This window comes from Schistocerca serialis, chromosome 4 (genome assembly GCF_023864345.2).
Source record: "Schistocerca serialis cubense isolate TAMUIC-IGC-003099 chromosome 4, iqSchSeri2.2, whole genome shotgun sequence".
Taxonomy (NCBI): domain Eukaryota; kingdom Metazoa; phylum Arthropoda; class Insecta; order Orthoptera; family Acrididae; genus Schistocerca; species Schistocerca serialis.
Window position 1 is genome coordinate 605,553,562 of NC_064641.1, and position 72,089 is coordinate 605,625,650.

The following is a 72,089-nucleotide window of genomic DNA, read 5'->3' on the forward strand; positions in this document are numbered from 1 at the left end:
CATGAATGTGTGTGTTGTCCTTATCGTAAGTTAGTTTAAGTTAGCTTAAGTACTGTGTAAGCATAGGGACCGATGACCTCAGCAGCTTGTTCTCAGAAGACCTTACCACCAATTTCCAAAAAGAGACGGCCATTTATGTCACGTATACTGATACTCGCAAACTCACTCATCAAAGCCTACCCTTACCTCCCGTTGGTCTAGAATCACGAAATTCGGCAAGAGGTAAGGTTGCACACCACAACCAAAGGAAAAAATCCGAAAATTATGAATTTTTAATTATATCAAACGAAAAATTTTTTGCCATTTGTTCTGTGACTGTCTACCTGCCCGTCCGTCTGTTAAGGTCTCTTGGGAATTTGAAATTTATGTCGCATACTAAGGTTTGCCTTTAGTGGTGTACAAATGTTACGTTTCTAACTCAGTGCAATCAAAAGACGCGGCTATCTATGCACCATATTTTGATACTCTCACACTCACTTACTAAAACGTATAGGGTATTCCCCCTTGATGTAGAGTCATGAAATTTGGCAAAAAGAAAGGTTACACAGTACAAGTGTTGGAAAAAAATCAGAACATCGTTAATCTGTAATTACACCACATGAAAAACTTTTTCTTTTGTTATTTGTAATCCTACTTCCAACTTCAAATTAAAGCATTCCCGAAAGCCTTGGAATTGCTGGGGCCCCTGTCTTGCCAATATCAGTGCCAATAAAAGGCAAAAATCGTCGAAATCCTCGAGTCCCGGAACGGGTGAATTGTCTATAAACATTATTAAGTTTGTACAGAACCCTCAGTGCGCGAGTCCTGTTCGCACTTGGGCAGTTTTTTAACTTTTTTTGTTTATTAGATAGTAAGCACAGTAACATAAGCGATAGTGTTAACGAAATTGTTGTCGGGTGTGTTGCAGGTTGTTGCCAGAGTGGTACAAATGTCCCCCCAGCCGTTGCTCATTGTCCTCGCGCTGGTTCTCCTGGCACACCAGCCTTGCGATGGCGGCATTATCCTAGACAAGATCAGCAGCTTCGTCAACAAGTTCGTGCCGCTCCAGCGAACAACGACCACGGCGCTACCTCCGACTGCCTCCACGTCATCAGAGGGAGCAGCCGCAGCAGCCAGCCACAGCGCCGGCGACAATGCGACTACAGCAGCGCCACTCTCTGGCACACAGCTCGCAGTGGACAACTCGACGCTGTCAGTGACGTCACTGCCAGATGATGTAACCACGGCCAGCTCGAACAGTTCACAGTCCAAAGGTTTCATCATCGCCCCTAACCTAGTCAAATGCGGCTCCGGTTTTAGAACGGGACATAATGGCCGGTGCCACAGGATTGTGTGAATGAATGATCTGCATCCGTTTCAGGATGTGAAACATCTTGTACATATTTATCATTCATTTGTTCGTCACCATTTCATAAAATAAAATACTGAAAATACTATGTTTCTGGTAATATTTTTTACTTTTTTGTGTTTTTTTGTTGACATTGGTTTACTGAAAAGTACTGCCAACAGCGTGGTACTAATTTAAAAACATCTATTCAGAGAAACGAGAAGAGTATGAAAAATGGTTTCGGAATAATTTGCAGTATCGCCACAGACTTAATACATGTTGCTTGAGAAATAGGTGGTCTGATAAGCTAAGGAATCAAGACGACGTCCGCAGAATCTGCAAGGAAAGAAATACATGGAAAACACTGACAAGAAGAGGAGACAGGATGATATAACATCCGTCAAGACATCACCGAGTAACTTCCATGGTTGTAGAAGGTAAAAACTGTAGAGGAAAACAGAGACTGGAATACATCCAGCAAATAACTGAAGGCGTAGGTCGTAAGTGCTACTCTGAGACGAGGTGGGAACAGGAAATGAATTCGTGGCGATTCTCATGAAATGTTTATGTAGGCAATAATAACAAATTAAATTTCATAATAAAACGGTACTATCTCTCTAACATCAAGAAAGGTTTTCACGTTTTCGAACTTTCATTTTGCAGTAAAGCCAGAGCAACTGTGACACTCTCCTAAGATTTTCGAGTAAGCTATTTCTCTGTGCTTCGGAAAACTGCAGTGAAACAGTAAGTGGATTACATCTCCTTCCATCTTCTGAAAGTCGCAAGAACGGTTGTACTTGATGGCTAGGTTATGTATTTGTGAAGAACTTGAACTGTGATTAGTACAGATTAGTAGCAGGTTAGCTTCATTTCCCTAGTCGCCTGAAATTTTCGAGACCAGGAGAAGCTGCTAATTATCGGTTGGATCACAGCGTTTCTGGTGGGGCTAAAGTCTCATAAATTATACTGCTTTCATCATTTTTCTGATTTTACTGAAATATAATTTGTATTGTCTCAACGTAATGCTAATAACCTGAAGCTGTCTAACATATATGACGAAAGATTCGACAATACACTACTGGCCATTAAAATTGCCACACCACGAAGATGATGTGCTACAGACGCGAAATATAACCGACAGGAAGAAGATGCTGTGATATGCAAATGATTAGCTTTCAGAGCATTCACACAAGGTTGGCGCCGGTGGCGACACCTACAACGTGCTGACGTGAGGGAAGTTTCCAACCGATTTCTCATACACAAACAGCAGTTGACCGGCGTTGCCTGGTGAATCTTTGTTGTGATGCCTCGTGTAAGGAGGAGAAATGCGTACCATCACGTTTCCGACTTTGATAAAGGTCGGATTGTAGCCTATCGCGATTGCCGTTTACCGTATCGCGACATTGCTGCTTGCGTTGCTCGAGATCCACTGACTGTTAGCAGAAAATGGAATCGGTGGGTTCAGGAGGGTAATACAGAACGCATTGCTGGATCCCAATGGCATCGTATCACTTTCAGTCGAGATGACAGGCATCTTATCCGCATGGCTGTAAGGGATCGTGCAGCCACGCCTCGATCCCTGAGTCAACAGATGGGGACGTTTGCAAGACAACAACCATTTGAACGAACAGTTCGGCGACGTTTGCAGCAGCTTGGACTATCAGCTCGGACACCATGGCTGCCCTTGCCCTTGACGCTGCATCACAGACAGGAGAACCTGCGATGGTGTACCCAACGACGAACCTGGGTGCACGAATGGCAAAGCGTCATTTTTTCGGATGAATTCAGGTTCTGTTTACAGCATCATGATGGTCGCATCCGTGTTTGGCGACATAGCGGTAAACGCACATTGGAAGCGTGTATTCGTCATCGCCATACTGGCGTATCACCCGGCGTGATGGTATGGGGTGGCATTGGTTACACATCTCGTTCACCTATTGTTCGCATTGACGGCACTTTGAACAGTGGACGTTACATGTCAGATGTGTTACGACCCGCGATTCTGCCCTTCATTCGATCCCTGCGAAACCCTACATGTCAGCAGGATAACGCACGACCGCATGTTACAGGTCCTGTACGGGTCTTTCTGGATACAGAAAATGTTCGACTGCTGCCCTGCCAGCACATTCTCCAGGTCTCTCACCAATTGAAAACGTCTGGTCAATGGTGGCCGAGCAACTGGCTCGTCACAATACGCCAGTCACTACTCTTGATGAACTGTGGTATCGTGTTGAAGCTGCATGGGTAGCTTTGCTTGTACACTCCATCCAAGCTCTGTTTGACTCAATGCCCAGGCGTATCAAGGCCGTTATTACGGCCAGAGGTGGTTGTTCTGGGTACTGGGTACCGGGTACTGATTTATCAGGATCTATGCACCCACATTGCGTGAAAATGTAATAACATGCCAGTTCTAGTATAATATATTTGTCCAATGAATACCCGTTTATCATCTGCATTCCTTCTTGGTGTAGCAATTTTAATGGCCAGTAGAGTACATTTTCTACAATTTAAGAAACAAAATACAGTAGATGGAGAGGTGCAAAATAGTGCATTTTATAAACAAATATTTTATACACTGTGGTGACACAAGTCATGGGATAGCAATATGCACACATACAGACGGCTGTAGTATCGCGTACACGAGGTATAAGTGGTCTGTGCATTGGCGGAGCTGTCATACGTACTCAGGTGATTTACATGAAAAGGTTTGCGACGTGATTTTGGCCGCACAACAGGAATTAACAGACTCTGAACGCGCAATGATAGTTGCGGCGAGACGCATGGGGCATTCCATTCCGGAAATCGTTAGGGAATTCAGGATTCCGAGATCCACAGTTTCAAGAGTGATCCGAGAGTACCAAATTTCAGCATTACTCCTCACCACGTACAACGCAGTGGCTGACGGCCTTCACCTAACGACCGTGAGTAGCGGCTTTTACGTGGAGTTGTAAGCGCTAACAGGCAAGGAACATTGCTTGAAATAATCGCGGAAATCAATGTGGAACGTACGACGAACGTATCCATTAGGACAGTGCTGCGAAATTTGGCGTTAATGGGTTGTGGCAGCAACTGACCGACGTGAGTGCCTTTACTAACGGCACGACATCGCCTGCAGCGCCTTTCCTGGGATCATGACCATATCGGTTGGACCCTGGTGGCCTGGTCAGATGAATCCAGATGTCAGTTGGTAAGAGATGATGCCATAGAGCCAAGTGTTAACAAGGCACTGTGCAAGCAGATCGTGGCTCCGTAATACTGTGGGCTGTGGAATGGACTGGGTCAAAAGGCTCTAAGCGCTAGAATAATGGTTCCGTAGACAACCGCAAAATTTTGGTTCAAATGGCTCTGAGCACTATGGTACTTAACTGCTGAGGTCATCAGTCCCTAGAACTTAGAACTACTTAAACCTAACTAACCTAAGGGCATCACACAAATCCATGCCAGAGGCAAGATTTGAACCTGCGACCGTAGCGGTCGCTCGGTTCCAGACTATAGCGCCTAGAACCGCTCGGCCACTCCGGCCGCGGACTGGGTCCTTAGGTCCAGCTGAAGCGTCCATTGACTGGAGGTGGTTATATTCGGCCACTTGGAGGCCATTTGCAGACTTCATGTACCCAAACAACGATGGAATTTTTATGAAAGACAATGCGCCATGTCACCAGGCCGCAATTGTTCATGACTAGTTTGAACAACTTTATGGACAATTCTAGCGAATGTTTTGGCCACTCAGGTCGCCCGACGTAAATCACATAAAAAATTTATGGGACATAATCGAGAAGTCAGTTCGTGCACAAAATCCTGCAGCGGTAATTCTTTAACAATTATGGACGGCTGTAGTCCGCAGCTCGTGGTCGTGCGGTAGCGTTCTCGCTTCCCGTGGCCGGGTTCCCTGGTTCGATTCCCGGCGGGGTCAGGGATTTTCTCTGCCTCGTGATGACTGGGTGTTGTGTGATGTTCCTAGGTTAGTTAGGTTTAAGTAGTTCTAAGTTCTAGGGGACTGATGACCATAGATGTTAAGTACCACAGTGCTCAGAGCCACTTTTTTTTGGACGGCTGTAGAGGCAGCATGGCTCAATATTTCTGCAGGGGACTTCTAACGACTTGTTGAGTCTGTGCTACCCCGGTCAAAAGTGGACCCGCGACGATATTAGGAAGTCCCATGACTTTTGTCGCTCCAGTTTTCTACTGTATGAAGAAACACAGAAATCTGGTGGGCATAGCAAATATTTATTAATTTTTAAGACATTGTCAAACAGGTTTTGACTTTTAATACTTGTTCACCGTCTAAAATGTTAGGCTAATTTTGAAATACAAGTTCGTTTTGTGAGAGCTGTAGAATGCAGAACTGTTTCATTTCCATTAGTTTGACTTGACTTTACTGGGAGTACTGTAATTGTCTGTTCACTCATTCTTTCCTCGTTTCTAGCCTATGATTATGGTTTGGATTTACTCGCTACGAAGTCTGAATTCGAAAAAAGGGAGGACCCAATGGCCAGATCCCAGTTTTGGAGAAGTCACTGATAGCATTTCGTACGGTCACAATTCTGCCATATGTATCTCTCAAAAGTTGAGCGAACCTTGTCAGACTGACACTGCTGTTACAGTTTGTGGGAAGCAATTGGTCTGCTGTTTGGTTGTAATAAGCTGCAAGTTGCTTAAAATTACAACGACTTCTGACTGTAGCCTATGAGTGGTGTGTGGAGGCAGGCAAAGCACGATTACACCAAAAAGCTGAAGATTTAGCTATGGCAGGCAGGACGTGTACAACTGTTAGATCAATTATATAATGACATCAATTGTTAAAACATCTATAGGGATCATTATTTTAAAATATATCGGTACTATACGTAGAAAATGTGATTATGCAATTTATAAGACAACGTGATACTTTGTTAGCTGTTACTGCACATAGCCTTGGGAGACTGTAAGTGTTTCTTCGCTGTGTCATCGCTTGATAGGTACAGTTATATGCCATATAAATTATAAATAGACTTTACGTAAGAGTACAGAGGATTAGCTACATAAAGACTTATTTTCTTCCTTAGAGAACAAAATAAACCTGAACCACTCGACGCCATAATTATCAATGGTCTGTCTAACTGGTCACGTGCAACGGCTAGATACAACCTAATACATATTCTGTCCAATATGCGGCATCACCACGGAGATAGTTTACTAGTTATGTTTTTATGGTAGAGTTTAATAGGCAGTACACAGTTTGTAAGACTTTATCCTACTCACTACGTATGATTCTCCACGTCCGTGTTTGATTGAGCATCTTTTCTGCTTTCGATTCCGCAGTTTTTCTCTTTGGGCCGCTTGAAGCGGAATCCTCTTAACACACTAACAACAAGTGCAGGTCTGACTATCGACGTATGAAGCTAATTTTTACAATAGAGAAGTCGGCGTGTTGACTAAAGGTCGTTCTGTACTTATTGACAAATGATGCCCAAAGCAGAGGCTGAAGCAGCGGCTGATAGCAGGCTGTGTTCTGTTCTAGCGGCAAAAATGATATGTACTGTGTCCTTATATCATAACACGATTGACACTGATGAACGTAAAGATTCTGACAATGGAGTGTCTGTATAACAGATGGTAAGAGATCGAGGTCTATAACTGGATGAATAACGTCTTTTTTCTGGTGTAGCATGTTATTAATTTAAACAGTATCTAACATACTGGATGGATCATGTATCGAGCAAATCGACAATATTACACAGACGCTTCAAGTTTTATTAAGGCCTAAAATATTGTTCTTTTAATTATAAATGGTTCAAATGGCTCTGAGCACTAAGGGACTTAACATCTGAGGTCATCAGTCCCCCAAAACTTAGAACTACTTAAACCTAACTAACCTAAGGACATCATACACATCCATACCCGAGGCAGGATTCGAACCTACGACCGTAGCGGTCGCGCGGTTCCAGACTTAAGCGCCTAGATCCGCTCGGCCACACCGGCCGGCTTTCAATTATAACTTCGAACGTTATTAGTTTAATTAACTTACATTGATAGACATTTTTGGGATATGAAAGTCACGAATATAATTTCTTTTAACACATCATTGGAAATCTCTTGAGGAAACTAGTGATATAACACTTATTAAAGTTTAAAGTAGTAGGTGGAACCAAAATATACAAAACGTGGAGGGCAAGACTGTTAAAAGAAATGCTCCACAGCAGTACAAATTGTTTACGTGCAAAGCAGGCGAAACTGTACTGTGCCGAAAGTCTTAGCCACGACATTTATCTGACAAGTATTTCGCTGATATTTTATTTTAAAGGTTTTTCTTTAACAGGAGGTCTATCGTTATATTCGTTCCGAGTATGAAAAATGCATGATTCGTTTTTTTTTTTGGAACGTAACACTTTGGGTTGACTACCGACACTTTCTGGTATATCCGCAATCAGCATCCAACAGCACGAAAAATGGTTATATTAAGTAGAGTAAGACTGTAAAGATTTTAGGCATTACCGGACTCCTCACTTTCATATTTTCATTGAATTGTCCGATTACACAACGACACCGTGATTGTTTTCAATACTGTCTCCATGTTTACATATATCACTGCTATCATAACTCCAGCATCTCTGTATATTTACGGCCTCGATAGTTTATCTGTTTTGTTGTATCCGCTTTCAGTGTACTTTGTAATACTGTTGAGGTCAACCTCATTCAATTGACAGATACGTTGACTTCTCATATTCTACTGTATAAAGAAAAACTCTCGAAGTGGGTATTAGTTAATAGAAAACGACAACTAATAGATGATCATATACTGTAAACAGTGCAGCTCACAAAACAATGTGCAGGACATAAAAGGTTTTCACGGAACGGAAACATACTGAACACAAAAATATATATTATATCTGTAGCTCTGTACTAGCGTACGAAGTTGACTTTTAGCCCAAGAAAAGAGATATTTACAGTCACTAATTGCAAGATACCGTGCTTATCACCGCTATAGCTGATCTCAATTAAATTGCGAGCAGTTATTATCTTACAGGTAGTGTAACAAAGTTTTCGAAACATGGTATTAATTGGAAGATACTCGTCTTTTAATTACTTTTCGCCTTAATTACTTAGCCTTTTGGAAACTTATAAATCAACTATTTGTTTCAGGGTCGTTTAAGCATTTAATTTGTCAACAGTAGACTATCACTGCTTCTGGAACCAGATCGTCCTGAATAAAAGTTCTGTGGAGGCAGTTCTTCCTCTTCATGTTCGTATTAAATAGCTCGGAGCGGTTTTTTTACCGTCACATAGAAGTGGGCGCTGAAAAGGTGCCCTCAGAGCACATATTTGATGCGTATGGATCCTTTTCTACTCTGAATAAGTCTTCTAAAACAATTTGTAAAAAAATCAAGTGTGCTGTTCGAGACATAATTGAATATGCAGTTTAAATCTATTTGCACTCAACATTCTGGGGCTTTAATTTTTGATGCAGGTTCTATGTGTGCCAGCCCTATGATTCTAGTAAGGAAGTAGACTGGAAATCGTTTCTTTGTTTGGGTGCAGGTGAAACATCGCATGTAGCAAGATTGGGAGGCACAGAGTCATTTTGATCACACGGTGTATGCACCTAAACAATTTAAACATCGATCTACTGAGCTGTAATATTGTATGTGGAAAGTTTCGTTGGAGAATCGCCAAGAAACGTGGTTCTCTAAGATAAGAAGCTATTTTTGTAGGGTCGTACTGCCTGTTACGTAGCGGTATTATTATTTTACTGAAAGAATGCGGCATTTTTTCCCACCTAGGCTGTTATTTATTTAAACTTTTCATTCGCTTCAAACCGCGTTTGCACACATAAGGCTGACCAAAGTAGCTGGGTACTCCTCGGTTTACGTGATCAAGTGCCGACGTACCGTTAACATTGTATTTCTTTTATTTATATTTCTAGTTAGTTAGCCGTATATAAGTACTGGTAAATCACTCTTTGTTTTTCAGGTTCTTGACAGGAAAATATGTTATTAGCATCCAGAAAGTTTTGCAATTTGGACAGCGACGGAAGATAACAGCCTCAGATTGTTGTTTATTTTTCTTTTCTGTAGCCGTGCATCATAGATATTTTTTATGCCTTACCGTTTGGTGCTAGAGCGTCAACTAGTGATGAACGTCTGCTCGAGGCTTGGGGTATTATTCAATGTTCAGCCATTAGATGGACAATCTGGCTACAACAGCTGTACGGCATTTCTGCCAATATATTTTTGTTGATATATATTTGTTAAATTAGTTTTTAATGAACAAAGGTGCATCATGTGCTAAGTAATTTTGACAACAGCGCAATTCACTCGTTCAAATGGCTCTGAGCACTATGAGAGTTAACATAGGAAGGTCATCAGTCCCCTAGACTTAGAACTACTTAACAGTAACTAGCCTAAGGACATCACACACATCCATGTCTGAAACAGGATTCGAACCTCCGACCGTAGCGGTCGCGCGATTCCAGACTAAAGCGCCTAGAACTGCTGGCCACAACGGCCGGCAGTTCACTCGTACTTTACCTACTATTATACAGGGTGTTTACGTAAGAGTGTACAAAAATTTCACGGGACACAGAAGATGCTCCACTGCACATTTTGAGGTAGGGAAGTTGGGGTCGGAGAAGCCAGCTTAAGGAGATAATAGGAACAAAAAGCACATTACTGTGTACTTTTTTATTTACATTAGTTACTGTAAACGGGAAATACCCTCAATGACACAGTGAACGTACCGTTTGTAATGTATCTTCCAAAATATACTGAAACTGACGGCTATAATCGTCAGTGGAAGGATGAGAACGGCGAACAAGATTCCGACGCACCCTGACAAATATCCTTTGTGTGTTTCGAATCACATCACAGGCAGCTACAATTCTGGCAACTAATTCCATCACCGTATCATACACAAGTCTCATACACAAGTGACTTTAGATATCCCCATAGGAAATAATGAGGCCGCCCCCGGTAGCTGACTGGTCAGCGCGACAGAATGTCAATCCTAGGACCCGGGTTCGATTCCCAGCTGGGTCGGAGATTTTCTCCGCTCAGGGAGTGGGTGTTGTGTTGTCCTAACCATCATCATTTCATCCCCATCGACGTGCAAGTCACCGAAGTGGCGTCAAATCGAAAAACTTGCACCCAGCGAACGGTCTACCCGACAGGAGGCCCTAGTCACACGAAATTTACATTTGGGAAATAATCAAGGGGATTCTGCTTAGGTGACCTCGCAGCCCATGGAACAGGATAGTCTCTTCCAGTCCAGCGATCAGGAAATGAAGCACTGAGATGGTTGCGGAGATCCACAGTGAAGTGAGGCGGCGCGCCTCATGTTGTATCCACATCCTCTCACGAAATGGGGATGACCCCGCAACACAAGGCAAATGAAGGGACGGGAAAAGTTAGTGTGTTTCAATTAGCGAGCAGTTATGGCTCACTGTGGAGGTGTTCTTCATTACATGGTACGTAGACAACGATTGGATGACTTCACACAGGAAAGAATCATCAGGCAACTGGAAGCAGGACGAAGCGACAAGTGTGGCCGAGGAGTTTGGTATTGCTCACGGCATTGTTTCACGTGCGTGGGACGCGTTCCGAACCACAGCACTTCTGCCCGTAGGGGAGGGGGTAGTCGACCATGAATAATAACAGTACCAGATTATCATTACATTGTCAGTAACTCGAGCATTATTAACTTTGGACCCCATATTATATTAGTAAAAATATTTGTTTTGAGACGATTATCGGTGTGTAGCACTGAAAATACGTTTTTCTGTCACCAGTTTTGACCTCTTTTCTTCAGAAACTTCGGTGTGTCTACCAAAAATTCGAAAAGGCGTCTCTTTCTTTTAAATATAGAACGGCCTAGCAAAACTTGGTCAAAAGCGATGATTCACATGTCAGATCCTCCCCTTATTAGTTGTATCTTCGGTGACACCTTTGTAGGGATCGTGATTACCGCTGAAACAACCGGTTTTCAGGTACAGCGTTTTTCTTTTCACGCCAGGTTAACCTGATTCTTAAAACCGCTCGAAATAATCTGTTTCTGAAATAACCGATTTTCGGTTTTTTTGTTCGTGTTATTTCCTGTGAAAACGCGGAAATCGGATAAAGACTGAAAGATTTTGACTCTGTCAGATTCAAGATACACGGAATCCAAATATCAAATTAAATAGGCAAATAAAAGAAAAACTTCGTCCGTCAACCATTCAGTGCTATTCTCGAAAAGTTTTAGGTGGTTGAATACTGCAAAAAATCACCAGTATTCTCATGCTGACTCAAATATTTTGAAACTATGCTCAAAACTCGTGTTGTAATTAGGAATCAGTTGTTATTTATCATTTGGATTGGCAGCTCTTTGTGTTTACCGTGTTTGCAGATAAAACCGTTGGAAGTAAGGTCCGCCAGTTATGCAAAACACCGTTTTGCCCATGTTTCCAACCATGTTTCAGCACCTCTATGCCATCATCAGTGAGTTTCTGTTTTATTTAATCTGTAATGTGAAGATTTTACTAAATGATTACAAAATTATGTGGATATTTATTCAAAAAACAATTCGTTTCTTTTTGTTAGCACCATCACACTCGGTTTGCATGGTTTTTCAGGACCACTTGTGTGTTATTTATTACGGGTAGCTTGTCATCTGCAACCAAACGATATTTACGAGAAATTTTGTTGGGAGCTATCTTTTTATGCTCTAAACGTGATTTAGTTAGTCGCGATGTTTCGCGCATCTATTCGTTTTTACTTACGTTTTTTTGGGAAGGCCTTTTTTTCTCAGCATCATGACCTGTTTTCCTTCTGCTATTGGCTTCTGTATGTGGAAGGTTTCCTCAACAGCCAGTTTGCTGATAGGCTGTGGCTGGGTTTTAGTATCCTTAAGTCTCTTTCTACTTTAGTTGGGTGATCACCACCCAGTACGCAATGCAACAGGGACATTATTGTCTCAGCAACCCTCTGTAAGTTCGTATGCCATGTGTTTGTTGCTCGTTTGTGTCGGCATTGTCATTAAAAATGTCGCTGATAACTTTTCTCATTTTCTGTAACAACACAATATTTTAAAATAACGTTAGTTTTACGTATCAAAATTCTTTTTAAGTAAGGTTTATTTAAAAGCGAAAAATACTAGTACTGTTGCTTTGGCTACTTAATATTTCGGTTTTTCTGCTCGGTTATTAACAAAAATGAAAAAAAATTATTATAACCGAGACCAAACAAATACTGAAAATACCGGTTATTCGGAACTAAAATATCGGTATCGATTTTAACCGATCGGTTTTCACATCCCTACCCCACTGATCGCTTGGGCAGCTGGATCTCTAAGTACCATATGACCTCTAACGAAGACAAGTGCCATATGAATATCAACAGCTAGCGGAGTCATGCTTATGGTACTCCCTTCTCGCTCCTGGTATTATCATTGTGGCTTATGGAAGTAGAACTGCTGACTTTTTATCTCTTGTCAATATTCATTTACATATCTTGTGTCGAAATTCCCATGATGAATGAGAGGCTTGATGAATGCGGAATGAATGTAATTACACATAACAGGCTGAAGCTATCTTTGTAGTCAGTTTCTGTAAAGTATCGTAACAGCAAACCATGACTAACGATAATATACTCGCAGATCATGTGTGTAAATTACGTACCTTACGCACAGTAGAAGAAAAACAGCTAACTACTTGGTAACAAGCAACTGTTCTTCCCTTTCATACTAAGTATCTTTGTAACTTAACTGATTTCAGATAGCAATACAGCTATTCACATGCTGCAGAATTTGACAAACTGTATATTACGAACATTAATATTCACTATAATTATAATTTACGTCCCCATGTCGCAATATTCTTATTAATAACACGATTGTCTAATAAGGTACCCTTTTATTACTTCAGTCACCGATATCTTCCGATTTCCAGTCTGTTGACAAATCGTTACTGACTTTTGCACTAGAATATAAAACTCCGTTGAGAATGGAGCAAGTAGTATTTGTGAAAATTAGTTTGTTTTACTTTTAACATAAAAATTTGAATTCCAGAGTTCATACTAAATTCACTCTTATTATTAACTAGAAATATGAATAGCTGGTATACGTGATGGCACGTAAGCGTAATAATTCCAGATTCCATGAAAACGTTTCCACTTGATGTTTGGTTATCAACTTTAAGTAATATACTTTTTGCCTGCATCTGTAGCAAAAATATTATTTTGACCAAAGTTGCAAGGGAAGGGGAAAGATGAGTCCCCTGTTAGTGGTCGCTTGGTTATCTACACTTTCATAAATTGGTATCGCTAGTATTTACTTTAGTTTTTCAGAAAATTCTTCACTCATCTGCTGGTTGCAAAGGAACCTCAAAGAGGCACTATCAAGTCAGCACCTTGTTTTAGTTCTTTGGTTGAAATACTATTAAAACGAAAAGTGTTATGGTTTTCGGTGATCTAATTTTGCAGCACTGCTCGTGGTGCACTTTTAAGTCTTGATTAGATTTTGTCCTACGTATTAATAAATCTCTCTTCCTAATACAGCAGATTTTGATCTCAACCGTTTTAATGAAAAACAGGATTCATAGTTTTTTAAGAATATTTTTAGAAAATAATTAAATTTTCTCACCTACTGGATGTCGTAGGCAAATTTCTTTCCATAGTTGTCTCCGAGTAGTGTGACTGTGTCAGCATTTTCGTGATTCTGTGAAACTGTAACTTTTCTGTACTTAGCTAAACCTGATCGATGAGATTACATCATTGTTGGCATTTGACCATGACCAGGTAAACCATTTCTTGTGTGGCTGACATATGATTAATAAAAACGATATGGTTCAAAAATAAATTTTCAACTGTTATTTCGCTTTATTCTTCTGTTATTATTCTTAATGTTACTGTGTGAAGAAAACTAAATTTGAAAAGCAGTTACTTTAAATGCCCTCGTCCCGTATTATCCAAGATGAAATCAGTATTGAACTCACCATATGCAACGATTTTTTTATGACTGTCTGTAACTGCTTCATGTAACGTAAAACATTTGCTGTTGGCGCTGCTCCACACAGTCAGAACCACTCTCTAGTATGTTTCCAAATCGATTATTGAAGTACAGTACTAAGAGGGCAGTTCAGTGCAATACCCGTCTAGATCTGTGGCCTGGAACTTCTTTCCACTGTTTGTGTATGTAGCCAACCCCATTTTCCTTATATTATAAATATATTAATAGAATACTATCCGTTTTCATGCATCTCTTCAATTTCTGTGACTTACGAACCATGCTCTGTAATGCTTAATACATTTCTACCGTCCTACAGTTCGGAGTAGTTCCTATCAAAACTGAGATTCAGTTATGTTCAGTGTGTGGGCTTCATGCCTTGAGATCCGCAGATAGTACGCTTATGGTCAGGTAATTTTCCACGCGCAATACACGAAGATGCCCATGTTGAAAAATGTAGTCGGAAACTATGTCTCATTAATGACGAGGTTGTGGAGCAGGTGCATAAGGGCGGCATGGAGAACCGTTGCTTTAGGGATTACGGATGCATAAATTATTACGTAGATAAACAAGAAGATGGATTTACTTCTCGCTCGAAAGGTCCATAGCGACAATACCTCGTAGGATGTACAACGTATCATAACAAACGAAAATACATTGTAAGTAGGCTGTTTAGGTTCTTTTATTGGTAACGCCACCTCTGTATAAAAATCACTGGCTGTGCTGTGTGCAGTCTGTGTCTAGTTGGCATTGTTGTCTGCCATTGTAGTGTTGGGCAGCGGCAGCTGGATGTGAACAGCGCGTAGCGTTGCGCAGTTGGAGGTGAGCTGCCAGCAGTGGTGGATGTGGGGAGAGAGATGGCGGAGTTTTGAAATTTGTCATGAACTGCTATATTTATATATGATGATGTCAAGGTAAATACATTGTTTGTTCTCTATTAATATCTTTCATTTGCTAACTATCCCTATCAGTAGTTAGTGCCTTCAGTAGTTTGAATCTTTTATTTAGCTGGCAGTAGTGGCGCTCGCTGTATTGCAGTCGCTTGAGCAGCGAAGATTTTTGTGAGGTAAGTGATTTGTGAAAGGTATAGTTTAATGTTAGTCAGGGCCATTCTTTTGTAGGGAGTATTGAAAGTCAGATTGCGTTGCGCTAACAAAACATTGTGTGTCAGTTTAAGCACAGTCATGTAGAATAGTTCAAAGGGGATGTTTCATATGTCGACCCTTAGCCGAGAATACCTCACTGGAATTGGAATCTTCTGATTTTTTCTTGTAGTTTGTGTAATTAGTGTAGCTTTTGTTTATTGCTTGCGCGTAATTATAGAGAGAATTTCCTTTGTAGTTGTAGTTTTTCATTATTGTACAGTACAACAGTTGTGGCATGCATGTAGATTTGCAGCAAGTATTTCGCAGCTGCGCTTGCAATTAACTAGATATTATTTTCAGTGCTATGTTAATGTGTTCTCCTATTTTTGCTCTTCAAATTGTGCTTTTATGTGTTATTGTGTGAAATATTGTGACAATTATGGCGTGTGAAAAACGTAATACTAGGCTCCAAAGTAAACTGAGAAATGACAGTGAAGACAAAAGCAGTGTGTTAGCACCACCGAGCAATGAATTAACTGATGTTCAAAGTAGTAATTTGGTAACTGTGCATAGGGAAATGGAGCGGGCTGCAAACAATGGTGTAGACAGTGAAACAATTACTGAACAGGGAAGCATTATCGATCGATCGGTCGGCAACAGCTCGCCTCAGGAATCCGAAATGACAGGACACAATTTCGCAAATACTGTAGATTCAGGTTTTGGGTCATCACCGTTTTCTCAAATAAGTCAAGACACATTTTCTGCTTGTCAAAATGTGAATGTTGCCGGTGCAAATGCACTGCCGAAAAGCGTAGAGAAACAGATTCCAGACACTAATACATTATTATTGCAATTAATGCAACAAATGGAACAAAATCAGAGACAAATGGGACAAAATCTTAAAAAGTTAGACACAGTGGAACAAAATCTTAAAAAGTTAGACACAATGGAACAACATCAGAGACAAACACAGCAACAGTTAGACACAATGGAACAAAATCAGAGACAAACACAGCAAAAGCTTCAAAAGTTAGACACAATGGAACAAAATCAGAGACAAACACAGCAAAAGCTTCAAAAGTTAGACACAGTGGAACAAAATCTTAAAAAGTTAGACTCATTGGAACAAACACTTGAACAAACACGTGAAGATTTAACTACTGAGTTACATAACATTGAATCGAAATGTCAAAAAGTCTGTAATGACGTAAAAACACAAATTTGTGAGCATTTTCAACCTATTTTTTCGCGGCATGAAAATGCATTACAGAATCACGAAGCAGCCATAAAAGAACTGCAAACCATTGTTCATGAAAATCATGAGACCTTGTGGGCTAAAATTGACTCAGTTGCATCTACCGATTCGGTTACGCAACTTGCAAAAACTCAGGAAAACTTAAAGGACACAGTAGATTCGATTTCAACACAAATGGACACTCTGAAACTTGGTTCAGAAAAACACACTGAGGAAATGTGTTCACTATCGGAGAAAGTAGCCGAACTTTCGGATCAGGTCACTAACTTATCTACAAAGGTAGATGATGATCTCAATGACACAAGACCTGTAGCCTTCACTGACACAGAAGAGTATGAACAAATTAGAAAATTCAAACAGAATCAAAATCAAATCAATACACAGTACAAAAGAGAAATCCGGGAAGTACAAGATCAGCTGACACAGGTAATACAAGAATTACGTATTTCAGAGGATACTCGCGCCCCAATACGGGAAGAGGGACACAGAAATACGGAACAGCCACAAAATAATGACACAGGGCATTTCGGAAGTTATGAAAGAAATTGGCAATGTGCACCGAATTTTGAGATGGAATGCCGACACGACCTAACAATGACCGATATGCGACTCGGCGACATGATGATTTTGACTATAAGCTGTTCATTACTACACGTAAATTCAAAACATTTAAGAATTCTGGCAACGACATTCATCCACAAGCATGGCTCCATCAATTCTCGCATTGTTTTCCTCCCAACTGGTCGTTAGAACACAGATTAGAATTTATGTGTGGCTACTTGGAGAATGAACCAGCTGTAAGAATGCGATCGGTAATTCACGATTGCCACAGTGAAGGAGAGTTTTACCATGCCTTTCTCTCAGCATATTGGTCTCAAGCCACACAAGACCGAGTAAAACATAGCATCATAATGATGAAACATTTCGAACAATCTGAATTCTCCAGTTTTGTGAAATATTTCGAAGACATGTTGCACAAGAATCAGTACCTGTCAAACCCATACAGCCCCTCAGAACTCATCCGCATTTGCTTAATCAAATTACCTGAACATTTACGACATATTATTTTAGCAGGACGTTGTAAAGAAGACATTGAAGCTTTTCAGGGACTGTTAAAAGAACTGGAAATTGACACAGACCGTCGCGGGATGCGAAAACAGGAAAACAATCACTACAGGTCACATCCGTCACAATTCCGTGACGACAGAAGTAATAACTGGACATGACAAGCCTATTCTTACAACGTAAATCGTGACCAAAACAGACACCACCCATATGACAACCACTGGCAGAGTAATAATAGTTACAGAGAAAGATCGCATTTCCGTAGTAATGACTATCACAGAGACAATCAGAGAAACAGACAATATGGGAACCAAAACAATTATTATCAAGGGAGGCAGAATAACTTCAGACGCAACAGTTCGGCACAGAGTTACGATTCACGGAGAAATTCTCCACCATATGACCGACAAACAAGAAGCTATGTAAACTACCGACAAAACGACAGACGTGAATTTCATCAGAACTGGCGGGATTCTAACCGAGCTGGGCCCTCTCGGCAAGGCGAATTTGTAGAAGTTAGGTCTCCTAATCGCAATAACAACGCGCGCCAACAAAGAGACAGACAATGACTCGCGCCGCAGGTACCCACATGCGCCGGCTGGCTCAGAGAAAAATAACATAGAAGCTAACCTTGAGAAAATTCCAGTATTCTTTACCGACGTATACTGCATGATAATTGCGTTCAAGCTGAAATTCTGAGTACTATGAAGAGTAAAGGATTGCACCACATTTCACATGTAAAACCGTTTATTGAAAGATAATCTGCTTTTTAACTTTGTCATTGCCATAAAACTTTTCACTTTACATTACTAGTATGCTTGTCAGACTTAGAATCTGTTAACATGCAACAATGTTTGAAGTTAAATATCCAGTCAAGAACCAAGAGAACTTATTGAAACAGAAATGATGAATGCATTGTTATAGTGAACAGACGACACAGTGTTGTATTTGTATATTCTTGCTTGTTAGTTGCACGATTACGTAATGACTATCAGGCTTACATACTTAGAACATTTACCAGTACTGCTAATGAGATTTTAATGCAACATTTTGGTTTACTTGAAAACACATTCTGGGTTTAATGTACTTTCTGTTAACATGCAACAATGTTTGAAGTTAAATATCCAGTTAAATATCCAGTCAAGAAACAAGAGAACTTATTGAAACAGAAATGATGAATGCATTGTTATAGTGAACAGACGACACAGTGTTGTATTTGTATATTCTTGCTTGTTAGTTGCACGATTACGTAATGACTATCAGGCTTACATACTTAGAACATTTACCAGTACTGCTAATGAGATTTTAATGCAACATTTTGGTTTACTTGAAAACACATTCTGGGTTTAATGTACTTTCTGTGAGATACCAGACGACACAGTGGTTAGTTTAAGTGACAACTACACGGTTTTATCACGACGCTACTAATGAGTGACAATTTACAGTGTTGCTTTTGCAGTGTATCTGTTTTATATCTGCACAGTTTTTCTGAATTCTTCTGGAAATCAAAACATGTTTTATTAGTAACTTTTGTGGTATAGCTACAAGGAGACAGCCTTTTCCATAGCACAACAATACATTACAGCACAGTACTTTCATCATCACAACAATAAGCGTAATAACTAAGATATCTCTATGCAAAGCATTTCACTTTTGTGTATTATGAGGTAAGTACATTGACTTCTGCAGAACTTAGCTTTCAGAGGACAATAACTACGACACTTCCACACAGATTATGTTGCAACAAGACGCACATTTAGCGCTACAGTACACGTATTTGAGTGATTAATTTTGTACTTAAAACATTTATTTTTAAAGATTTTTGAATTACAAAGAAAGTTTTCCGTGATACATTTCATTCCATTGTTGTAATCTGTAACACCTGAGGGTATAATTACATTAATCCTCAGGGGGGTACACGCTTACTTTGTGTACCATGTGTGTGGCAACCACAAGGAACCCTAGCTAATATGGTATTTGCTTATACAACTTTACACATCGGTACCATATTTCTCTAACACACAAATTACACAGCTATCTGATCATTTAACTGAGAGATAAACATTTTTTTACTACATCAGTGACACATGTTTATGCAATACACAGTTGGGTAACTTCACACTTATGAAACTGTATTTTGTCTGTACTGTGTGAACTCTTCATATTTTTTCGGAACCATTGTGATACTATGAGAGCTTTGAATGATGTATTTGGTATGAAATCATGATTTTTAAAGTACGTTTGAGGCAGATGACACTATTGAAATGAGCAGAGAATATTTTTTATGGTTTGAAATTATTGCAGAAAGCTACGACCTTTTTGAGATTTGACTGAGGTGTTATGATGTTACTTTTATGACGACGATGTGTATTATGCTGTTGAGGTATGTTTATATCAATAAGATTATGCTACCATATATGAGGAATGTGATTACGTGTTTATATGTATATGAGTAATGAATAGAAGTTAGGGACTCTTGACTTGTGAAACAGGATGTTGGAAACCAAGAATCGTACTTTAAGAGTTATGAAATGTGTGTAAATGCGTGAATGTATCACAATGCCGGCGAAAATTTTTTTGGACACTGTTATATTCATAGGATTTTGTTTCTACACATTTGCAACGTAAATTCTCGACCTGTGAAATTTTTATATGAGACTGTCACTGTAGCGGAAACTGCTGTAGTAAATATTTCCGTAAGAAAGTTAAGTGACCACCTGCACGTGCGTCGTCGGCACACCGCTGTGTCAGACACCTGGAGAACAAGCCATTAGGGTGTGCCTTTCCGGAAGCACAGGTAGAAAAAAAAAAAGGGGAGGCCATTATCCTCGCTATTGACATTTTCTTGTTGAAAGCATATTGTGGAGCTCGTAATTTATGATATTTACTGAAATGCCTAATGAAATGACGAGAAATATTTTTACATCTGCACACCTGATTACGACAAGCGTCTTTCTACGAGAGTTGAGAGAATTTCTACTAACTTATAAAATGTCACATGACTATTGAATGATATTTTTATGCTTTGGTTTGCGTAATTGCTTATTTCATTTGATACCTGTTTTCCAGCTGTGTTACAGCATTAGTTTTATAAAATAAACTTAAATGCATCTGCTAATGTGAACACTTTCTGTCAACAGATCTATTAAATGATAATTTTGTAATCCACATTCTTTAAAAAAAGGAGCACTTGGAAAGGAAAGAACAATAAGAAGGGACTAGTAACAGTAACTGGACACATAATTTTCTTTTCAAGTACTTGGTAATATTTTTTTTACAATAAGTTGTTGTGGTGCACCACTTTAATTACATAGACATTAAGATGTGAATATACATTTCCCTTATCTGCATTGTTGTTTTTGCTGTAATATTTTTTCTGCTTGAGCTATGTCATGTTTAGATATAAGCTGCTGTTTGCCAGGCATAGTGCTACTGAACTTTAATTTGTGTTACTCTGCTAAGCCAGATTTCTTTTTTTGTTTGCTGCGCATTGCCTCATATTAGTTGTAATGTTGAATTGCTTGGTAATTTAGATTTACTGTAGCTTGCTTTGCGATTTTCCATTTTTTTATTGCTGTTTATATTAATTGTTTTATGTGCTGCTGCATTGCCTCGTCCCTTAGTTTAGCATCTGAGCTCAGTAGATTTAAGTTAGCTTAAGAGGGGGTAGCCTCTAAGAGAATGAGTTGCGATGAATTGGAAGAAATGCATTGAGAAGTTATACGAAAAAAAGTACAGAAAACAGGTTTAGGTAGGATTTTCTTGGAAATAAATGTTGAGGTAAGAAATGTGTGAACATATAAATACAGAAAGCATGCTTAGATAGAATTTTTTTGGTGGAAACAAAGGATGAAATAAGAGGAAGGATATATGAAGTTTTGGGTTGGACTGCAGTACCACATGTTACACTGAAAACGAACCCTGTCCTTTCCTATTGGTGTTATCCCACTATATGTTTGTGTACCCTTGTGTATTTGTTTTCTTCCTGTCTCTGTGTACTGTTTCATGGAACTTTTTTCTCTTCTAATACTAAGTTACATTCACTATGATGAGGAATACTGTTATCCTCAAATACAATTGGCATTAATAATGTGTTATTTACTTTGTAAAGATGTTTAGACATTATTTACTCTGTTTTGTGTTAAAGCTCATGTGTGAAGTTGATGTTTCGAAAGTTATTCTGATCTTTTATCTATGTACTCATGTCATAATTCCACTGATGTATATGTTAGTTCGATTCTTTTATAAAGCCTGTACTACAAATGTTATCTGTATTGTTATGTTTTTAATGATGTATTTTGTACCTTTGTTATTGTATTCTTATGTTTTAAAATTGTAATTGACACCAGTTCATCTTATTATTAACTTGTAAGTTACATTTCACTGCACACGTTTCTGTTGGTCATAGTATATGGACAATATGTGAGAAGTAGGGACTGTTAGTGTTTGCACGTGTGTTGATAATTCAGCAAGGGACTGGATAACAGCATTGATCGTTCTAACGACAACTCCAAAAAACTTTGTGAGTGCACAAGTGGTGGTTTATGGACTTGCTATATTCTCCGCAAGACTCTTCGATGGTGAATGTGCACCTGCACAATCACAACAGATGGCTGCTGGCCATCTCTACAAGGACTACAGTGGGTCTGCACCTCTGGTGGCCCACCAATATCATTATCTCTACAAGGACTACAGTGGGTCTGCATCTATGATGACCCACCAACGCCATTATTTCTACAAGGACTACAGTGGGTCTGCATCTTTGATGACCCACCAATACCATTATTTCTACAAGGACTGCAGTGGGTCTGCACCTCTGGTGGCCCACCAATACCACAATCTCTACCAAGACTCCAGTGGGTCTGCTCTGTGATGACCTACCTACCAATATTCTTCCAAACTACAACTGACTCTGCTATGGGTTTGCTCTGTTGTGGCCCATTATCTGTCAGCATGTCAAGAGTCAGCACTGTCTTTCCGTTGGAAGGGCAACGCTACTTCTTCAAGACTGCATGGAAATCCACTACTTCCATGTGCATTTTCTTTTACTGCTCAGACTTTGAGAAAAACTCTGCATTTTTACTGTGATGAACAATCTGGACTGTCTTTATGGACCGTGAGAAAATTTTAGCTTTTGACCAACATTTTATCAATAAGTGTGTGCATTTGATTTCTTTGTTATTGTAATTATGAAAAATTTTTTTCAAATCTGTATTGGCCACTGCCCAATCCAATTTGTAAAATTTTTTGTGGGGAGCATGGGGGCTATGTAAGTAGGCTGTTTAGGTTCTTTTATTGGTAACGCCACCTCTGTATAAAAATCACTGGCTGTGCTGTGTGCAGTCTGTGTCTAGTTGGCATTGTTGTCTGCCATTGTAGTGTTGGGCAGCGGCAGCTGGATGTGAACAGCGCGTAGCGTTGGGCAGTTGGAGGTGAGCCGCCAGCAGTGGTGGATGTGGGGAGAGAGATGGCGGAGTTTTGAAATTTGTCATGAACTGCTATATTTATATATGATGATGTCAAGGTAAATACATTGTTTGTTCTCTATTAATATCTTTCATTTGCTAACTATCCCTATCAGTAGTTAGTGCCTTCAGTAGTTTGAATCTTTTATTTAGCTGGCAGTAGTGGCGCTCGCTGTATTGCAGTCGCTTGAGCAGCGAAGATTTTTGTGAGGTAAGTGATTTGTGAAAGGTATAGTTTAATGTTAGTCAGGGCCATTCTTTTGTAGGGAGTATTGAAAGTCAGATTGCGTTGCGCTAACAAAACATTGTGTGTCAGTTTAAGCACAGTCATGTAGAATAGTTTAAAGGGGACGTTTCAACATACACCAGTTCCCAATGGAACTGATATGCTAATGTTCCTTATGTAAGTGGAACAGTCCTCAAGAACTGGAATAACCAAAAATCTGAAACTTGTTTTTCTTTAAAAGCTAATACAAAAATAACCACAAAAATATAAATGAATGTACACTAAAAGCAATGTTACAAAACTTACTTATAAATGCCTGTCAAACATGTGTCACTGCAGTTCAACTGTAATCTCACCGAATGTCAAATGTCACCATACCAGTGCAGAATGTGTTGCGATGTAGCTAAGAGATTGCCTTTCTTGGTTATTATTCTTCTGACTTAATTACTGGAGCTTGTCACAATTTTCTTTTGTGTGCTTATCTCTCCTACTTGGTATAGTATCATGGCAGTCATTCAGTGACGTCATGACAAATTTCCCGTCATGAAAATTTCCAATAACTAATTCTGAGGAACTCAACTATGTTTCCTGTCTGTTAACGATTACAGCAAATATTTTTTTTTCGTAACCCATATATTTTCCTTGTAAACCTACGATGAAACTATATATGTATATATTTTTTGCGAAAAAATGAGGGAAACCATGACATATGCTGATTCTTCTCATGTTGCAACCTGTTGCTCAACGTTTATGGGTAAAACTAAATTATGCTGGATATATTGGCTACAGTGCTGTATAAATATCTGGTGTGCTTTTGTGGCGTTTCATTGCAAACACTAACTTTCCAGGATTCTGTAATGCAGGTAATAATGTGCATATCATCGTTTTTTTTAAAACATGGGCTTTAGTTTAATGGTAAATAAAAAAAGGGAACGAACTTAACCAAATGTCGAAAGACCTACAGATTTTATTCTCTGCGGCTTCTAAGGGTTCAGATTCAGCATGTTTTAAAGACCTCACGAAGAAAGCGTCTCTTTCGCGTCATCTACAGAAGGTTTGTGATTAAGAAATTCAGAACTGGTGTAACAAGTTGTACGGAAACTGACACAATTTTGTTAGCAAAGTAGGGTAGAACTTTGACGAAACTGTAAATTAAAATGGCGTAGTTGAAGTTAATATTTTATTTTTAACCGATTTCTGGAACTTTATAACTTTATCTCATTCGTGAAATATTTCAGAGGATTCAGAAACAGAATTAATCAGAAGGGCCCTGCACTGGGAAGATGCCACAGTCTTTTTTAATGAGTGTAAGTAAATATTTCTCCATGCCGATCTTCAGTACATGTGTCGAATCAGTGCCGAATGGATCTATCCCTTCGCTGAATCTGTAAGAGATTGTATCAAACAGCTCAAAGTCGATGCACTGCTGTTGTCACTGTACCTAACAATAACTTAGGATGGTTTTAGACCTTATCAACTACATAAAAGATACAAAAACACAAGTCTTAATCTTCATGGTATTAGAGAAGTATAGGACAGCAGTATTGTGGCGTTTGTTCAAATAAGAGAGACAACTGAGATTGACGTCGCCTGCAGCATGCATTTGGAGATTTTTAAATGTTTTGTTACCTGTTTTAATTAAAAATACTTACAAAATAGGTAACAGATTACTAGAAGGCAGTTTATTTATACAAGAGGATAACAGTTAAACTATAAAGGACAAAATTAGAATGCAAGTTACAGCTCTGAGACTGTGAATGTTTGTACTACGGAGCTAACGCCTGAAGTCGTTGGAGATCTCGTTGCAACCACCGTTTCTCTCATTGCAGGTCACGTCGTACGTAACGCTGGAAAGGAAATGTCAGGAATTAATGACATTATAATAATTTACAGAAAGGGAATGAAATATAACGCTAAGTACACCTGCCGAGTCAGTACGGCGTGAGTTTATTCCTTTCTGTCACCCTGGCACACCAGCATACACTACTCTTATCATTGTATCAAAAAACGACGTGACGCAGTTTTTGCCTTTGGATTATCAATGGAAGACATAAAAAGGAAATAGTTTGTTATTATGGGATTAGAGGAGATCTGGGTGGGCGGTATAGGGAGGCTGGTTCAAACAGGATAAATGTGCGAGACATCAGATTTCCATGTTAAGATTTTTAAATATTTTTTATTACAAGCACTTACAACATAGATAACTGTATACTAGGTGACAGTCCATCCCTACATGAGTATCATAATTAAAAAAAAAAGAAAGACAAAATCATAAACCAAGTTCCATCTCTGAGAATGTGACTGTACGGCGGAGTTAGTGTACGATGGTCTGCGAGATCCCGTTGCAAGCACCTTTTCGGTCATCGCAGTCCAGAACGCTGGAAAAGAAACGTTAATAAAAATTTATGGGAAGGGAACACACTGCAATACAAAAGTCTTCTTCTAATACGTAGTACTTCCTTTTTTATAAGAAATTACTAAAAGCAATTAGTCAATAGTTATACGATGGTCAGTATGTGTCCCTTGATCGGTCCATGTAAATATCAATTTCAACTCGTCATTTATAAGACGCACTGATCCCAGTACCGTAAACGGTTCATAGTTGTCATTCTCCTGATAAGCAACAGTTTGCTTTGTTGTCGTTTACATGTTAGTTTCTGTATCTAATTATTAGAGCTCGTTGGCATGGTTACGTGTTACACGGTGGCGAGGAGTAATGGAAGAGACGCCCATTGTATCAATTACCGTGTTTCCTATCTGGAGACACCAGTGTTATATTACCTTGACGCAGAACTCCCGTCTCTGAGCACAGAAAATCGGTGTGAATGCGTAATACTATAGACTGCATCGTCCGCACAGTTCTCCAGAAGTTGTCCACAGTTCTCTATGTCGTAAGGGATTATTTACTTATTTCTGGCTATGAAGCTTATGTCATTTACTGTAAAGTTATTTGAAGCACAGAACTATCAGTCCAGCACAATATTACAATATTTCATTGCAGGACGACTATATAGTCACAATAATTCGTTCCTTTACATAATTTACGAATGTCACAATCTGTATAGTGTTTTTACTACTGTAACTTAAAATAGAAAATCTAGTGCTTCAGATAACTGCCTTGTATTTTTACTGTGTATATGCTGTAGGAAATTGAAAGGCATATGCGACGTTGTCAACACTTATGTGTGTGTCTCTGTAGCCAAAATCGACCAAATGTGGTGCGACGTCGAGTGGTGACGTAACTACTCGTAGGCAATACTTCACTTCAGATACCAAGTAACTGATGTAAAAATGCATTTCGCTGTAGACGTAGCAGTACGTGCCCTTGTACATTTTATAGGAAGAAATCAGTTGCAGACATTCACACTACATTATTTGATGTTGCACTTTAGGAACAGGTGGTCAGCTTTCTGAATGTGTTGGAGATTGATGGATCGCGATTCTGAGGCTGCCTTACAAGAGACGTTCATAATCCACCTTCTGCCAGTACGTGCACCGTGGCGAGTACGTGCGGTGTGGCGCGAGCTATGGACGCAAGGTACTTAACTGCTTACACTCTATAGAGTACTGCAGGGTTACGCCTTACAAGCGTGTACGATCATATGATGATTCATTTGCTACAGTCACCAACTTTCTTATATCCTATAGAAATTTGCGAGTGATTTCTTCATCAAAATGTGCATAATTTTGCAACGCAAACAAACTTGAGTTATATTTTATTTGTGCTGGTTTTAACAGTGGAAATAGTCGCACCTGGGACTATAGTAATCAATGTGCGATTACTGTTACGTCCCGCCGACGAAGATTTCAAGGAAATTATGGAGTGGTATCGTCTCGCTATCGTCTGCTACCAACAAGCGTGAATCGTGTAGCTTACCGTTTGTTTGTGCATATCACACTTGCAAAACTACTAGGTGCAGAATCGCTTGCTGTGCGCAGCTCTTTCCGATTCCAACATGATGGAATTCGTGCATATTTCCATTGTAGATGTGGAACACAGCCAACTATCGACTTTGAGGATAATTGGGTACGCCGAGCAGAGCTTGTTGGATTGCCACCGCGTTGACCTGATTTAACGCCTTTAATTCCGCGTCATTGGGGTTAGGATAACAATGGTGTGTCCATCGTTCGATGTCAGACCAAAACATAGATGCTAATTGCGCGAATCAATTTCATAGCATGGGATAGAATCACAACATGTCCGGATCAGAGCAGACGGTATGAACATTTACACTTGTTATCTGCAAGCTGCAATTGCTCTGTGATATTTACAAGTGCGAAATGTACGACTGCTTATATTCTTGCAAATGTCTGAACACAATTAACCGTTGCCTCTACTTGCCGACGACTTTACTATACTGTTTTGGCTAAATCTGTCTTCAAAAGCACAAGAAGGTCAGAACTAATAAAAAAAGTAAAAAATAAAGAGGAAGAAAACTGTTGCTACATACAATGCCAGTAACATAGAAGAAGATGTATAGTGAAATTAAGATAAGTGTTCTAAAATTAGGAAGCAGTACAATAATGATGAAGGTATTCGCAGCACCTTAGATAGGTTTCAGCATTACAGTGATTAGAAAAATGAGAAGGAATGTGTAATGTAAATAAAAATGTAACACGTAACCATGCCAAAGAGCTCTAATAAGTAGATTCAGAAACCAACATGTAAACGGCAACATAGCAAACTGTTGGATTATCAGAAGAATAACAACTATGAACTGCTTTTGGTACTATGGCGGCATGTCTGTTGCTGCTCCGACAAAGGATGTAACAAAATGAAACGCCTAAAACAGTTGTGGGTTTGATGATATTTATGTTAACATAATTAAAAGTTATTATTATTGATTTTCATTAATTAGTATGAACGAGGAAACAGAAGAATATCGTTTTGAATAAGGCACAGAATGAGTTAAGGAAGATTGAAGCTACCAACAGAGCAGTATTGAACTGAACCAGTAAATTAAGAAGGAAAAGTTAATGGTTTACGTCTTACTAATCAACTGTATGAGCTACAATAATGAAATACAAAATTTGTATAGTCTGATGTGTTCGGCAAAGAAGGCAAGTAATAAAATCGTTTGCGGAAGTCCTAGACCCTTGTGTGGAAGCAAAACATTTATGTAGGTAATACAAGTCTTGCTCTTCATTTAGTAGAATGCGTCATTCGTTAGTTTTGGTGTTGTGATAGCTTCATCTGATCACATACGCGAAGGGAATGTTCATAGCAGTGGTTGCCAGCGTTAAAGTAAATATATACACACTACTCACTAAATACATAAACTGAAATCAAAGGTATATCTAGTTACCTAATAAATATTTAATCCAGAATATTGAGTTCGTAAATGCAAATACGGCAGCACGGTGGAAAATCAATAGAAGAATATAACTTCCTTAATTCTGGAGACTCAATGCTAACAGAGATCGAAAATTACGAATTCTGATATGTTATGTTTGACAGACATGTTATGGAGGTGTGTCTAATTAAGGTTGGAAATAAGAACATAATGAGGAAAACGCCAAGGCTACTAAATAAGTTCTAATGAACATATGACTATAAATATGTTGTTTTTAGTTTTCTTGTGAAGAATATGCTCTCATTTCCTGGCAAAGTGTGGTACTATTCTCCATGATATGATGAAAAACATGGACTATCATACCCTTCATTAGCACGAGGGGAATGGTTTACCACGCGACTTACTTCTACATCTAGAACCACACTGAAGCGCGTGGCAGAGGGTCCGTACAACTGTACAATATGTTAGAGTCTCTTTCCGTTACCTTCTCCTATGGACCGCGGAAAGAATAAATGCTTAAATACGACTTTGAGAGTTAGTCTAATTAGTCTAATATAGTCTTCAAGATCCCTATGGTTGCGATGCGTAGGGGCTATAGTATACTTCTAAATTCTTCACACCGGTTCTGTAAACTCTATAGGGGGCTTTCGCAGGGTAATGGGCGGCTATCTTCAAACGTCTGACAGTTCAGATTTTTCAGAATATCGGTGACGCTTCCCAGATGGGAAACACAGGCGTTTTGTAAGAGGTCTCTTTTGTAGAAAGATTGTATTTACCCATAATCCAAGCAACGAATCAAAGTCTGCCACCTGATCTACCTACAACTAAGCCTACGTGATCATTCTATTTCCTCTACCCACACACACTGTTACCCCAGGGGATCTGAATGAGTTAATTGACTCCAATTTTGACTCATTAATATTTTAGTTGTAGGATACTACTCTTCGTAACTGAAGTCTCACTTTCACATTTATGTTGCCTGTATTCGCATCACTTTTAAATCTTACCTCGATCTATCTCGATATTTGTGCAGATTTTTTCAGATATTACTTCGTTATGAACAGGTGTCTGGGTTTACTATCAATGACGGCTGCCGCGTCGTTAATATTCGACATGAAAAGCAACAGTCTCAGTACCCTGCCCTGGATCACGTCTGACGTTGTACTCCTACATGTCCCGATGACTCTCCATTCAAGATAATGCGCCGTGTCCTCACTAGCAAGACATTATTATTATTTGCCTTATCAGTCTTCTGACTGGTTTCATGCAGTCTGCTACGAATTCTTCTCCTGTGCCAACGTTTTCACCTCAGAGTGGCAATTGCAACCTACGTCCTCAATTATTTGCTACATGTATTCCAATCTTTGTCTTCCTCTGCAGTTTTTACCCTCCATACCTCCCTCTAGTACAATGGAAGTTACGATGTGATGTCTCAGCAGATGTCCTACCATCCTGTCCCTTCTTCGAGTCAGTGTTTTCCGGAAATTCCTTCCCTTGTCGACTCTGTGGAGAACCTCCTCATTCCTTACCTTATCAGTGCACCTAATTTTCAACAATCGTTTGTAGCACTACATTTCAAATGCTTCGATTCTCTTCTGTCACGGTTTTCCTATAGTCCTTGTTTCAGTACTATACAATGCTGTGCTCAAAACGTATGTTCTCACAAATTTCTTCCTGAAATTAAGGGCTATCTTTGATGCTAGTAGACTTTCTTGCCTAGGAATGCCCTTTTTTGCCAGTGCTGGTCTGCTTTTTCGTCCTCCTTGCTCCCTCCATTATGGTTTAATTTGCTATGTAACAGAATTGCTTAACTTCGTCTGCTTCGTGTTCACCGATTCTGATGTAAGTTTCTCTCTTTTCTCATTTCTGCTTTCATTACTTTCTTCTTTCATCGATTTACTCTCAGTCCATATTCTGCACTCTTTGGGTTGTTCATTTCATTCAACAGATTCTGTAATTCTTCTTCGTTTTCACTGAGGATAGCAATGTTATCATAGAAAATCTTATCGCTGATATCCTTTCACCCTTAATTTTAATCCCACTCTTGAACCTTTCTTCTATTTCTGTCACTGCTTCTTCGATGTATAGACCAACAATAGCGTCGAAAGCCTACCTTCCAGTCTTACACCATTTTTAATCTGAGCACTTCGTCTGTGGTCTACCAGTTTTGTTATGCCGTCTTGATTCTTGCACACTTTGTATATTTCCCTGTAGCTTACCACTATTTTACATTGTTGAACGCTTTTTTCAGAAATTTCTACCACGTAAATTAGCACCCATAAAAACTCGACAGCCCACAGCAAAGTTTCACTGCTGACGGACTTTCTTCTTATTTTCTGATGGGTGTATTCAACAGACAACCACCATATTGGGATTCCTACCAGGTATTATCTTCACCTAACTCACTCATGTGCTAATTTTTGGAAGGGGCCTTATAGATTCCATGGGACTGGGGATTACTGGCGGTATGTTCTATGGGCCCCATGGTTCTTTCATGCAGCATCACAAATAAGGTGTATGCTCACTCGCTACAGGACACAATTTCTTACCTGACGAAAAAAATATCTTTGGCCACACGGTCATATGGCTCCTACACAGTCGTTACTAAGCTGAATTCGGCATTTCGGGGCAGATGCTTCTCGAGGCCCTTTTACGTGGTCGATGGATAGAATGAGGCTGTCCAATTGGCTGGTCCATTCTATCGTCCACCCGATCACGGGCCCACACGCGTTAGGTTTGAGTCTATAGAGTCGTTCTGAGGCATGTAGATTGTGAAAAAATCATTCAAGCTGTTTCCATTAGAATGTAGGCTGGTGCGTCTGCACGATTTCGTGTACGTAGATAGCTCGAAATCACTGAGTTTGTTATTTCCTTTCTGGGGGGGGGGGGGGGGGCACAGTCATATGGAACTTTTTGAGAGAAATTTCCGCCATTTGATTGTTAATTCGCTGACATTGTGCACAATACAGTATGGCATATTTAATGGCTAATATATTACTGTGACCTGCATTCACAACTTCTTTTCATTAACTGACACTGACGAATGTCAATGTCAGTGTAAGTGTCAGTGCTAGTTGATGAACAGAAGTGATGAATGTATTGTGGGTCGCGGAAATGGTTTTTCACTTGCACGGTGTGTCTTTCATATGTACTTGTATCTGTAATACAACTGGTCCATAAGACAGAAATATATATTTTTTTTATGATCTCACAGACAGGTCAGAAATTTTTAACATTTGAACATCCACTTGAGAACGGCTACAAATCCGAAATCATGATTGTGTAAGATAAATGAACAACTAACAGTCGAATGGCGAAGTTTCTTAAAAAATGACAGCATATGACGTACGTTAATTTACAACAGGGAGCTTCATACTGTGCATACAGTTGCTTTAATTGGGGACGCCTGCTTTCCTTGGCATCATTTGATCTATTTGTTCTCTATGTTAGAGACAATCAATCTAAGTTTCTCCATAGACTATTATTCACCAGTTACTGTGCATGTCTGAAGTTAATAAAAGGAGACAAAGCTAAAATTTTAATATATGAGACCATAATTTTGTGAATACGAAGATGGGATCAATAGGTTTTAAGTAAATTTTTCTAAATCGATTAGAAGATGCACGAACAATCGTTTACACAGGGTAAGGAAGCAATAATTTCAAAGAAGTCGGACTACGGTAAATTTTGTTTCTAAATAATGAAGCTTTGACTATGTGCTGGTACGAGGCACTAAAATGGTGAGCGGTACATGTTAAATCACTGCTCTGACAAAAAAGAAATCATTCGAAGAGCCATATGTTTAGAATGGAACGAAATATAGGATTTACAGCACAATCTTGAATATAGTAGTGCTACAGTGATGTTGCAAACCCATGAGATATGATGGTGAAGACGACAGCTGTGGAAAAGATGTAGGCAGCTGTAACAAGTTGGATCATGTGTTTAAATGATGATGAGGCTGTTTGCCAAACGATAATAAATAATGTTACACCTTAACCAAAATACCACCAACGAATGTTTGGGCCAAGCGTTCCGACTGTTCTTCCTATGAGAATGTAATCCAGTACAACAAAACTCTACTAGTATCTCCCACTCATAGCATGGTGTGGGAGATGTTTTAGAGCAGGGAATGTGTACATCAGATGAAATTTGGCCCATGGTACACACGCCATCATCTCTCGCTGCGGAACACAAAAGGAACTTGATGTCTGACCATGTGCATCGCTTTGTTCGATTACGGCAATTTGTAGACGACCTGTGACTGCAACATGACAATGCACCATCCTGTCGCTCTCGAATGCTTTGAGAAAGCACATGATGGGCGCGAGAATGCTACTACGAGCTTCTAGTTTACATGATCGTGATCCTATTGGGTACATATTAGACCCTATGAAGCAAGGTGTATACACCTTGGACCCAACTCCGACCAATTCTCGCGGTTGAGGGGTCATAGATACACCGCACAAAGAATTAGTCAACCACGGGAGATATCACGCTAGTATCGTAGTACACCACTTCTAGTGTTGATAGTGGCCTCGTTTAGTTGAGGATGGGAACGCACAAATGTCTTCAGGTGTGTCATATCCAGCTAAAGCCACTCATTGCTGGAATATTAACTGACATGTGTCACCCGCTGTTCGAAACAGTACTAGGTGTTTTCCATGGGATTCAAGTCGGGTGACGTAGTTGGGCAGCTGAAGTGCTATAGGACGCGTAATAGTTCGTCAGACACGAACGTTGTGTGCAACCCTGTTCACACGGCTGTTGTCATTTTTGAAGACGGGAATGTTCACACCATACTCGTCATTCAGATGCAGAAGACGTAAACTAGGGGCTCGCAGTAGCAGGAGCAGAAGACGTAAACTAGGGGCTCGTAGTATTCGGTAACGACAGGATGATGTCTTGTCATTCTGCAGTCACTGGTCGTCTAAACACTGCCGTAATCGAACAAAGCGGTGCACATGTTCAGACATCAGGTTCCAATTTCATCGCCGAGAATGCGACATAAACATCCCGGTTTATGTGAGCTTTACCCATAATGGATGAATTGAATTCCTGGACTGTTTCTTTATAGCGTGTAGAATGAGACCCGCTTTACCGCTCACAACTGAAGGTGGTTTGTTTACGACACGATCAGTTTCGCGCTTACGTCCAACGTCAGGTAATTACTCATTCATTTTCATGTTTCTACATTCAGTGTTGGCGTTCACTGTTTAAATAAAAGCCGCGCGGCGTAGCCGTGCGGTCTGATGCCTCTTGCCGGCCGCTGTTCTAGGCACCTCAGTCCGGAACCGCGCTGCTGCTACGGTCGCAGGTTCGAATCCTGCCGCGGGCATGTATGGGTGTGATGTCCTTAGGTTAGTTAGGTTTAAGTAGTACTAAGTCTAGGGGACTGATGACCTCAGATGTTAAGTCCCATAGTGCTTAGAGCCATAGATTTTAAGTTCAAAAATGGTTCAAATGGTTCTGAGCACTATGGGACTTAACATCAAACGTCATCAGTCCCCTAGAACTTAGAACTACTTGAACCTAACTAACCTAAGGACATCACACACATCCATGCCCGAGGCAGGATTCGAACCTGCGACCGTAGCGGTCGCACGGTTCAAGACTGAAGATGTTAAGTCCCATAGCGCTTAGACTCATTTGAACCATTTGTGGCGTCTTGCCACAAATTTCCAATTTTTAAATAAAAGGGAAATTATGTGACATTTGCTTACTAGATCCAACTGAAATAATTGGAAGTGGCGAAGTGACATGTGCTGAAATATTTGTATACTTATATAGCTAGTGTGTCCAAATCTTAATTGCACATTGGTCACGTTTTTTACATTGTATGAGAATCTAAATGTGTTTGTAAAAGAAAAGAAAAGACCTCCGACCGAACAGGCTATGAAGGCCGAACGATACCAACCGGCCGCCGTGTCATCTTCAGCCCACAGGCGTCACTGGATGCGGTAATGGAGGGGCATGTGGTCAGCACACCGCTCTCCCGGCCTTTTTGTCAGTTTACGAGATCGGAGCAACTACTTCTCACTCTAGTAGTTCCTCAGTTTGCCTCACAAGGGCTGAGCGACACACTTGCCAACAACACTCGGCAGACCGGATGGTCACCCACCCAAGTGCTAGCCCAGCCCGACAGCGCTTAACTTCGGTGATCTGACGGGATCCGATGTTACCACTGCGGCAAGGCCGTCCGTTGTGTTTGTAAAAAAGATGACAAATGTGCAATTACGAACTGGATGCTCTAGCTAAATACAAGTATACTAATATTATCAACACATGTCACTTCGCCACTTCCAATTTTTTCACTTGTGTCTATTTAGTCAATATCATGTAATTTGTTTTTTTTGTTTAATCAGTGAACTTCAACAATGAAGGTAGAAACGTGAAGGTGAGGGTATAATGACCTGAAGGTGGGCACAAGCTCGAAAACGGTAAATAAATAAATCACCTTCAATTGAGGCTGGTCCCAATTCATGGTACTGAAAGCACTCCCAAAATGTTATAGAGTTACTAAAATAGTCTCAATATATAGTGAGCTTTAGGGCTCATTGAGATGCTGGTGGACTTTGGACCTCGCACTATTTGAAAAGATGCAAGTTTACGACTTGTCGCACCATTCTAAACGAGCCCAGTCCATTACTTTCCACAGTAATCGTAGGTGCTTTGCGGCCTACCTAAGATGTGAATTTTATTTGCCACTGTGGACAATGGCCTTTTGCGACGTACTCGACATCAAATGTCCACTGCTTGCAGTTACCTTCGCAATGTTCACTCGGAATCTGTTTTGAGATGAACCTGACAGTAGCAATTCCGATCAATGTTCAGTTAACAGTAAACACCTCAAGATCCTGAAGAAGATCTCAGCAGAAGAGTCGCAACGTCGATCTTGTAGAAGAAATACGTCGCGGCTTAACTGTCTACAGGATTCAACTTCTTCCTGGTTTGAGACCGAACGTCATTGGCAAGGCGTGACACTTGTCACGGGTGCCTGTACACTAGGATTTTTCTACGATGATTTTACATGGCTGTGAGTTGTACATTATTCTTTGTACACACGTCAGACAGCCCTAATTGGTATACCAAACTCTCCAACAAATGGGGAACATCTCGGGATGATCACGGGAACTTCCAAACAGGGTAGCTCCTTCCTGCCATTCTGTTACATCTTGATTGTGACTTATGTTCCTATACTGACTCTATACAACTAATTTTCACATACACAACATCTCACTGCCATGTTAGGTCCAATGACCACATGGTACAAGTTTTACATCATGTAATGTGTGTCTGCTCTTTGAATGGATAGATGGGTGGATAGGGTGGTTTTGGCGAACGACATCAAGGTCTTTGGCTGCCAGACGAAAACAGTAATATTTTATACGGTGACGTGATATCACGATGGCATTACAACGCTTTCGATGTCTCGTTGAGTCTATGTCACGATACGACTGCGTCAAGTTTCACTGACTCATTTGTTCCTGAATGTGTAATATGTTACATGAACAGTAGATCTATAACATGAGTACCGAATATTGTAATTTACTTGTATGATTGATACAGCAGTTGCGTACACAGTATTTGTCATTATCAAAAAAGTATCTGTAACGGTAAGCTCCGTAAGCAAAAATCCCATTGGCCTTGGTACTCACCTACCGCTAACACGTAGGCGAAAGCCACTTCACTACTTCCAGCCCTCGTTGTAAGACGCCAAAAAACTGACGAGGGAGGAAAGCGCCCAACTGTGCTGCTGGGGCGTAACTGAGAACTCTTCTAGCCAACTTGAAACTATTCCCACCATTCAGCACACAGATCAAGGCATGTCACGAAAAAGAAAAAAAAAGGTGAAGAATTCAAGAGGGCTGTTATCAGACGACAAGAAAAACATGAAGAAAGAATGATAGGGAAGCAATTGACAGAAGAACAACAATAACCACAAAAAAGGATAGGAAAGAAGTGGGAAGCAAACGAACAACAGAGAAGACCACTTCTGTGGAAGCAGATCTTCATTCAGATTTCATTCCACTTACTATTTGAATGGTAAGAAAGACTAAAAGTAACTCACTAAAGCAAAACACAGCACCAAGATTACAAATAAAAAAGTCGACAATCACGTAGAAAGCTCAAAAAGGCATTGCAGTAGGAACTAATGAAACTATATTGTGCTGATGATTTTGCTCTACCACATTCTGGTGTACGTGTTACGCACATTATTAGTTTCTGCAAACCAGTGGAAACATTGTCATCTATCAGAATAGTATACCCCTGAAAAATGTTTATTGAGAAGAATATTACAAATGTTTGGAGAATAATTTTTAAGATAGTAAGTTTTTAAGTATGCTCGGAAACTCTACAGTAAGTAAATTTGTGGCACTTGTTTTATTTTAATTTCTGCTTTTTTTAAAAATTTATACGTTTAAGGAGTTCTTGATATAAAACACATACATTAAATTAAACATGTAGATTTAAATGGATGTAAATGAATTCAGGGTGAGTCACTATCTGTTGCCACCTAGAATAACTCCGAAAGTATGATGGAGCTGCATGGGCCAACCTGGGCCGTAATATGACGTTGGCTTTTTGTTGCTAGGTGGGGTCGCTTCGAAGATATGAAGGTCAACTTGTTTTTTTAAATGGTATGCTACAGTTTAATACGTATTTTCTGATAGCGGCTAGCGAGACAAATCCAATGATGTGTAACAGTAAGGTCTTTGAAGATCAAAGAAGGTCGCAAAGGTGGCATGAACGTCCATTTGCAGAAGGTGTACCAAGTGATGACCACTGGTATCAATGCAGTGCTGCAATACTCTTATCATGGATTGAGTGATATTCCTTATCACATCCGTACTTATCGAAGCACATGCTCTGACAATTCTCTCTCGCATATCTTCAGGTGTAATTGGAACCTCTTTATAAATAATATCTTTTACGAATCCCCACAAGAAAAAAGCCAGAGGCGTCAAGTCTGGCGAATGACCTGGCCACGACACATTTCCTCCGCGTCCAATTAATCGATTTGGGAATTGTCTCTGCAACTCATTTCTAGCCATCAGTGTAAAATGTGCCGGGCACCCATCGTGTTGATACCACATTCTGTTCCTTGTCACTCGAAGTATTTCTTCCAATAACTGACCTAATGTTTCTTGCAGGAATGTGGTATACTTCGCCTACCATTAAGATTTCCTTCCATGAAATAGGGGCGTATAATTATGTCCTCCAGGATCCGACACCATACATTCACCAGCCACGGTTTTTGGTGTGCAACTTTCCGCAGCCAACATGGATTTTTAGTTGCCCAATAAAGCATGTTATGCAAATAACATTTCCATGGTTCGTGAATGTAGTCTCGTCAGTAAATAAAATCAATATAATAAATGTGTCATCCCTCTAAATCCCAAGTTCAGCCCATCGGAAGAATTCAGTGCGACTCATACAATCCGTACCAGTTAATTCTTGGTGGAGACTGATATGGTAAGGATGATATTTGTGGAGATGCAGAACACGAACAACACTACTCTGGCTCATGCCAGATTCCCTTGCGATTTGACGCGAACTAATACAAGGATCTCGAATCACAGTGGCAAGAGTACCAGTTTCCGTTTCCTCGTTGGTAGCTTTCCGACGCGTTAAAGATCCAGTTGCTCTCAATTTATTATTCATATATTTAAATGTACCACGTGTAGGGCGAGTACGTTGAGGATATGTTTCAGCGTATAAGTCTCAAGCTCTCACTGAATTTCGTTGGCATTGTCGATAAGTGAGAAGCATATCGACTTGTTCTTCGAAGGAATACTTCATTCACACTCGCTTAATTCGACGATACTAGTGTTACCGTTGCTATTGGTGTTGTATTGCGAAACCGTAGAATGGTGTTTACATGTCAATGGCACGTTAGATGGATACGCCGTATTCTTCGAATATTTACTATTTGGATGATATGCGAGGGAGAATTGTCAGAGCATGTGCTTAGATGAGTGCGGAAGTGATAAGGAATACCACTCAAATCTTGATAAGAAGATTGCAGCACTGCATTGATACCAACGGTCATCACTTTGAACATCTTCTGTAAATGAACGTTCATGCCACCTTTTTGACCTTCGTTGACCTCAAAGACCTTACTGTTACATATCACTGGATTCGTCTCGATAGCCGCTATCAGAAAATAAGTACCAAACTATAGCATCCCATTTTTAAAAAAACGAAGTTGACATTCCTATCTCTGATGCGACCCCACCTAGCAACAAAAAAACCAACGTCATATTATGGACTCCGTTGCCCCATGAAACATTTGTCCCACACACTTTTCAGCTGCTATCATACTTTCGGAGTTATTCTAGGTGGCCATAGTTAGTGACTCACCCTGTATATAAGCACCTGACGATATTGGTGCTATCAGCATTAAAATATGTTTACCATCTAGATTTAGAGAGCAAAAGAACTGCTTTTTCTTTACTACTGGTAAAGCAATCGAACCCATCAAAGAGTTCTCAAAAATGTTTACATCTTAATTAAAGCTACAAGTGTGTGTGTGTGTGTGTGTGTGTGTGTGTGTGTGTGTGTGTGTGTGTGTGTGTGTGCGCGCGAGAGCCATTTTAAATAGACTGTTGTTGTTGTTGTTGTGGTCTTCAGTCCTGAGACTGGTTTGATGCAGCTCTCCATGCTACTCTATCCTGTGCAAGCTTTTTCATCTCCCAGTACCTACTGCAACCTACATCCTTCTGAATCTGCTTAGCGTATTCATCTCTTGGTCTCCCTCTACGATTTTTACCCTCCACGCTGCCCTCCAATACTAAATTGGTGATCCCTTGATGCCTCAGAACATGTCTTAAATAGACTAGTGTTTGTAAATTTACTTATCTGTGTGAAATGCAAAGCTGCGAAGAGCGAATACTATCTTGTCTCCATGCACTATAATTCAGTAATAAAAAACGTGAGACATAACTTCACATAGGAGGCTAGCAACCATTCTAGTAAATATGCGTAGCTGAACTGCCTGGGTCGCGTAAGAAGTCATACAGCAGGTGAAGAATGACTTTGTGGATCACCAAGTACCCATGAAGCGTTTCGGAATTGTTTCCATCTGGCAACGTTCTTGTCTTTGTGCTGCCTTTGCACTTGGATTTATGAAAATGGAAATAATTTCGAAACCTGCCATGCAAACTTTGTGATCAATAAAATTATTCTTCACCTGCTGTATGTCTTTTAATGCGATTCAGCCAGCTTAACTATAGACCTTCGCATATTCAATGATCATCATCATCGTCCACAACAACAGCAACAATAGTCGCAACTGGTCTGTCAGATCTAGGTTTTTTAATGTTTTCGTTAAATCGATGAAGGCGAAAGTAGGTGGGGCTGTTTTAAAAAGGACATGGCTGATTTTCCTCTCGTCATATCAGAGGTGGATCTCCAGTCGTTCTTCTATTTGCAAGATGTTCATCATTAACAACAACACCACAACCACCACCATCACCATCAGTCACCACCACCACCACCACCAACAACAACAACAAGAAGATCACCAACAATGAAAAAGATGAAGGTTACCTCTTTGAGCTTTACAGCCACCCACTATCGTGAGAGCCCGCGAATTCAGAGATCGTCCTGTGGCGTGAGTGCAAAAAACAGGACAGTAAATCTTAAGTAATTTCAAGCCGTATTATTTTCCTCTCGTAAACAGCAACAACAAAACAAAACAAACGAAGACTTTCTATTCAGTCTGCACCATAAGAAGTACGGAATGAACTGTTTTATTCGAGAGAAAAACGTTCATTTGGTCGCAATAAAAAAATCTTTCCCTGACGCTCCTCAGGCGTGATTGCGTAGTTGAAGTGGTGAGGTGGAGTGGGCACGGCAAAGTGGGGGACGTGGAGGGGATGATTGATATGAATATCACAGACGGTCCCTCACGCCAACAGTGCAGCATCTCATTGCCGACGAACCGACAGTCGCTAGGTAGAAACGCACACCACAGCACGCAACGAAAGCAGTATGTCAGTACCGGAAGATGTACTTAACACAGGCTGTTTCACAGTTCCTATTACTTGCTTCTACGGTTTACAGAGAGGAATTACTTAATAAAATTTTGATCAGGAATTGATTTCCGGAAAGGTACCTCATAGATACAACGTAAATTTGCAGATTAGAACGTTTTAAAATCTCCCGCTTCAGTGTACGCATACAAACTGAGATGAGAGTGCCGTCGTCATTCATTGTGATTGTGATATTACATAACATTTCGTCAGGCTAGAGGGGGATTGACTGTGATACTCCGCGGACGTGCCGCGCTCTCGACATAGAACGCCCTTCGTATTGTAGAAGAGAACCTAAAGACGAGTACTCGAAATATTGCAGGACACACAGGCCCGCTGTGTGTGCACCATAGGGATGGGTAAGGGGGTGGGGGACTTGAGACTTGAGACTTATTTTACATCCGAACGTTATATTTCCGGCCCTAGGTTCCTTGTCAAAACTTTATCTACTAAGTCCGCTCTACAAACATTTGTAGCCTGTAATAGGGATAGTGAAACATCCTTTACGTGCACCTATTTACAGACAATCAATGTGTTCCAGTGACTTCCTCTATGAAAGTAATTCTTTCTTTGGCTACTAATACGGCGTTTAATCTTCAGGGAAACCTTCACTTTAACTCCTGATACGCTGAAATTGGAACTTGTTCCGTTCTCACTTTGACATGATTGCTCTTTTTTTTGTGTGGATTGTGGAAAGGCCTGTCCAGCAAAGACGTGCAATACTATTGAAAACATGTGAAAACATGATGCACTGAGCGAAGTGCGGCAGTGGTACGACGAACTACTGTTGAATAATCGAGCGCTGGAAACAATAACCATTATAAAATGTCTAGGACTAAGTGCACGGAATGACTCATACTCGTAGCACTGTGACGACTACATGAAACTAGTTTGTCAGAAGCGAGATTCCAGACAGACTCGTTGGAAGGATCCCAGGGAAATGTGATTCGCCAGGAAAGAGGAAGCCAAGAAGAGCTATTGTTTCATCCATTCCTGGGCATTGTTCGATAGTCTGGAAACCTCACTAAATAGGATTAATGACGGAGATAGAGAAAGGTCAAAGAAAAGCGATACATTTCGTCACGGGTCAGCAGGAGAGCGTCACAAATATTGTTATGCAGCCGTCGTGGCAGGCGACAGAAGACAAGCCCACTGCATCGCGGAGGGGCGTACTATTTCTGAGTGCGTACTTTGTAAGAATGAAGTGCGTATTGATTGCTGTAATATACATTGACGGAAAAAAATCCAACACCAAAAAATGATTAAGTAGAGTTATGAAATTCCTGCAGATTGGAAAACTGCAATTCTGTGCCCTATATTTAAGAAGAATGATCCACTAGTTTGTGATAACTACAGAGGAATTGCCTTACTAGATGTCACCTACAAAATCTTACCGAGCTGCCTATTAAACAGGCTGATACCAAAAACAGACGAACTGATTGGGGACTACCAATGCGGTTTCCACAGAAACAGATCCACATTAGATCACTTATTCACTCTAAGACAAGTAACTGAGAAGGCGTGGGAATTCAATGTAGATGTCCACATATTATTCGTAGATTTTAAAAAAAGCCTATGATAGCATACACCGACAGACACTGCTAAATATAATGAAGGAATTTAAAATACCATCAAAATGAAACAGATTAGTTAAAATGTGTATAGGTGACACTTGGTGTCGCATAAAGACACCGGTAGGAGAAACTGAAGATTTTAAGGTGTACACTGGACTGAGACAAGGGTATGCCATTTCACCTATTTTATTTAACCTTGTCCTAGAGAAGATCGATAGAGAATTTTCTAAAACCAGTCCATAAGGGATCCAGCTACAGCATGTGAATATTACAAGACTTGCCTATGCAGATGATGTAGCACTAATAAGTAGTTTCAAAAGAGAATTAATCAGAATGATGCAAAATTATTACAAAATTGCTGAGAAAAAAGGATTACATGTTAATGAAGAAAAGACAGAATACCTGCCCATAAATAAGAAAACCAGAAAAGATGCACGTCTGACTGTAAATGGATTCAATTTCAAGACTGTTGACCACTTCAAGTACCTAGGAAGTCTTTTTAGTAATAACAACAGAACTGATATAGAAATAGATGCTGGTATATCAACAACAAACAAGACACTTCTCAGTTTCTTCAAAATTCTAAGAAAAATATCACTTAGCAGTAACTTCAAAATCCGCTTATATTAATCGACCATTATGCCTGTGATGTTATATGGATGTGAAACATTAATATTTAGAAAGAAAGATGATAAAAGTCTGTTAATATTCGAAAGTACTAAGGAAAATTTTCGGACCTGTATACGACGAAAATAACATGGAATGGAGAATAAGAAGAAATGAAGAATTAAGAGGGCTGTACAAACACCGTAACATCGTCGAAGTGCTCAAGAGGAGAAGGTTGAATTGGGCAGGCCATATAGCAAGAATGACAGAGAATAGACTACCCAGAATGGCATTCAGCAGAACAATAGATGGAATGAGAGGAAGAGGGAGTCCCAGAATCAGATGGCGGGACAACATTAGGGAGGACACAACTAGGATGAACAGCAACGGCAAGTGGACAAACAGCGCATTGGACAGGCAGAAGTGGAAGAGGCTCATAGAGCAGGCGTATGGCCGATAAGGCCCTTGCCACATGTAAAGTAAAAGTAATGAAATTTCTGGCTATATCTGTCTAGTAATATATAAAGTGATTTACGTGACAAGTTCACGTAAGCACGATAAAAGACAATGCAAATGTGACATGCTCATTCAGTAATAACAGCTGTAACCGAGAGAATTTTTAATAAAAGCATGCAAACGTGAATGCATTGTGTCGTACAGGTGCCGGATGTCAGTTTGTCGGGTGAAGTCCCATGCCTTTCGCGCTTGGTCTGTCAGTACAGGGACGTTTAATGCTTGTTGTGGATGACGCTGGAGTTAATGTCCGACGATGACCAACACGTGTTCGATTGTAGACAGATCTGATGATCGAGCAGACCAAGACAACTTGGCAACACACTGTAGGGCATGCTGGATTACGACAGCAACATGTGGGCGTGCATTATCCTTCTGGAAAACACCCCTGCAATGCTGTTCATGAATGACAGCACAACTGGTCGGATCACCAGACTGATGTACAGATTTGCAGGCAGGATGGGTGGGATAAACACGAGAGTGCTCCTGCTGTCGTACGAAATCGCTCCCCAAACCATAGCTCCAGGCGTAACTCCATTGTCTCTAGAACATAGACAGGTAGGTAGGAGGCGTTCAACTGGCCGTCTTCTAACCAACACACGGCCCTCACTGCCACAGACGAAGAAGTAGCTTACATCAGGAAACTAAACAGGTCTCCTCCTTGCCCTCCAGTGGCTCTTACTTGACACCACTGACGTCGCGCCGGCCAGAGTGGCCGTGCGGTTCTAGGCGCTACAGTCTGGAACCGATCGACCGCTACGGTCGCAGGTTCGAATCCTGCCTCGGGCATGGATCTGTGTGATGACCTTAGGTTACTTAGGTTCAAGTAGTTCTAAGTTCTAGGCGACTGATGACCTCAGAAGTTAAGTCCCTTAGTGCTCAGAGCCACCACTGACGTCGCGAACGTCAGTTGTCTGGGGGTCAGTGGAATGTACGCTTCAAGACGTCTGTCACGGAGCTGTCCTTGAAGAAACCGATTTGTAACAGTTCGTTTTGTCACTGTGGTCCCAATTGCAGCTCAGATTGCTGCTGCAGTCGGAATTCGATGTGCCGCAGCCATATGCCGAACACAACGGTCTTTCCTTTTGGAGTGGCCGTCCGGAGCCCGGCCTTCTTGCGACCGTACATTCCTGTAATCACCGTTGCCAGCAACCATGTACAGTAGCAACATTCCTGGCAACTCTTTCTGCAATATCGTGGAAGGAACAGCCAGCTACTCGTAGCTCTATTGAACGACCTGGTTCAAAGTTAGTGAACTGCATATGATGGAATCTTCGTTGTCTCGAAGGCACTCTTGACTAACATCAATTCACCACGTCCAACCTCAAAGGTAAATTATGTTCACTACTGATTTGTGCCCTCATGGTGGCGCTACTAGTGGTACTCTTATCAAATGGTTCAAATGGCTCTGAGCACTATGGGACTCAACTGCTGTGGTCATCAGTCCCCTAAAACTTAGAACTACTTAAGCCTAACTAACCTAAGGACATCACACACACCCATGCCCGAGACAGGATTCGAACCTGCGACCGTAGCAGCAGCGCGGCTCCGGACAGGAGCGCCTAGAACCGCACGGCCACCACGGCCGGCTTCCCTTATCCGCTGGTGCGAAATTGGAAAAGACGTCATCTTTCAGATGTAAAAACATGCCTACCAACTTTCGTTTATCTCGCGCGACTTCTTCTTGGTACTGAGAATTTTTTCCCGTCAGTGTGCATCTTTCGAAATGAGAAGGCGGTAGATCAGAGAACCTAGAGCTTTCTTTCACCATCACAAATGGAATAGGAAAAGGGTGAAATTGTAGAAGTACCCGAAATACACTTCACACTTTATAAAGTGATTGTGGAGTAAAGATGCAGATAGAGATGTAGACACTGGAGTGAACTGAGTATTAGTCACAGAATAAGTTCGAAAATTGTAGTTGCATTGCTTGACAAATGGTGGTGTAAGAGGGTATTTCGGAAAGTAAAGATACACCGTACGCCAGAGGAACAGAAGAGTTTTGGCGAGCAGTTTGGCAACACTGGTGTTAACTTTGAACCGTTAGCTTTCTCCTCGCGGTCGTTCGGCAGTTAAACGTTGCTTCTGGTTGGAGTAGGTCGTGTTCAAAATGGCCGCGCCCATTCAGAATCCCGCGAAATGCGAAGTGCGCTCCGTCATACGTTTTCTTCATGCAAAAGGTCAGCGACCAGCGGATATTCACAAAGAAATTGTTTCTGTTTATGGGAACACTATGAATCGACAAAATGTTACGAAATGGTGTCGTCACATCTCTGAAGGTAGGACCGATGTTCATGACGAACAAATAACAGGTCGGCCATCTGTGATGCCCTTCTTTGGAGAACGGAGGAAGCAATTCGTGCGAATAGACGTCTCACATTGAAAGAATTGCATCAGATCATACCGGACGTGTCAATGACAACTCTTTATGATGTTGTGACTGTCCAGTTAGGGTACAGGAAATTGTGTGCGCGCTGGGTTCCAAAACTGTTAACGGAAGAATACAAAAAGAAAAGGATGGGCTTTGCACTCGACTTCCTCTCACGCTATGCTGAAGCAGGTGATGAGCTCCTTGATCACATTGTGACAGGTGACGAGACGTGGGTTTATCACCATACACCTGAATCCAAGCAACAATCAATGCAATGGCGCCATTCCAATTCACCAAAAGCCAAGAAATGCAAATTGTCGATTTCAGCGAAGAAAATCATGGCTTCTGTTATTTCGGACAGACAAGGCATTCTTCTGTTGGAATTTATGCCTCCTGGAACGACAGTTAACGCTGCCAGACTTTGAAACGTCTTCGAAGGGCAATTCAAAAGAAACATAGGGGAATGCTGACAAGTGGAGTCCGCTTGCTTCATGACAACGCTCAGCCTCACACGGCGCTCGTAACCAAAGCACTACTCAAACAATTCAAATGGGACGTATTGGACCATCCGCCATACAGCCCGGACCTTGCGCCCACCGACTTCCATGCCTTCCGTTACCTGAAGTCACATCTTGGTGGAAAATCATTCCACGACGATGAAGAGATCAAAGATGAAGTTGAAATGCGGTTCCGACAACAGGCGGCAACCCTCTATGACTGTGGGATACAAAAGCTTGTGCACCGACTTAACAAATGTTTGGATAACGGGGGTGATTATGTCGAAAATAACAAATAAACCAGTTAATATGATTTAACTGACGTTTTCTAAATAAATGTTCTATTTAAGGACTGCGAGCCATTGTATCTTTACTTTTCGAAATGCCCTCGTACTATTGGAATCATACAAAACTCTTCCAATCTTGTTTGGGAGAACTATGTGTAATTTGTCCGTATTCTCTGAGAAGCTTATAAGTAAGAGTGTAAAAGTAGATGATTAGCAAGTATGACCTACACTGCAGGTTTCTTGAACACGATAGACCTCAGCAGGGCGGTGACCTCCGCTTCGCCGTAGCGGTGTCCGTGCTCGACATTGACGTGGCTGTGACTGTGCTTCCTGGAACGGTGCTCATGCGATTCTGAGGAGTCGGAAGACTCTGGAGAGTCCGAAGAGTCGGAGGAGCTGCTGCCGGCGTTCGCACAGCAGGCCACCAACAGGACGAGGCCGAAGACGAGAAGGGGCAGCGCAAGTCTCGATCGTGCCATGTTTGCGCGTCTGAGGCGTTCGCGAGGTTCACTGGGTGACACCGGCTGGACAACGTGCCGTTATATAAGGACCGTGGCAGGCGATAACCGATGTCTGAGCGTTGACTCTGGCGCCGTCAGCGTTATCTGCGGAGAAGGACAAGAGCAGCGGGACGTCTTTTTGCAGACGCTTCGCACGCATTCTGGTGGTGGGTGCTGTTATGCGCGGATAGCTCTACAGTAGACCGGAGAGGACAGTTAACGATTTTTTGAAAATTAGCGCCAGAGTGTAAAATCTTTACAAATAAAAATATAAATGTTCGCTCTTCCAAAATCGCATTCGGAACCGCGCGACTGCTACGGTCGCAGGTTCGAATCCTGCCTCGGGCATGGATGTGTGTGATGTCCTTAGGTTAGTTAGGTTTAAGTAGTTCTCAGTTCTAGGGGACTCATGACCACAGATGTTAAGTCCCATAGTGCTCAGAGCCATTTGAACCATTTGAACCAAAATCGCATATCTCTGAAAGTTCTTCACTGATTCCTTTTAAATTTTGTCGCCACGTTGGATTCGCGTTGGGCGTGTTTTTTATAAACATACTATAGCGCCACATATACACGGTGGTCCATTGATAGTGACCGGGCCAAATCTACATCTATATCTACATGATTACTCTGGAATTCACATTTGCTTGGCAGAGGGTTCATCGAACCACAATCATACTATCTCTCTACCATTCCACTCCCGAACAGCGCGCGGGAAAAACGAATACCTAAACCTTTCTGTTCGAGCTCTGATTTCTCTTATTTTATTTTGATGATCATTCCTACCTATGTAGGTTGGCCTCAACAAAATATTTTCGCATTCGGAAGAGAAAGTTGGTGACTGAAATTTCGTAAATAGATCTCGCCGCGACGAAAAACGTCTTTGCTTTAATGACTTTCATCCCAACTCGCGCATCATATCTGCCACACTCTCTCCCCTGTTACGTGATAATACAAAGCGAGCTGCCCTTTTTTGCACCCTTTGTGTGCTCCGTCAATCCCACCTGGTAAGGATCCCACACTGCGCAGCAATATTCTAACAGAGGACAAACGAGTGTAGTGTAAGCTGTCTCTTTAGTAGACTTGTTGCATCTTCTAAGTGTCCTGCCAATGAAACGCAACCTTTGGCTCGCCTTCCCCACAATATTATCTATGTGGTCTTTCCAACTGAAGTTGTTCGTAATTTTAACACACAGGTACTTAGTTGAATTGACAGCCTTGAGAATTGTAATATTTATCGAGTAATCGAATTCCAACGGATTTCTTTTGGAACTCATGTGGATCACCTCACACTTTTCGATATTTAGCGTCAACTGCCACCTGCCACACCATACAGCAATCTTTTCTAAATAGCTTTGCAACTGACACTGGTCTTCGGATGACTTTACTAGACGGTAAATTACAGCATCATCTGCGAAAAACCTAAGAGAACTGCTCAGATTGTCACCGAGGTCATTTATATAGATCAGGAATACCAGAGGTCCCAGGACGCTTCCCTGGGGAACACCTGATATCACTTCAGTTATACTCGATGATTTGCCGTCTAATACTACGAACTGCGACCTTCCTGACAGGAAATCACGAATCCAGTCGCACAACTGAGACGACACCCAATAGGCCCGCAGCTTGATTAGAAGTCGCTTGTGAGGAACGGTGTCAAAAGCTTTCCGGAAATCTAGAAATACGGAATCAACTTGAGATCCCCTGTCGATAGCGGCCATTACTTCGTGCGAATAAAGAGCTAGCTGCGTTGCACAAGAACGATGTTTTCTGAAACCATGCTGATTACTTATCAATAGATCGTTCCCTTCGAGGTGAGTCATAATGTTTGAATACAGTATATGCTACAAAACCCTACTGAAAACCGACGTCAATTCCCGGGTTCGATTCCCGGCGGGGGTCAGGGATTTTCTCTGCCTCGTGATGACTGAGTGTTGTGTGATGTCCTTAGGTTAGTTAGGTTTAAGTAGTTCTAAATTCTAGGCGACTGATGACCATAGATGTTAAGTCCCATAGTGCTAGGAGCCATTTGATATAGGTCTGTAGTTCGATGGATTACTCCTACTACCCTTCTTAAACACTGGTGCGACCTGCGCAATCTGCAGGTACAGATCTATCGGTGAGCGAGCGGTTGTATATGATTGTTAAGTAGGGAGCTATTGTATCAGCGTAATCTGAAAGGAATCTAATCGGTATACAACCTAGACCTGAAGACTTGCCCGTATCAAGCGATTTGAGTTGCTTCGCAACCCCTAAGGTATCTACTTCTAAGAAACTCATGCTAGCACCTGTTCGTGTTTCAAATTCTGGAATATTTCATTCGTCTTCCCTGGTGAAGGAATTTCGGAAAACTACGTTCAATAACTCTGCTTTAGCGGTACAGTCGTCGGTAACAGTACCATCGGCACTGCGCAGCGAAGGTATTGACTATGTCTTGCCGCTTGTATACTTTACATACGACCAGAATTTCTTCGGATTTTCTACCAAATTTCGAGACAATGTTTCGTTGTGGAACCTATTAAAGGCATTTCGCATTGAAGTCCGTGCCAAATTTCGCGCGTCTGTAAATTTAAGCCAATCTTCGGGATTTCACGTTCTTTTGAACTTCGCATGCTTTTACCGTTGCCTCTGCAACAGCGTTCGGACCTGTTTTGTACCGAGCGAGGTGGCGCAGTGGTTAGACACTGGACTCGCATTCGGGAGGACGACGGTTCAATCCCGCGTCCGGCCATCCTGATTTAGGTTTTCCGTGATTTCCCTAAATCACTCCAGGCAAATGCCGGGATGGTTCCTCTGAAAGGGCACGGCCGACTTCCTACCCCATCCTTCCCTAATCCGATGAGACCGATGACCACGCTGTCTGGTCTCCTTCCCCAAAAACAACGAACAACCTGTTTTGTGTACAATGGCGGATCAGTTTCATCACTTACCAATTTATGAGGTATGAATCTCTCAATTGCTGTTGCTACTATATCTTTGAATTTGAGCTACATCTCGTCTACATTTGCATTGTCAGTTCGGAAGGAATGGAGATTGTCTCTTAGGAAGGCTTCTAGTGACACTTTTCCGCTTTTTTAAATAAAATTATTTTGCGTTTGTTTCTGGTGGATTTGGAAGAAACGGTATTGAGCCTAGCTACAACGACCTTGTGATCATTAATCTCTGTATCAGTCATGATGCTCTCTATTAGCTCTGGATTGTTTGTGGCTAAGAGGTAAAGTGTGTTTTCGCAACCATTTGCAATTCGCGTGGGTTCATGGACTAACTGCTCCAAATAATTTTCGGAGAAAGCGTTTAGGTCAATCTCGGAAGATGTTTTCTGCCTACCACCGGTTTTGAACAAGTATTTTTGCCAACATATCGAGGGAAGGTTGAAGTCCCTACCAACTATAACCATATGAGTGGGGTATTTATTTGTTACGAGATTCAAATTTTCTCTGAACTGTTCAGCAACTATATCATCGGAGTCTGGGGGTCGGTAGAAGGAGCCAATTATTAACTTAGTTCGGCTGTTAAGTATAACCTCCACACATACCAATTCGCACGGAGTATCTACTTCGACTTCACTACAAGATAAACCACTACTGTTAGACACAAACACTCCACCACCAATTCTGCCTAATCTGTATTTCCTGAACACCGTCTGAGACTTCGTAAAAATTTCTGCTGCCGGCGTTCGCACAGCAGGCCACCAACAGGACGAGGCTGAAGACGAGAATAAGCGTCAAATGAAAAAACTACAAAGAACGAAACTTGTCTAGATTGAAGGGGGAAATCAGATGGCGCTATGGCTGGCCCGCTAGATGGCGCTGCCACAGGTCAAACGGATATCAACTGCGATTTTTAAAAATATAGGAACCCCAATTTTTTATTACATATTCGTGTAGTACATAAAGAACTGTGAATGTTTTAGTTAGACCACTTTTTTCGCTTTGTGGTAGATGGCGCTGTAATAGTCACAAGCGTATAAGTACGTGGTATCACATAACATTACGCCAGTACGGACGGTATTTGCTTCGTGATACATTGCCCGTGTTAAAATGGACCGTTTACCAATTGCGAAAAAGATCCATATCGTGTTGATGTATGGCTATTGTGATCAAAATGCCCAACGGGCGTGTGCTATGTATGCTGGTCGGTATCCTGGACGACATCATCCGGGAGTCCGGACCGTTCCCCAGATGGTTACGTTATTTAAGGAAACAGGAAGTGTTCAGCCACATGTGAAACGTCAACCACGACCTGCAACAAATGATGATGCGCAAGTAGGTGTTTTAGCTGCTGTCACGGCTAATCCGCACATCAGTAGCAGACAAATTGCGCGAGTATCGGAAATCTCAGAAACGTCAGTGTTGAGAGGAATGTCGTTACACGTATTGCCAAATGCATTGAGGTTGACGGACATCATTTTGAGCATTTATTGCATTAATGTGGTATTTACAGGTAATCACTCTGTAACAGCGTGCGTTCTCAGAAATGATAAGTTCACAAAGGTACATGTATCACATTGGAACAACCGAAATAAAATGTTCAAAGGTACCTACATTCTGTATTTTAATTTAAAAAACCTACCTGTTACCAACTGTTCGTCTAAAATTGTGAGCCATATGTTTGTGACTATTACAGCACCATCTATCACAAAGCGAAAAAAGTGGCCCAAGTAAGACATACATATTTCTTTACGTACTACACGAATGTGTAATAAAAATGGGTGTTCCTATTTAAAAAAACGCGGTTGATATTCATTTGATCTGTGGCAGCGCCATCTAGCGGGCCAACCATAGCGCCATCTGGTTTCCCCCTTCAAGCTAGACGAATTTCGTTCTTTGTAGTTTTTTCGTTTGACGCTTATTTCGTGATATATTTGGTCCGGTCACTATCAATGGACCAACCTGTATATATGATGAAATAAGTATGTCGATACGTACTTTTGCTTTCTCGTAACAGCAGCTTGAGCGGAGGCCATTAATTTCATTTTTTATGTCGTCAGCTGTACACCTCACCCGGGCCGTATCTCACGACTAATGACCTCCACAATTGTTTTTGTAGCTGGAGAGTTCAGAAATATATATTCACGAAGAGATGCAAATATTTAAATATGTTACTCTACAAGTAAAACTAAATAAAAAAGGTCATTTCAAAAATAGGCCCGCAAATGTTTAGTTGCGAAGTTACGTGCTAATAAGAGATTTTGTCAGTAATTTAGCAACTTCGTTAATATGAAGCCATCGCAGAACTGTACGAGGTTAAAGTAAAGCACGATTTCCATTTATTTCGTTGTTATTGGTCTGGTGAATCTAATAAAACATGTCCCAGACGTGTATCTGCAGTAGTTTTCCAGAAAATTCAGAGAAGCAATGATGTAATTTCGTAAAATTTTTAATTTATTAATTACTTGGTACAATTTGCTTTTTTTTTTTTTTTTTTTTTTTAATACCAGACAATTGCACAAAATTTGCAACAGAAGTTGTAGAGAATTTAATTTTGGAAAAATGTTGGTAATAACGTTAACTGAAATTGTATGAATGTGTCAGATAATCTGCTTTTATTAATACCATTTTACGAAATTACGCCTTTGCTTCTCTAGATGTTCTGGAAAACCACAGCAGGTACACACCTGGGACATATTTTATTAGATTCACCAGACCAATAACAACAAAATAAATGGAAATCGTTCTTTACTTTAACCTCCTACAGTTTTGCGATGGCTTCATATTAGCGAAGTTGCTAAATTTCAGGCAAAATCTTTTATTAGCACGTAACTTCGCAACTAAACATTTGCGGACCTATGGCTACATGAACTTTTTTCTTTAGATTTGCTTGTCGAATAACGTATTCAAATATTTGCAAACATGCGCATTCGAATGAAACGTTGCGTTAGAATTTCAAAGAAATCGGTGAAGAGCTTAGAGACATAAGATTTTCAACTAACGAATATGAGGTTTTTGATAACAATCTAAAATAACATTTACATCCATGTAAACAAAAATGTAAATGTTCCTTCCTTAAAATCTTAAATCTACGAAAGTTCTTTGCCGATTGATTTGAAATTTTTATACAACGTAGTATTCGAATACGAGCGTGCTTTTATATGCCTCTTTTTAAATATATATAATATATAAATAAATATGTAATATGGAAAGGGGAATCGTTGTTATCAAAAATCCCGAAAGGTTCTTGATCTATTTATTTCAAATTTTTGCGCAATACTTTAATGAACATTCGGGTGGACATACGGTATGTACGTTTAATATACGTAATATAATAATACATCTATAAAACATATAATAGTGAAAGTTTTATTTATGGCTTATCGGCCTACGATCTGAATACTACTACAGAATCTGAATTTGCAGTAACTGTGGCTCAAGATCAGCTAGAGGAGGGAAGAGAAAATGGGCAGAGGGGTAGAAGGAAATGTACATAGAAATCAGAAAGGAGGAGATGGAAGGAGAGAGAGGGCTTGAGAAGATCGAGAGAGGTGGAGAGGAGTTGAAGGACAGAGAGAGAGAGAGAAAGAGAGAGAGAGAGAGAGAGGGCAGGAGGTGATGAAGGGAGAGAGGGAAGAAAAGATTGACAGAGAAATGGGGGAGCAGCTGAAGAACAGAGGGATAAGGAGTAGATGGAGAGAGAGAGTGAGAGAGGATGGAGAAGATGGACAGTGAAAGGGGGAGACGGTGAAGGACGGGATAGGAAGGAAGGGTGAGAAGATCGACAAAGAGAGAGGAGACGGAATGTACACTCCTGGAAATTGAAATAAGAACACCGTGAATTCATTGTCCCAGGAAGGGGAAACTTTATTGACACATTCCTGGGGTCAGATACATCACATGATCACACTGACAGAACCACAGGCACATAGACACAGGCAACAGAGCATGCACAATGTCGGCACTAGTACAGTGTATATCCACCTTTCGCAGCAATGCAGGCTGCTATTCTCCCATGGAGACGATCGTAGAGATGCTGGATGTAGTCCTGTGGAACGGCTTGCCATGCCATTTCCACCTGGCGCCTCAGTTGGACCAGCGTTCGTGCTGGACGTGCAGACCGCGTGAGACGACGCTTCATCCAGCCCCAAACATAATCAATGGGGGACAGATCCGGAGATCTTGCTGGCCAGGGTAGATGACTTACACCTTCTAGAGCACGTTGGGTGGCACGGGATACATGCGGACGTGCATTGTCCTGTTGGAACAGCAAGTTCCCTTGCTGGTCTAGGAATGGTAGAACGATGGGTTCGATGACGGTTTGGATGTACCGTGCACTATTCAGTGTCCCCTCGACGATCACCAGTGGTGTACGGCCAGTGTAGGAGATCGCTCCCCACACCATGATGCCGGGTGTTGGCCCTGTGTGCCTCGGTCGTATGCAGTCCTGATTGTGGCGCTCACCTGCACGGCGCCAAACACGCATACGACCATCATTGGCACCAAGGCAGAAGCGACTCTCATCGCTGAAGACGACGCGTCTCCATTCGTCCCTCCATTCACGCCTGTCGCGACACCACTGGAGGCGGGCTGCACGATGTTGGGGCGTGAGCGGAAGACGGCCTAACGGTGTGCAGGACAGTAGCCCAGCTTCATGGAGACGGTTGCGGATGGTCCTCGCCGATACCCCGGGAGCAACAGTGTCCCTAATTTGCTGGGAAGTGGCGGTGCGATCCCCTACGGCACTGCGTAGGATCCTACGGTCTCGGCGTGCATCCGTGCGTCGCTGCGGTCCGGTCCCAGGTCGACGGGCACGTGCACCTTCCGCCGACCACTGGCGACAACATCAATGTACTGTGGAGACCTCACGCCCCAAGTGTTGAGCAATTCGGCGGTACGTCCACCCGGCCTCCCGCATGCCCACTATACGCCCTCGCTCAAAGTCCGTCAACTGCACATACGGTTCACGTCCACGCTGTCGCGGCATGCTACCAGTGTTAAAGACTGCGATGGAGCTCCGTATGCCACGGCGAACTGGCTGATACTGACGGCGGCGGTGCACAAGTGCTGCGCAGCTAGCGCCATTCGACGGCCAACACCGCGGTTCCTGGTGTGTCCGCTGTGCCGTGCGTGTGATCATTGCTTGTACAGCCCTCTCGCAGTGTCCGGAGCAAGTATGGTGGGTCTGACACACCGGTGTCAATGTGTTCTTTTCTCCATTTCCATGAGTGTATATCCAATTCCCTTGCATATTAGAAATGTACGATTTCTCTTTTCTTTCTTTTCCATTTAATCAGACTGAGCCACAACAATGTGTGGCCGGGAACAGCTGGAACAAAATATAATTCTCAGCCACTCTGGTACACTCTCTCCACTAGCACTGATACCTTCACACAGAAGACCAAACTTTTATTGTTAAAAGAGACAATAACAGCACAACAGCTAAAATAATGTAACAGGGAACTAGTCAGCCTGGAAACGCATTAAAATTTTCTACCTAATAAACTACGCAGAAGCTCGGACATCACACAGAATCTTAAAATTCTGTGACGCCGTGTAGTATGTTGTAGCGCTGTGAGGTATCACATGTAACAGTGTTCCGGAATGAGAAGTGTTTAGCTGATTCGTGTAAGAATTTTTTCTTACTAAACATCAGAGTATGGAATCATGCAGCCATCAACGTGCATTCGTATAGGTTGATCCCGAACAACACTAAAGAAATTGCGGAACATGTTCAGCGATATTTTCTGAGTATTTTTGTGCAGGAGACGCTCACCAGTGGCTCATTACAGTATAATCGAATTTCGTTTGATTTCTTACCCTTGTTTGTCTTCGTACGTGTCCTACTGTGTTTCCTATAGCATTTATCCCACCTAGTAAGAGGTTTACTTTTTCAGAATTTGACAAATTTTATTTTATTCGTTAACTTTGTGGCCGGATGCTCTCCCTAACGCCATTGTCGTCAACGTAACGCCAAGGTGGGAAGCCGACTGTGAATCGTGTAAACTTTGCTCTGTGTGCTGCGGTATTTTAACCTTTTTGTGTCGTGTTCTCTGAGGCGTAATTTTTGCACCAGCCTAGAATTTGCCTGAACGAGCGTGAACAACAGAGAAGACCAAACTCTCGACAAACCATAATTTTGTGGAATCAGGTCTTCATTCAGATTATTTTCCACTCAGTACTGAATGGTAAGAAAGGTTGAAAGTAAACCATTAGAGCAAAAGTAAACCTGAGGGACGAATTGTTAGCGTGCTTTACGAAAATCAGCACAAAGATTACAAATAAAGAAGGCTTCAGTCACGAAAAAAGTTCCAACATTTGCTGCCGTATGTCGTGGAAACTAATTAAACTTTATTGTGCTCATTACGTTTGTCAGTTTACGGAGAACTAAAATGTGCGGACGTGTCTGCGTGAACAGATTTACTCCATCTTTTGAACGCTGTCACACTGTGGTACATTCGCTTCTCTTTCTTTGACACGTTCTACGACGCAATGGACACATTGGTTAAAGAAGGAAGGAGCAACACAGGGCATAAGCTGCAATAGTGGACAAAGATAAAGGGTTAACGGCTGAACAAAAGTGTTCCGAAAAAGACCTAACAGAAAAAGGCGGACGTTATACTTTCTTTGAATGCTTTTGCAAAATGACTGCTACCAAAAGGACGGTTTGTTTTAAGGTGCAGAACGCTAAGCCTTATCTCTGCAGCCACAGCTTCCTCTCTTCAGCTCTTCATACACGTGTATGAAGAACATCCTATCTAACTGATCATATTTTTTTAAACAGGGTGTTCTCGGTCGTTCCCTCGTTTTCTTACATATAAATTTGCTTTCGAAAATGATTTACAGAATAATGCCGTGTCTGGTTGAATGTCAACAAGTTTTACTTGGCGTTGACCTGTAACTTATGGTAGTCCTTTCTTCTCTCCTGTTTCCTGTAGAACCATCTCACTCTTTTGTTTGTCAGGCCAGGTAGTTCCTGTAATTCTCCTTCAGAAGCACGTTTTTGCAGCTTCAAGGCGAGTTTTCTCCTCCTTATCTAATGTCCAGCTTTCTTTTCCACATGTCGCGACATTCCACATACACTATGTGATCAAAGGTATCCGGACACCCCTAAAAACATACGTTTTTCATAGAGGGCGCTCCTGTCCTACTACTGTCCTGATAGCTGCTTCTTCCTTACTATCATTAACATCCAGTTCAGTACTTTTGCATAATGTAAATTAACAGCCAGTCCTTCCAGTCAAGTATTACCCTGCACATTGATTTAAACAATGACTTGTCATCACCAATATCAAAGGTTTCACATCTGTATGTTAGGACATTCACATAAATGTCTTTAAAAATATTTTATTAGTGTGGAAGCTATAGAGTGACGCCAGCAAGGTCTGGAAATCCAACGTATCTGGTTTATCTTAAATGAAATTATAAACTTAAATAATACCATAATTAAGCACATAACAAATTCAAAAGCACCTAATAATGATATGTCTTTTGGAAGTAATTTGAAAATCTGGATCTTAACGATTAGCTTTCGGCAGCATGACTGTTTCTGTCGTACATGAATTTAAGCTCAGTATAAATGGTTAATTGTTGTTGTATCAAATAATAGCAGGTCCATAGTACATAGCAATCAGTAACTAGTTATGATGGGATCGCAGATGTTGCCTCTTCTCCACAGTATACACGACATTCTATCAAAGTATTAGCAGTTGCATAAAACAAAACAGATTGGCTTTTCAGGAAGGTATAACAAAACAGATCAGTTTTTAATCGTGACCAATATTATAAAACTGAGAGATGAATATGTGTTATAACTTTTCCTAGAACTAAGACGTTTCTATAAAAAAAGCTTTTTTTTTTAAATTTCAACATAATCTGTACTCACACCACTTGAGAAAGAGGACAACAGCTTCAAAACGACAATGAGGTGACAAAAGTCATGGGATAAAGACATGCACACATACTGCTGGCGGTAGTATTGCATACATAAGGTATAGAAGGCCCGTGCGTTGGCGGAGCTGTCTTTTGCACTCAGGTGATTCACTTCAAAAGGTTTCCCATGTGATTATGGCCGCCCGACGGGAATTAAAAGACTCTGAACGCGGAATGGTAACTGAAGCTAGATGCATGGCACATTCCATTTCGGAAGTCGTTAGGGAGTTCAATATTCCCAGATCCACAATGTTGACATTTTGCCCAAAATACCAAATTTCAGGCATTATCTATCACTATGGACACCACAGTAACCGATGGCCTTCACGTAACGACGAAGAGCAGCGGCGTTTGCGTAGACAGACGAACAACACTGCGTGTAAAAACCGCAGAAATAAATGTGGGACGTACGAAGAACGTATCCGTTAGGACAATGCGTTAATGGACTATGGTAACAGACGACCGACGCAAGTGCCATTGCTAACAGCACATCTCCTACAGCGCCTCTCCTGGGCTAGTCATCATATGGTTTGGACCTTAGACGACTTGAGAACCTCGGCCTCGTCAGGTGAGTACCGATTTCGTTGGTAAGAGATGATTGTGGCTTTAAAGTGTGGCGCAGACTCCACGAAACCAGGGACCAGGTTGTCAACAAGACACAGTGCAAGCTGCTGGTGACTCCATAATGATGTGGGCTGTGTTTACATAGAATGGACTGGGTCCTCTGGATGTTCGGCTAGTTGGAGACCACTTGCAGCCGTTCATGGATGTCATATTCCCAAATATCTATGGAATTTTTATGGATGACGATGCGACATGTCAGAGCGGGTCAAAGTTGTTCGCGACTGGTTTGAAGAACATTCTGGCCAACTCGAGTGAAAGATTTGTCCACCCAGATTGCCCGACATGAGTCCCACCGGACATTGATGGGACATAATCGAGTGGTAAGTTCGTGCACAACATCCTGTACCAGCAACATTTTCGCAATTATGGACGTCTATAGAGGCAGCATGGCTTAATATTTCTGCAGGGGACTTCCAACCGCTTGCTGAGTCTATGCAACGACGAGCTGCTGCACTATGCCTTGCAAAGGGTCCTACGCGATCTAAGAGGTATCCCATGGCTTTTGTCACCTTTTTTTTTTGTCATCAGTCTACTGACTGGTTTGATGCGGCCCGACACGAATTCCTTTCCTGTGCTAACCTCTTCATCTCAGAGTAGCACTTGCAACCTACGTCCTCAATTATTTGCTTGACGTATTCCAATCTCTGTCTTCCTCTACAGTTTTTGCCCTCTACAGCTCCCTCTAGTACCATGGAAGTCTTTCCCTCATGTCTTAGCAGATGTCCTATCATCCTGTCCCTTCTCCTTATCAGTGTTTTCCACATATTCCTTTCCTCTCCGATTCTGCGTAGAACCTCCTCATTCCTTACTTTATCAGTCCACCTAATTTTCAACATTCGTCTATAGCACCACATCTCAAATGCTTCGATTCTCTTCTGTTCTGGTTTTCCCACAGTCCATGTTTCACTACCATACAATGCTGTACTCCAAACGTACATCCTCAGAAATTTCTTCCTCAAATTAAGGCCGGTATTTGATATTAGTAGACTTCTCTTGGCCAGAAATGCCTTTTTTGCCATAGCTAGTCTGCTTTTGATGTCCTCCTTGCTCCGTCCGTCATTGGTTATTTTACTGCCTAGGTAGCAGAATTCCTTAACTTCATTGACTTCGTGACCATCAATCCTGATGTTAAGTTTCTCGCTGTTCTCATTTCTACTACTTCTCATTACCTCCGTCTTTCTCCGATTTACTCTCAAACCATACTGTGTACTCATTGGACTGTTCATTCCGTTCAGCAGATCATTTAATTCTTCTTCACTTTCACTCAGGATAGCAATGTCATCAGCGAATCGTATCATTGATATCCTTTCACCTTGTATTTTAATTCCACTCCTGAACCTTTCTTTTATTTCCATCATTGCTTGCTCGATGTACAGATTGAAGAGTAGGGGCGAAAGGCTACAGCCTTGTCTTACACCCTTCTTAATACGAGCACTTCGTTCTTGATCGTCCACTCTTATTATTCCCTCTTGGTTGTTGTACATATTGTATATGACCCGTCTCTCCCTATAGCTTACCCCTACTTTTTTCAGAATCTCGAACAGCTTGCACCATTTTATATTGTCGAACGCTTTTTCCAGGTCGACAAATCCTATGAAACTGTCTTGCTTTTTCTTTAGCCTTGCTTCCATTATTAGCCGTAACGTCAGAATTGTCTCTCTCGTCCCTTTACTTTTCCTAAAGCCAAACTGATCGTCACCTAGCGCATTCTAAATTTTCTTTTCCATTCTTCTGTATATTATTCTTGTAAGCAGCTTCGATGCATGAGCTGTTAAGCTGATTGTGCGATAATTCTCGCACTTGTCAGCTCTTGCCGTCTTCGGAATTGTGGGGATGATGCTTTTCCGAAAGTCAGATGGTATGTTGCCAGACTCATATATTCTACACACCAACGTGAATAGTCGTTTTGTTGCCACTTCCCCCCATGATTTTAGAAAATCTGATGGAATGTTATCTATCCCTTCTGCCTTATTTGACCGTAAGTCCTCCAAAGCTCTTTTAAATTCCGATTCTAATACTGGATCCCCTATCTCTTCTAAATCGACTCCTGTTTCTTCTTCTATCACATCAGACAAATCTTCACCCTCATAGAGGCTTTCAATGTATTCTCTCCACCTATCTGCTCTCTCCTCTGCATTTAACAGTGGAATTCCCGTTGCACTCTTAATGTTACCACCGTTGCTTTTAATGTCACCAAAGGTTGTTTTGACTTTCCTGTACGCTGAGTCTGTCCTTCCGACAATCATATCTTTTTCGATGTCTTCACATTTTTCCTGCAGCCATTTCGTCTTAGCTTCCCTGCACTTCCTATTTATTTCATTCCTCAGCGACTTGTATTTCTGTATTCCTGATTTTCCCGGAACATGTTTGTACTTCCTCCTTTCATCAATCAACTGAAGTATTTCTTCTGTTACCCATGGTTTCTTCGCAGCTACCTTCTTTGTACCTATGTTTCCCTTCCCAACTTCTGTGATGGCCCTTTTTAGAGATGTCCATTCCTCTTCAACTGTACTGCCTACTGCGTTATTCCTTATTGCTGTATCCATAGCGTTAGAGAACTTCAAACGTATCTCGTCATTCGTTAGTACTTCCGTATCCCACTTCTTTGCGTATTGGTTCTTCCTGACTAATGTCTTGAACTTCAGCCTACTCTTCATCACTACTATATTGTGATCTGAGTCTATATCTGCTCCTGGGTACGCCTTACAATCCAGTATCTGATTTCGGAATCTCTGTCTGACCATGATGTAATCTAACTGAAATCTTCCCGTATCTCCCGGACTTTTCCAAGTATACCTCCTCCTCTTGTGATTCTTGAACAGGGTATTCGCTATTACTAGCTGAAACTTGTGACAGAACTCAATTAGTCTTTTTCCTCTTTCATTCCTTTTCCCAAGCCCATATTCTCCTGTAACCTTTTCTTCTACTCCTTCCCCTACAACTGCATTCCAGTCGCCCATGACTATTAGATTTTCGTCCCCCTTTACATACTGCATTACCCTTTCAATATCCTCATACACTTTTCTATCTGTTCATCTTCAGCTTGCGACGTCGGCATGTTTACCTGAACTATCGTTGTCGGTGTTGGTCTGCTGTCGATTCTGATTAGAACAACCCGGTCACTGAACTGTTCACACTAACACACCCTCTGCCCTACCTTCCTATTCATAACGAATCCTACACCTGTTATTCCATTTTCTGCTGCTGTTGATATTACCCGATACTCATCTGACCAGAAATCCTTGTCTTCCTTCCACTTCACTTCACTGACCCCTACTATATCTAGATTGAGCCTTTGCATTTCCCTTTTCAGATTTTCTAGTTTCCCTACCACGTTCAAGCTTCTGACATTCCATTCCCCGACTCGTAGAACGTTATCCTTTCGTTGATTATTCAATCTTTTTCTCATGGTAACCTCCCCCTTGGCAGTCCCCTCCCGGAGATCCGAATGGGGGACTATTCCAGAATCTTTTTTCAATGGAGAGATCATCATGATACGTCTTAAATTACAGGCCACATGTCCTGTGGATACACGGTACATGTCTTTAATGCAGTGGTTTCCATTGCCTTCTGCGTCCTCGTGTCGTTCATCATTGCTGATTCTTCCGCCTTTAGGGGCAATTTCCCACCCCTAGGACAAGATAGTGTCCTGAACCTCTATCCGCTCCTCCGGCCTCTTTGACAAGGCCGTTGGCAGAATGAGGCTGACTTCTTATGCCGGAAGTCTTCGGCCGCCGATGCTGATTATTTATCGAAATTTAGGCAGTGGCGGGGATCGAACCCGGGACCGAAGACGTTTTGATTATGAATCAAAGACGCTACCCCTAGACCACGGGCCAACACCTTAGTGTTCGTTGGTGTGCTGAAAGAAGTGATCATCAAGGCTGCAGTAGCTATCAGACGTCACGAGGATATTGCATGAGATTGCGGGATGGCAGCCGGGTGACGTCGACATCTTGCCGCGATATTTCGGCTGACAGCCATTCAGTTATCTTCGCGTGAGGTTTACACTGTCGGATGACCGAAAGGCTGAATGGATTTCAAGCTAGAATATCGTGGCAAGATATCGACGTCATCCGGTTGCAGTTCCGAAATTTCATACAGTACCCAATCCACCGAGAAAAGTTCAAGAATCACATAATCAGGACAGCGGGAGTCTTAGAACAGAAAGAGACATCATACAAGGAAACACCGTATCGTAGAAACTACTCCCAGTACACAACGTAGAACTTTGATGATATTTAAGATGGTAAAACGATAAATGAATTCATGTTAACGGAAGAAGCTCCTTGCTGTTACTGGCAGCATTGTGCTGTTAGCCTCTAGCGCAGATGAACTTCAATGTTTGTTTAATTCTCCTTTGGGTTTTATTAAAACACTAATACCGAATGCTGTGACAAATTCTCACCCGCCTGGAACCAGATGTGGTACGCCCAATTACTAATGCTGACTGTTATCGTCAATAATTAAGCTATGAGTCAAAGTTAATTTTTGGTAATTTAAAAGAAAAATACGACCAAGGTTGCGTAATAAAAAAGTAATGTGCAGCATGCAGAAGGCGTTCTTCTTTTAAATAACTGCAATCTGCATACAGCTGCTGCGAAAACGGCCACCACAAAAAATTTTGTTAACTTTTTGGTAATCAGACGCTAAAGACTACGTATATGGCCTTAACAATCAGCTAGTCATTCTACGAAAATTAAAACTAAAATCAGTACGATCTTTACAATCCATACAGCGAAATGCGACACTATAACATGGCACTCTAATGATAAACAATCGTGAATATAAGCACGGGGCAAGAGCTGCGAGCATTCAAGAATTAGTGCATAAAAAACATCAATCTAAATAAAATAAAACGTTCCCAGAAGAATTTTAAATGTGAAAATGACGTACACATATGATGTGTGTACAGAATTGCACATTATAACAAGAATAATACCTCATCAACATTAAGCTGATTTCGAAGAAAATGGATGTTGTCAGAATCAGTCATATTTTTCGAAAAGCAAAGAAATTCAATCAATTTAAACAAACGTCCAAAGACATTCCAATACTGTAATTGTTTATTTCGAATATGCAAATGACTCACCTAAAACTTCAAACAGCCAGCTATTAACTATGAATTGCGATCAAGATAATGAAAGTTTGTTCTTAAACAGTTAAGGCTCATAAACAAAGGAGGCAATTAGTACCCTGAAATCAGTCCCTGTTATTTTTCCCGTCATTGAATGTTATTATAGTCTACGACACTTTCGAACTTTTTTTTTGTGGAAGACGGCGACTGTTTATATAAATAAAGGAAACTAACATCACACAGCCGTATCCTCAAAGACATTTATTGCAAACAATTAGTTTCGGTACAATGCTTCCGCCATATTCAGGTCCACTACAAACCAAAAGAGTACTTTCATTCCTTGGGCCTTATATCGCAGAACTCATATAGTACTAGTTGTAGTGAATTGCATACATCAGGAGCGCATACTCTACAACGTTTCTTTCACTTTAGGACGATTCTGTGACCACTGTTTTTAGCTCGCCAAGCGACCATGAGTTTTCTTTAGGGCGGATAAGTTGCAATCTGAACTAAGACGTCTTTCGATCAGGACCTGTTATCAGTTCATGCTTGTTTAACTTTTGCTTTTTGATTATTCATACATATTGTGGTGTGAAACTTAACTATCATGGGAGCCCTATGCCAACTGATGTTTCAAGACAGATTTGTCGGATTTATATTTGAACCGTATTGATCCAAATCCAGTTTAGCACCTCGTAAAAGTTTTACATTTTTATTTCCTTTTGAAGGTCTCGTAATGTGGTCAGACGGTGTATGTGGATCGCTCCAAAGATTGGGTTCAACAGATATTCATACCATCTGTTTAGTATAAAGGATGGCTGAAATCTGAGTACTTAATAAATAGTCTCAAATTTTTAGACATTCCACCAATGATTGTCCTTTACGATTTGTTCGTTTTTGCGCTAGAGAGCCTACTGTGATTCTGTATCCTCGCCTTTCAGGAAGAGATATTAGAGTGGTCAATACTAAATATTAATGTTAGTTGAATGTAAATACACTATACTTTAATGTCATAGTATAGTTTGCTCACGCTGTACAGTAAGTACGTTGTTGCCTATCGGCTAATTTGCACTGTCCTGCCTGATGGAAGCTGTTTAATAAGCAACCATAATTTTGTGCCAATGTTTACTATAAAGTATGGGATATCGTTAATACGTGTGTGATAGGAACGTAACTTTGTAGGTTGATTTGAGTTGAACTATGAATAGCAGTATGTTGTCCAGTAGAGTACTAGCACTCGTTTTGCGTGTCTGTATATTTTGAAACTGAAGAAAGCACTTACAAATATTAATCTATGTTGGGAACATTTCAACTCCGTGGGTCATTCTGTCAAAAATGATATGTTACTGTATTTAACTGTCCAATAGTTCCAAGAGATTTGCATAGACCTTAGCTCTCAGAAGTTTCTGGAGAGCAAAAAATCACCTCACATCAGGTGATTGAATGAGTCAGTTCTATGTAGCATCCAAAAAGGCCAGATGACCACGAAGCATTATGAGAAGTGAAAGACAAGTGTTGGTCATGAAAGTACCCCACCAAAACGATACGTTCATTTCAAATTATTGAAACAAAATTTCCATAATACGGCTCAATATCGATGTGAAGAAACAGTTACTGTCACGCGTTACGTTTTTAACAATACGTACCTCACAGCTCACATGAGACAGTCAAATCAAGGAACTGCAACAGTTTACTGTCTGTCAGTAAAGGAAGTTTAATTTTGACTGTACTATGCCACGAGAATGAGACAGCTTCATGACGTTAACCACCGTCACAAACTGCATCTGTACTTATTTTTACATAAAAAGGTTTTCATTGTATTCTTTTCTGTATTATCTTGCATCATGGGATAGAGAAAGAAAATCTCGAGAGAAATTAGTAAACTCTGGAAATGTATTCGGACTGAGTGGTATTAGAAATAAGATCTATCCACGAACGACTTTAGTTAGCTATGGAAGACCTCAATTGCTTCTTCTGACACAGTGACACCAAATCGTTACCCCTTGCTTGTCGAAAGTCAGCCATTGTTCTGCATCTGCAGGCTACGTCGCCGAACCCGTCAAGAAATTTAAACGTTTTCAAAAGTATAAGGACACTGTAAATACTATAAAGCAAGTGGGTGAAGGTCACGGTTAAAGCAGGCTCAAACATAGTAACTGTATGTCTCTATAGGCCCCCTGGCTCAGCAGCTGTTGTGGCAGAACATCTGAAGAAAAATTTGGAAAATATTTCACGTAGATTTCCCGACCATGTTATAGTTCTGGGTGGAGATTTTAATTTACCAGATATAGACTGGGAGACTCAAACGTTTATAAAGGGGGGCAGGGATAAAGAATCCAGTGAAATTTTTTTAAGTGCATTATCTGAAAACTACCTTGAGCAGTTAAACAGAGAACCGACTCGTGGCGATAACATATTAGACCTTCTGGTGAGAAACAGACCCGAACTATTTGAAACAGTTAACGCAGAACAGGGAATCAGCGATCATAAAGCGGTTACTGTATCAATGATTTCAGCCGTAAACAGAAATATTAAAAAAGGCAGGAAGATTTTTCTGTTTAGCAAAAGTGACAAAAAGCAGATTTCAGAGTACTTGACAGCTCAACACAAAAGTTTTATCTCAAGTACAGTTAGTGTTGAGGATCAGTGGACAAAGTTCAAAACCATCGTACAATATGCATTAGATGAATATGTGCCAAACAAGATCGTAAGAGATGGAAAAGAGCCACCGTGGTACAACAACTGAGTTAGAAAACTGCTGCGGAAGCAAAGGGAACTTCACAGCAATCATAAACAGAGCCAAAGCCTTTCAGACAAACAAAAATTACATGAAGCGAAATGTAGCGTGAGGATGGCTATGCGAGAGGCGTTCAATGAATTCGAAAATAAAGTTCTATGTACTCACTTGGCAGAAAATCCTAAGAAATTTTGGTCTTATGTCAAAGCGGTAGGTGGATCAAAACCAAATGTCCAGACACTCTGTGACCAAAATGGTACTGAAACAGAGGATGACAGACAGACAGAAATACTAAATGTCATTTTCCAAGCTGCACTGTAGTTCCTTCTCTAGATTGTCGCACAGATGACAAAATGGTAGATATCGAAATACACGACAGAGGGATAGAAAAACAATTAAAATCGCTCAAAAGAGGAAAGGCCGCTGGACCTGATGGAATACCAGTTCGATTTTACACAGAGCACGCAAAGGAACTTGTCCCCCTTCTTGCAGCGGTGTGCCGCAGGTCTCTAGAAGAGCGTAGCGTTCCAAAAGATTGTAAAAGGGCACAGGTCATCCCCGTTTTCAAGAAGGGACGTCGAACAGATGTGCAGAACTATAGACCTATATCTCTAAAGTCGATCAGTTGTAGAATTTTGGAATACATATTATATTCGAGTATAATGACTTTTCTGGAGACTAGAAATCTACTCGGTAGGAATCAGCATGGGTTTCGAAAAAGACGCTTGTGTGAAATCCAGCTCGCGCTATTCGTCCACGAGACTCAGAGGGCCATAGAAACGAGTTCCCAGGTAGATGCCGTGTTTCTTAACTTCCGCAAGGGGTTTGATACAGTCCCCCACAGTCGTCTAATGAACAAAGTAAGAGCATATGGTCTATCAGACCAATTGTGTGATTGGATTGAAGAGTTCCTAGATAACAGAACGCAGCATGTCATTCTCAATGGAGAGAAGTCTTCCGAAGTAAGAGTGATTTCAGGTGTGCCGCAGGGGAGTGTCGCAGGACCGTTGCTATTCACAATATATATAAATGACCTTGTGGATAACAACGGAAGTTCACTGAGGCTTTTTGCGGATGATGCTGTGGTATATCGAGAGGTTGCAACAATGGGAAATTCTGCTGAAATGCAGGAGGATCTGCAACGAACTGACGCATGGTGCAGGGAATGGCAATTGAATCTGAATGTAGACAAGTGTAATGTGCTGCGAATACAAAGAAAGAAAGATCCTTTATCATTTAGCTACAATATAGCAGGTCAGCAACTGGAAGCAGTTAGTTCCATAAATTATCTGGGAGTAGGCATTAGGAGTGATTTAAAATTGAATGACCATATAAAATTAATCGTCGGTAAAGCAAATGCCAGACAGATTCATTGGAAGGAAATGCAGTCCAAAAACAAAGGAAGTAGGTTACAATACACTTGTTCGCCCACTGCTTGAATACTGCTCACTGGTGTGGGATCCATACTAGATAGTGTTGATGGAAGAGATAGAGAAGATCCAACGGAGAGCAGCGCGCTTCGTTACAGGATCATTTCGTAATCGCGAAAGCGTTACGGAGATGATAGATAAATTCCAGTGGAAGACTTTGCAGGAGAGACGCTCAGTAGCTCGGTACGGGCTTTTGTTGAGGTTTGGAGAACATACCTTCACCGAGGAGTCAAGCAGTATATTGCTCCCTCCTACGTATATCTCGCGAAGAGACCATGAGGATAAAATCAGAGAGATTAGAGCCCACACAGAGGCATACCGACAATCTTTCTTTCCACGAACAATACGAGACTGGAATAGAAGGGAGAACCGATAGAGGTACTGAAGGTACCCTCCGCCACACATCGTCAGGTGACTTGCGGAGTATGGATGTAGATGTAGATGTAAGATCTTTTAGAAAAATTCATTGTAGAATTTATATAACAAAAAACTAGCTTAAAAAGAACTTCTTTGGTTTCTCCGCCATAACCAAGATTTAAAAAATCCCAACGTGAGCAGATGTAGCTACACTCGTATTTGCGTGTTTTTATTCCATCATAGGCATGGCAATTTACTATGCGACACGATATGTCTTCCCTACCTTCCTCCGGTTCATCACATCTCTTTATAAACGGCGAGACAGCTAAGACAGGCCACCAAAACGTACCCACACCTACCTAATACCCGGGGGTGCTATTTTCGCTGAGCTACAATGGGAAATATGGCGAATTTTCCAACGTCAGTATTTTGCTGCCCAAAATAGGAAAATTGGTATCCTACTAATGAAATTCCTTCAGGATTATCTGATTTTACCTCACAAAACTCCGTTACCCAAGCTTTATTTTTATGTTCATCTTATAAAGTATTTTCAAGATACCGTCCATTCCTTTCAACTGAACCTGCAAATCCTTTGCCGTCTTTGACGGAATCACAGTGTCTAACATCACCCGTTTACGACAGTTTCTACATTTTAAAACCCTTATGAGAGCCTCATCACAGCAGTTTTCTCCAGTCAGTAAGTGAATCAGATTTGGTTAAAATTACTCATCAGATTCCAATCCCCATCCCATCCTCTCTTCTAGGTGTGATGGCAATGGCTCACCTTCCAGTCTTTTATCCAGAAAAAAGTTACTTGTGAACCTAGCTGTTGCATGCGCTCCACATTTGCCACTCGCACCCCTATGGCCACACACACACACACACACACACACACACACAAAGCGTAAGATTTTCCCGGTAGGCTAATATGTGTACCAACTCTTGGTGACATTTCTCCATCTGGTCCACAATTATGCTGGAAGAAATCTAGCTACCTTTTTTGTGAGTACTGAACGTGGAACTGAGCAGAAAGTGCATGTCACGTACAGGGGTTGTACAAAAATGTAGATACACTGCAAGTAATGCATGCTTGAACATAAAAGCAGATGTTAGTCAAACGTGCAAGTTTCACTGTGGTGTTTGACCACGAACGGCACCTGTACGAAGTTATAAAGAAGTTTCAAGTGTCAGCCATGGTCATAACAGTGTTCTGTGTAGTTACGAATGCATTGTGTTGGAGCTACCGTATTCTAAGAGCTATAAGACGCTACGAACTGTGAGACGCACCTTAAATTTTAAACAATTTTTTTTAAAAAGTAAGATTTTTACCATTTTTGTTATTAGAATGCCAAGACAGACTAAAAAAATCTTAATTTATAAAACCCAGCTGACCTTAAAAATCCCTGAAATTCATCGTCTGAACTTTCTTCTTCTTCTTCGTCATCATTTTTTTCTGCTCTTCATCGTCATCGTTGTCCTATTAATATACAAGATGATATTCACTGTCTTTGAGAGAGTTACTTATGCTGCGCTTCTTAAAGATTTAACAATAAATTCTTCTCCCACTCTAGACCACGACTGTTTTATGCACTGACACACTTGTTTGATTGTAGGTCATTTTAAGCTCCCTTCGGAATGAATTCATGTTGCGTTTCATCCATCACTAATTTGTTCCATTCTTCTCTCATAAATACGCTGAATGTTTTATTTATCGAGATAGCTGGAGGTTGCAGTTGTGAAGTAAGTCCGCACGGAAAACGGCAAGCTCTGTATTTCCCTGTTTCAGTTTCTCCTTGAGAGAATTTTTCAAATGGCTACTAAAGTGATCTGGCACAGGAAGATCATTCTTCTTCAATAGAGTATCCTTTCTTCTCTTCCATACTCTGTTAATCCGTAATTTCATACCAGCCTCTACCATTCAACCCTTGTCATGCACGTGAACAACACCACCTGGCGCTATTTCAAAATGTTTTGGCACTATTTTGCGCTTGGAAATGATCACTGGATTAAGATTAGTACCGTCAGAATAACGTGAAAGGACAAAAGTGTAGTGCTTTTTTTTCATGTCCACTTGTTGTTACAGTTACAGTTTTAGCAACTTTCGTGGCAACAGTTCTGTTACTCGGCACATAAGATGTCAGAGGAGTTTCATCCACATTCGCTATTTGGCTTACTTCCACACTGGTTTTATTTCGATGGTGAATAATAGAGCGATGGAAATATTTTCTCTGCATACTCTTGTCGCATTTCTGAGATATTTTGGTTTTGGTTTACATCCTAAATCCGTTTCATAAACCTGTAGCACCAACCAACGGCAACCTTAAGCTCTCTTAAGTTTCAGTGTACCACTAGCTTACGAGCGTGTATTTGAATCATTTTTGTAGTAATCCCAATGCCATTTTGACGGTGTTCAAATGGTTGGCTCTGAGCACTATGCGACTTAACTTCTGAGGTCATCAGTCGCCTAGAACTTAGAACTGCTTAAACCTAACTAACCTAAGGACATCACACACATCCATGCCCGAGGCAGGATTCGAACCTGCGACCGTAGCGGTCACGCGGTTCCAGACTGAAGCGCCTTTAACCGCACGGCCACACCGGCCGGCGTTCAAATGGTTCAAATAGCTCTGAGCACTATGGGACTTAACAGCTGTGGTCATCAGTCCCCTAGAACTTAGAACTACTTAAACCTAACTAATCCTGCCTCCTGCCCGAGGCAGGATTCGAACCTGCGACCGTAGCAGTCTCACGGTTCCGGACTGCGCGCCTAGAACCGCGAGACCACCGCGGCCGGCTTTTGACGGTGTCCTTGAATCCATTTCAATACGTCATTTTCTACTTTTGGCCATTCTGCATTCAGTCCTCCATTAGCGCATTTAGTCTTCCTCATTTTTTCCAGTTTTTCTTGACGAGCCCGCCAGTCGCGAATGGTTTTGTCTGTTGGTGGAGAGCCTAAATGCCGGCCATTACTTTCAATTTATAGCCCGCGTCATATGAAAACCTTTTATTTTTTTAGATCACAGAACTAGCTACTAACAAAAATTTTGTACTATTACCGATAACACAAATCACTTTCAGTTCAAGTGACGCAAATGTCCGTAATGTGAAAACGTGGAGCCAAAGACGCAAAACCTGGACTATGGAGCATTGGAAGAATGTCATTTTGTCGGATGAGTCTAGTTTCACACTGTTTCACCGAGCGAGGTGGCGCAGTGGCTAGCACACTGGACTCGCATTAGGGAGGACGACGGTTCGAACCTGCGTCCGGGAATCTTGATATAGGTTTTCCGTGATTTCCCTAAATCGCTCCAAGCAAATGTCAGGGCGGTTCCTTCGTAAAGGCACGGCCGACTTCCTTCCCATCCTTCCCTAACACGATGGGACCGATGACCTCCCTGTTTGGTATACCCCCCCCCCCTCAAATTAACCAACCAATCACACTGTTTCCATCTTCCGGGCGAGTTTACGTCGCAAGAATGAAACATGGCGGGAGTTAGGTGATGATCTGTGCAGCCAGATCATGTTATTTCATTGGCTCCTTGGCCACCATACAAGGTCGCATTACTGGCAAGCGTTATGTGACCATTTTGACTGATCAAGCCCATCAAATGTTCAAATGTGTGTGAAATCTTATGGGACTTAACTGATAAGGTCATCAGTCCCTAAGTTTACACACTACTTAATCTAAATCATCCTAAGGACAAACACACGCACCCATGCCCGAGGGAGGACTCGAAAATTCGCCGGGACCAGCCGCACAGTCCATGACAGCAGCGTCTTAGACCGCACGGCGATCAAGCCCATCCCCTGGTACAATGACAGATAGTTAGTTTCATGTTCCATGAATCATTTTGCACGGTAAATTGTAGTGCTGTGGAATGAGTCATAAAAATGTTTGTTCCCCAATTACGACAGGATTCCTGTTCACACAGCTCGCATCGTCCA

At 41.2% G+C, this 72,089-nt stretch overlaps 1 protein-coding gene across 2 annotated transcripts; it reads right to left on the reverse strand.

Moving 5' to 3' along the window:
* Nucleotides 1-25,037: 25,037 nt before the first annotated feature.
* On the reverse strand, nt 25,038-47,097 carry LOC126475406 (uncharacterized). 2 transcript variants are annotated; one of them, XM_050103250.1, is made up of 2 exons: nt 46,786-47,096; nt 25,038-25,224 (listed from the first exon to the last, which is right to left on the reverse strand). In XM_050103250.1, exons 1-2 carry the CDS (start codon nt 47,034-47,036, stop codon nt 25,152-25,154), a joined length of 324 nt encoding a protein of 107 aa, XP_049959207.1. In that variant the 5' UTR covers nt 47,037-47,096; the 3' UTR covers nt 25,038-25,151. The 2 variants fall into 2 exon arrangements, with proteins under 2 accessions (XP_049959207.1, XP_049959208.1); XM_050103251.1 differs by lacking the exon at nt 25,038-25,224 and adding an exon at nt 25,533-25,755 and having other exon boundaries at nt 46,786-47,097.
* Nucleotides 47,098-72,089: the final 24,992 nt, after the last annotated feature.

Bases quoted from the DNA above. Each gene is read 5' to 3' on its own strand.
- LOC126475406 (XM_050103250.1), bottom strand. From the start codon at position 47,036: ATGGCACGATCGAGACTTGCGCTGCCCCTTCTCGTCTTCGGCCTCGTC. The intron at 25,225-46,785 runs GTAGGTCATACT...TTTCCTTTCCAG, and splicing joins GTGTTCAAGAAACCTGCAGT to CGTTACGTACGACGTGACCT.